The sequence below is a fragment of the Macaca mulatta genome, chromosome 2 (assembly GCF_049350105.2).
Source record: "Macaca mulatta isolate MMU2019108-1 chromosome 2, T2T-MMU8v2.0, whole genome shotgun sequence".
In the NCBI taxonomy this organism is placed as follows: domain Eukaryota; kingdom Metazoa; phylum Chordata; class Mammalia; order Primates; family Cercopithecidae; genus Macaca; species Macaca mulatta.
This window is the reverse complement of record NC_133407.1, coordinates 88397124-88469212: the sequence shown is the minus strand read 5'-3', so window position 1 is coordinate 88469212 and position 72089 is coordinate 88397124.

The following is a 72089-nucleotide window of genomic DNA, read 5'->3' as shown; positions in this document are numbered from 1 at the left end:
TTGCTTTTACTCTCTTCAAGAGAAGGGAAGGAGTCTCTTTTGGAACTGTGAGCTGTGTAGCTTAGGGAAAAGAAGATGCCAGCATTCTCTTGGCTGTCCCAAGTAGTGTCTCAGTATGTAGTGTCCCCGCCTCTGCCCTCCTCCACTGTCTCTGGGCCTAGTTCAGCCCTAGGACTTGCTGTCTTTATGGCCTAGATTGCCTTTTAAGTTTACTTAGAGACTAAGAGCATTTTGGCTCTCAGTGGAAAGGTTTGTGGGCACTCAAGTTCAGGCCACGGGGATCATTGATGCCACTCTAGCTAGGGCTGGTTTTAAATACTCCGTCTGTGGGTGGCATTAGCTGAGTTTGCTTCAGGTTTCCTTTCCGCTCTAACAGAACAGAAGAGCACAGAGTTTGATGTCTCACAATTGCTCTGTTCTTTCTCCTCCAGTGCCCAGAGATGCTCTCTGCACCACACTGCTGCCGGAGGTTGGTGGGAGGTGGTGCAGTGGGGGGGGCCGAGGGGGAGTGGTGGCGTTGGTGATTCAAGACTGTTTTATCTATCTCTTCAGTGCCTCTTTCAGCAATGTTAAGTTAAAGCCAAGTATTATGAGTGCTCACCTGATTTTTAGTTCTTATGAAGGTGGGTTTTTTTTTTTCTGTAGAGATAGTTGTTAACTTGTTCTCCTTGCACAGGGGTTGGGGGATAAGTGAGGGAATTTTCTATTTTGCTATCTTGCTCCACTTGCTGGTCCTTAGCATTTCTTAGCAATGAAGTGTCTATAAATTAAGGTATGTATATTGTTTTTAAAAGACATAATGTGGTTGCACCCCTAATAGACTATAGCATTGTATAAACATAAATTTTATATGCACTGAGAAACCAAAAATATTTTTGTGACACACTTTATTGCCATATTCATTTTATTGTGGTGGTCTAGCACGGAATCCATGGTATCTCTGAGATATGCCTATATTCTGAAAGGATCCTTATGCTTGGATCAAGCTATGAAAACTGCAAGGTTATGCTGAGACTGTGGATGAAGTTTGACTCTGCTTAAAGGTCATTCTCAGAGACAATAATCAGAAATATCTGGAAAATTATAGCATACCTGAGTCCTACTGAGTCAAACTTTCTGGAAGTAGGCTCTGCAGATTATCATTTTTACTAATCCCACAGTGATTCTTGTGGGCACTAAAGTTTAAGGACTATTGTGCTGGTTGGTGGGAAAAGGGGGCTAAACTCACTCTCTCAGCTTAGACCATAAGGCATCTGATGATTGGTGAAAGATAGCATCTTTTTATATTTTCACCATTTTATATGGTTTGAGTGTTTTTCACCTCCAAGTCTCAGGTTGAAATGTGATTTCCAGTGTTGGAGGCGGGGCCTGGTGAGAGGTGATTTGATCATGGGAGCAGATCCCTTATCAATGGTTTAGCACTGCCCCCTTTAGTGATAAGTTAGTTCTCGCTCAGCTCACACAAGATCTGTTTGCTTAAAAGTGCATGGCACCTCCCTTTTTCCCTCTTGCTCCCTCTCTTACCATGAAGTGCCCGCTCCTGCTTCACTTTCTACCATGAGTCGAAAAAAGCTCCTTGAGACCCTCATCAGAAGCAGAACAGATGCTGCTGCCATGCTTCCTATACAGCCTGCTGAACCATAAGCCAATTAAAGCTCTTTTCTTTATAGTGATGCAAAAATGGCCTAATATATCATTCTTCTAGGAAGACAGGAATTTAGATAAGACCCTCCACTTTTTATTGAGGTCACACAAGCACACGTGTGACCTGTGAACAGAGATAGTAAGTGATGCCTTACAAGTCGTATTACATATAGTTTTTCCTTTTGTTTTTCCTACATTGTTTTTCCTTTTGTTACTCTCTAACCCTTAATAATTCTTATTTAAGTATTCCAGACAGCCTCAGCAGGGCAGGCAGAGCAGGATGTGTGGGGTACTGTTAAAGGGAAGTATCCTCCTCCCTGAGCATGACTGTAGTGGCAATTAATGAGATCCCAAGGGAAAAGGGAATCTTGGGGACAGAGCAGAGTCATGCAGTCCAGGTGCTTCCTACACTAATTTTTCTTCCTTGTGCTGACCATGAAGGATATTTATTTGTTTACTTTCATTAAGGAGAATAGAATTATTTTAAGAGACAAGCCTAGAACAAAATATTCCCCAAAATATTCCCTGGTATTCAAGACATGGAATCTCTCAGCCACCCGCTAGGAAGCCCTTATCTTTTTATTATGAGAAGAGTTGCTTTTCCTCTGTCTATTCACGTAAACATTTTGAGATGTTACAGCACTACAAGGAATGGGAGGTAGTTTCTTTGTGAGCTATTACTAATGTTTATTTCTTAAGGATCAACAAGAAATTTAGCTGAAATGAAATATAATAGGAAGCAGTAGTCCCAAAATGGAATCAAATATGCCATATTGATTTGCATTAAATTGACTAAAATTGCTATTAAAGAAACAAGTCCTAATTGTAATTCTTCATCAAATTACTCATTTTTATAAACTAAAGCTTTTAGACCGTGCATTAATGAGATCCAAATCAATCTAACAGGGAGTACAGGAAGCAATTAAGTTTAGTATGGAGAGAATGCAGGAAAATTACCAATAGTATAAAAGTTTTCTCTGACTTAAAGAGAAATGCTTTTAAATAATAGTAAGGCCTTTCAAGATAATAATTACCATCTTACACAAATATAACTGCTATAAAATTAACTTTCAAACCATTTAGATCTATCATTGTCCTTTTACTCACATCTTCAAAGCACTAGTCTGACAAAACACCAGAAATAAATCATGTGTTTTTTTGATGTTTATATGCTGTAAGCTAAGATTATGACTGAAAAACAGTAGTGCATACAGCATTGTCCTTGATCCACTGGCTGTTTTTATTTTATGTAGTCAGTGAGGACCAGAGCATGAAAAATTATCAACAATGAGGTCAAGTTCCACATGGCACAGAGTGGGTACAAATAAAATGATAACACAAATGAAAACATCCAATAGTTTATTAGTCCTCTTAGTGCTGTTTCTGCTTTAACCTTTCTGCCCGATTATAAATCATAAACATTCTGCAAAGCTTTGTTCAAGTGTAGCTTCTTAATAAAATATTTTTCTATTATTTTAATCATATATCACATCTGCCTCCAGCAATATTTTATACTTGTCTCATTACATTTACAGTTAACATAGTATTATATGCATTTTTATACATTCTTATCCCTAACTATTCTCCAGGTTCCTTATGGTAAATGCTATGCCCTCTCCACCTCTGTACTTCACGTGCTTCCTAGCACATACTGCTCAATAAATGGTGAACTAATGAATAAGGGCATTGAAAATGCATCTGACTTGAGTCCCAGTTTAAATAGGAACTTGAGTCTAAGTAGGATTGAGACATATCTGGTGATCTGAAGGGACAGACTTGCCAAAGGCCCATTTACATAAGGAATGAGGAAAAGAGACCTTATCACAAAAGAGAAAAGTATCTGGCATCATGAACTTGATCCAAGAAAGAGGCCTTAGTGGTTGGTGGAGTGGGCTAATTGTGAAGAAAGCATGGGCTTAGACATTGTCCAAGCCCCACTTCTCAGTGGACTCAAGTGTGAGTCTTCTCCCTTGAATAAACATAAACGGGTTCTTTCTCTGAAAACTCTTCAATCACTGAGGCATTTGCATTACTGCTCAGATACTTTTTAAAGTGTTGAGGATCAGAGAAGGGAGAGCTGTTGTTCTTCCTTACCACACAATAGAACAGAACTACACAATGTGGACCATAGATCAGTGCCCATCTCTATGAGTTGGTCCACGATGAGATAAGGAATTTGAATTAGAACATAAGTTGACCATGTCAATGAGGACATTGTTTAGTTCAGCTAATATTTTTCTTTTAATACTAACAAGATATGCTTGATGAAGGAGGAAGAGTGTTCATTTACATTCTGGAAGAGTCTCTTTACTCTTCTTAACCAAGAGCTGGTGCGCTGGCTATTTTGAGAAACACTGTAATAGAGAACCATGGTGCTTTGACATCTCCTGGGTTCCAGAGCATTCCTTATGGTAGCAGAAGATAAGAGTACTAGTAGATGTACTACTCAGGGCATTTACGTTAGTGGAAGGAGCATGGCCATTCATAGTGAGAACTGTGGTATACAGTACAGCAGCAGAGATGTCAAAGGAGTTTGAACTGGTTTGTGATCATGAAATATCTCCTGGGAACACTCTAATGTATTTAAGAAACAATTTTAGTGATTTAAAGTTACATCTGAGGTGATACAAGCAAGAATCAGTAGGCTGTGTGTCAGTATTGCAACTTCTTGAAAATAGATGACAGAGCTTCTAAGACTGACCTCTTCTCCAAATTTGGGCATCTCATCTTATTATGGCCTTATAACATGAAGAGATGCCCAGGGGATGTAGTTGCAAAAATGGAGGGTATTCCTTATAAAAGGGTGAGGATGGCAAGTCTGGATGAAAAGAGATGCCGTAAAAGTAGCTAATAGATCAAATCAATAGAGGGGAATCAAGTTGAGAAAAATATTAAAAGATTTAGAAAACAAGGAGATGGATATCGTATATAGAGATCTTGTAAAGTCTATGTATTTTTTGAAGGAGGCAAGCCCACATTTTCTGTGTGTATATATGTTTGCTATTTTCATATGCATGTAATCATTAAAAAATAACAGAGCCTGAAGGTTTCTTGATAATCAATAATTGACGAATGGTAAGATTTTTATAAACTCACATAATACATCAAAATCAATTCATTACTGGAAAATTATCATTTGAAATTTGCAAACATATTTTCTGTCTCCAGGTTCAAGATAGCTACCAAAAGATTAACTGAATTTTACTCGAAAGACAAATCTTTAGTTGTCACCAAACAGAATGCATATTCCAGTGCCTACAAGACAAAAACTTTCTTAGAATTAAATTCTTCTTTATCACCTCCACCACCAACAAAGGATATTCATCAAGTGACAATAAAAATAATTGTTTATATGCACTGTTTGTCTTCTACAAGTACCTACAACCTAACACTAAAGTAGAAATGTAAGTGAAATCTTACATATTTACATGAAAAAAAATGGAATTAAATCTGTAATTACCAATCATTGGTCCATGTATACCTTTGCATCTATGGAGTATTTGGTGCATAGTAAATATTCAACAATACTTAACGTAATTAAATGAGAAAAACATAAATTTGAATAGTTGAGCTGAGTGGGCAGAGGGATTAAGAGTTCTGAAGCTAAGCAGGTCAGCCTCAGAAAGTCCTCACTTCCTACTCCTGGATCGTCTGGTTTGACCCTAATTTTACATTTGTTTACTAAGATTTGTGGCATCCTTGCAGATGAGCATTCAGTTAGAACTTGACATTTTTGGTATATCTAAATAAGAGCAGATTGTTCATGCCTTTTTAGCAATCCCAGAGATAGTCAAATACCAGACACCAGGATGGGACCTCAAAGACCTATTTAGTTTAATCACCTCATTTTACAGAGAAAGAAACTAAGGTCCAGAGTAGCAGACAGACTCATCCTAAATCATACTATTGATTTTTTCCCCCTTAGGTTACTTGTCTTTTCTGAACAGTTGCTGGTAAAAGATAATCCAGTAACCCCTTGTCAAATACGACTTATAGGAAGCCCTTGGTCTGGATGGAGCTCCTGCCCTAGGCCCAACAAATCCAACCAAAATGGAGTCACTCATGCTGAAGTTCCATACCAGCATGCCAAAACTGAGTTGTTATCAGACTTCCCAAGAAGTCAGGAGAGAGAATAGCCACATCCCCGCAGACACGTTTTAGCTGACATGATAAAGAAGTCCCCTCTACTGAAACCTTTGCAAGGAAAGTAAGTTTGAAATTACCAATCTGCTTTTTGTTCTGTTTCTGCCTTCCTCAGCCTTTTTCTGTCTACAAAACCAACCTGGAACACTCATTCTACTTTATAGAATGAGATGTTGCCTGATTCCAGAATTGCAAATAAAAGCCAAGTAAGAAGATCTTTATGCTAAATTTGCTGTGATTCTATCTTTTGACACCTCCCAAACACACTGCTGAATCACCATGCACAAAATGATCATCTACACAACATTCAAATTGTCTGGCTTCAGTAAAATCATCTGCTTGGTTCCAAATGCACTCTTCCTTTACTTAGTGTATTTCAAACAACTGACAACAGACTACCTCTGTCCTGGCTCAGCACTGTTTCATAGTTTGGAAATTTTACAGTTGACTCCTTCCAGCCTCTTTTCACAGTCTGAATTTGCAATGACTTTCTCACCATTAGGCCTTTTGCAAACTCTTACCATCTGGGAAACAACAACTGTCCTACAGGTATCCATCACTATTTCATACCCATGCTGGTATTGGTTTTTGGTCCTAGGTACATTCAGTTCTTGGACCAGGATTCTTTTCACTAGGATGCCTGTAACCTATCTTACTTTGCATCTCTCTGCAATGGAACTTAAAGTACCTGACTTGGTATGGGTTTATGAGCAAGGCACTGAGAGTAATTAACATTTGAATAAAAGCTACCTGTGGATTCCTCTATTTAACAGCTGTTAAATGAATTATTTGTCTGCTACAAACTCCAGGTTGGCAGATTGATTATACCCAGGTGGAAATTACAGTGCACACATACAAGTGGAGATTAAATGAATTGTATAGCATAAATCAAATCAGGCTGCAATTTTGAAATCTAGACAGTAATCCCAATTACTTCTGAGGGATAGCCCATAGAAATAGATCAATATATAACATATGAATATTCGAAGATACTTCAGGATTTAATGATCCCAGCTCTACCTGCCAAACTAGGAATTGACAGATCTTTTGACTCATGTAAACCCAAAAGAACAGCACTATCTGTTCTTGTTAGCCAATATTAATTCCCACATTTCAAATATGCCTTTCAATTAAATGCCTTCATAGATGAATTACATAATGTTAATAATTTTGACCAAAACAGGGGTTTTATCATATGTGCAAGATTTTGTGTTTTGGTGTATTATTTATGCCTCCCATGGAGAACAGACCATGTTGTAAAAAGCCAAATTGGAGAATAAATTGTTATGTTAAAGAGATTATGCTGACTAAAACAAAAATAAAAGATTTGGCAATTAATCATTGAATGCAAGCAATTTAGAAACCAAGTCACTCATGTATAAAAGTGAAAATCTGTACTTATAAAATCCTGCCTATGTTAATCCAAAACAGACAGACATTGTTGAAACATACATATAACCAGTGTGCCTATAAGACACTGGAATTTGAATTATTTGAAGATAATGATGCTCAAATAAGTCAAATATTCAAACTAAAATATTTAGTATTGTATTTTGGTCCTTTAGTAATTGCTGTAATATATGCTATCTTTTAGTCCTTGCAATCACCCACTAAGTACTGCTATTTACTTGTAGAGAGTGAAGCACAGAGATGTCCCATAACTGGTACAAGGTCGCAGAGCTAGGTTGGAAGAGCAAGCATTGAAATCATCCCAAAAAAATTTTATAAAATCATTTAAGGAAAAATATAAAATAGCATCCTATTAGACTTATAGCAGCAATTGCTAAGCCAGCTTGCCCTTTAGCTCACTTCCTTGTAGCTGGTTGCTACTTACTAGCTAGCCCAGGAAAACGTATCCCTTGTCACAAGACTCTTTGTTCTTTTTCAGTTCTAGACATAAAATCTAAGACATAGTGAAATGACAGTCATTCTGTTTGAGCTTCTTCTTTAGGTTCTGCATACCAACAGATGCCAGCTGGTCTGGAAGGCCTAGTAAGAAGCTGACTCATGGAGGAAAGCAGTTACCATATCCTGATAGTTTCATCCCCCTTACCCCGACGAATTGATGACCCCAGATTTTCCAGCCTCTCACCCTCCACAAATCCCTTTAAAAACCTTTGCTCAGGACCCCGCGATGAAATGGATTTGAGCACTTGAGAGAATTCTTCCCATTTCCTTGTTTGGCACCTTGCAATTATTAAAGTCTTTGTCTGCTGCATCCCCACTGTCAGTGAATATGCAGCAGATATACAAAACTGGCAGCCCTGTAATAGAATTTATGCAGGAAGCCTGACTCTCAAGCCTTAGGCCTCAACCCCTCTACCCCGTATTGCAGTTAAATCTCCTCTTAGACACATTTTTGTGAAGTGAGCAATTGGAAGAGAAATGGAAATATGTAGATAGATTCCAGTAATCGCTTAGTGGTAATATTTTGAGGTGTAATGTCAGCAGCCTATTGTAATACAGGCAAGAGTTGTGAAAAGCCTGTCTTCATTTGAGGTCTCTACCGGCTCATTGGGCTTTGTCTCCTCCTTTCAGGCCTTTTGTTCTGCCTTGGTTTATCTTTCTGATAATCTCTTCAATTGCTGTGCTTTGGTTAATGGAGGTTGCTATTTTTAAGACTTCAATAACTGAAAATTCATACTCTTTAAGAATTTTTTTTTTTTTTTTTTTTTTTTGCGTGAAAGTATCAAATAATTCTTACCCTTCATCTGCACTGTTCTTGTGAATGGCACATGTTCTATTTAGTACAATGTACATTATTTCATGTTCTATTTGCCATTAATATTTTTTTCACTGTTTTGTTTTAGAGTGTTTTTAAAAACTCAAGGAGGATTCATCATAACCTGGGCCTTGAAAAATACTAACACCTTCTTATTATGGTTACCAATATGTAAATTATGTGAAGGAAATAAAAATATTTCATACCAAATTATAGCTCCCTGGTATAATGAATATTTTAAATTAAAAATTATTAGAGATCTACAAGTGTTTTAAGAGACTTTCCCCCTATCTACATAAAGATAGGACTGACTCACCAAGAACAACTTGTCTTATTCCCCTCCCTGCTATCTCATTATCTATTGCAGAAAAGAGGCCCCAGGGTATAACCACACCTGTACAGACTCTTCTTCAAGAAAATTACTGTTTCCAAGGATCGTTTAAATACTACAAATAACTATTTACAAGTTAGTTTCTGTTCCCTGATGCAAATTTTCTCCCTAGTAATCATTTACTGCCCCTCAATATAATTCATCTTCTCCCATTCCCATAACCTGTTTGCCAGGATCTGAGCCCCCATTCTTTCCTAACTCAACATAGTATCTAAGCTTCCGCATCTCATTGGGAAGTTGAGTCTTTATTCTGAAGGCTGCCGTTACAGGTTAAATAAATTTGTAGCCTCTTCTCCTATTAATCAATCTGCTTTGTGTCAGTGATTTTTCAGTGAGCCTTTACAAGTCCAAGGGCCTTCACTCTCATGGATGAAAGAAATGTATTTTTAAAATATATTTTATTAGTACTGAAACTTATTTTTGTTTTATTCTGGTCTGAAAAATCCATAAACACAGCATGAATAGCAACTTCTTTCATTTAATTAAAGCTATAATTTTGTATGTAAAAACAATCCATAATCCACATATCTAGATTATAACAAACATCCAAATTGTGGAGTTTCTAGAAGGTTTAATGCACTGATATTAACGGAATATTTCCCTGACACTATGATTATTTAGAAAATTTCATTTCTATCACATCTAACCTTTGCTTTAACTAGCAGTTAATGAATAATTAATAATGGATGTGAAAGACATTTATTTAAAATGAGAAAATCCTATTAATAATAAATAAAAACATAAAATTAGGTGTGAAGCAATAACACATTAAATTATTAGCAATATACTGTTATATATTAATTTCTACAGCAACTAACCAGAAGCTGAATAATTTAGCTTAGGAATGATATCACCTACTTTCTTTGGGAAAACCTAAAAATTTGTTCTTATAGGATGTCTTCCAATGGCACTGGCTGTCAGAAATAGGCAAGATTGAGGAGACAGAATTCTGGAGTTCAATATGTTTGACAAGAGAAAAAAAAGAAAACTACCTCCCTGTAATATTGGGGTCAAGTCATCAAATTTTTGTAAATAGTCTCAGAATATATAGATTGGCATAATTTTTAATTAAATATTAACATGTTCTACTGTAGAACAATTTAGAGATTTTAAAGTGTTTGCAGGTGAATTAACTGATCCATTCTCAAAATAATCATCTGAGGAAGGAAGACACGTGTTAATTGTTCCATTTTATGGAACAGGAAATAAAGACTTAGAGATGTTCACTAGATTTCTCACAATGGAATGGTTCAGAAGTAAGTGAGGTGGATTTTTATTATTTTATAATCAGAGATTTTAATTATTATCATGAGATGAAAATCCTAGTAAAACACTTTTGAAAAAGTGAAAAAAGAAAGTTATGTTTGGAAAAAGAAGGGAAAGAAATTATCAGGACCTTTGGAGAGAGAGCTACAGTTATTTAAAAATCAAAGACACTGTTTAATGGGAAGATTCATGGTGGAGCAGTGTCAATATTGTGTCTGCTGTTCATTAGGCTGTGTTATAAGCAGAGGAGTGGGAGATTCTGAATGCTCCTCAACACGCCCAAAGGAAAGGATGGGGTGAAGCTGCTCTGGAAGTGAGCTAACGCTTTCAGGAGTGCTGAAAACTCAGGTTCCTACCCTTCATCCCATGAGGAGCAGAATTGATTGCTTTCCCTATTTTGTATGAAAATGTAGATAGGAAATGTCGCTCTCCTCTCAGTCGATTATACTGCTAAGGTAGATTAAATCATTGCATCTAATCATCAATGGACTTTTTGTATTATAATTATGCATCCATGGCTTTTGATATGCAACTTTGCAGTGCTACCCACTGAAGAAAGTAGAATGTATTTTCCCGCCTGCTAAATGTTGAGCTTGACCATGTGATTTGCTGCAGCCACTGGAATGTTGGTAAAGTGAAAAGCGGCCTGTTAGGGGCCAGGTTGAGTGGTATCATGTGTTTCTTCTCATTGTCTGTGGTCTTACCAATTGCTAGGAGAAAAGCTAGTAGGTAGATACTGGTCTAAGGTAAATGCGTATTTACTTGAAACTAACCCACTGCCTGGAGCTCAGCCTACCCAATCAGAGCCAACTCATTAAACTACAGAAAAACTAATATTCAATGTAAGCCATTGAGTTTTGAGTGGTTTGTTATGTAGTGTCAGGGCAGTAATAACTAGCTAATATAATCACCACCCATTTAGTATTCCAAGCCAGAAACCCGGGCATCATAGCTGTTGAGTTTTGTTTATAAGAAAAATCATGCTATGATTTTAGAAAACACATTATTATTATAGAGAATGTATGTAATAAGGAGAATTTTAAAAAGAAAAACAAGCATAAGATGCCAATTTCCTACTCCCCAAGAAACAACTATCTTCAACATTAGGAGAGCATCATTGTAGACATACATTTTCTTTTCTATAAGCTTTTTAATTTTATAATAGTATTAAATATGCAGAAAAATTACAAAAATAACACTGAGAATTCCTTTATACCCCTCGTCCAGTCTCCTCAATGTTAATATCTTAGATTGTCATGGTACATTTATCAAAATTAAGAAACCGACATTGACATGTTACCAGTAACGACACTGAACAACTTAATCAAATTATCACTATTTTCCTCTAAGTTTCCAAAATCCCATGTTGGATACCATATTGCATTTAGTCATCACGTATCCTTAGCCTACTCTGGTCTGTGACAATTTCTCAGACTCTCCTAATTTTTTTAAAGAAATTAACAGTTTTGGGGGATTCCTGATCAAGTATTTTATAGACTGTTCTTCATTTGGGATTGGCCAACATTTTCCTCCAGGGTAGACTAAGGTAAGGGGTTTTACAGAGGAAGAATACATGAGCAAAGTGTTGTTATCAACACAGTAGATCAAGGTGCAAGCTATCAACATGACTGACCATTGATGTTAGCCTTCATCATCAAACCAAGTTTGTGTTTGCCACAGTTCTCCACTGTGAAGTTATTCCTTCAATTTCCATACTCTAGTTTTTGAAACAGACATCTATGTTTACATACTTTTTGTCAAAATAATTCATGCATATCAATTTGAAAGAAATAGAATGTCAAAGCTTTAGAAAACATTCAGTGGTTAAGCTCTATCTTTCTCATCACTAGAAGTAACTACTTTTGATGATTCTCCATTCCCAACCCAAGAGCTAGTTAATCACAAACCTATTTTCTGTCTCTACAGATTTTTCTTTTCCGAAAATTTCATATAAATGGGATCTAATAATATTTGATGTTTTGATCTGGCTTCTTTTGCTCAGTATAATGCTTTTATAATTTTGTCTATGTCATGACATATGTTCGTAGTTTTTTTATTGTTGACTAATATTTCACTTAATGGGCATATCAATTTTTGTTTATTTGTTTATAAATTAATGAACATTTGAATGGTTTCTATATTTAGGCTCCTATGAATGCTTCTGTGAACTTTCAGATGCAAGTCTTTCTGTGGAAATATCTTTCACTTCTCTTGAGTAGGTATTTAGGAGAGAAACTATTAGGTCACACAGTAAGTTCATGTTTAAGTTCTAAAAAAGCTGCCAAACTATTTTCTAAGAGCCTGTACCATTTTACATTTCCATCAGCAATATAGGAAGTTTCTCCATTTCCTTACCAACTTTTGTTATTTTTGTCTGTCTTCTGTTTATGTTTATAGCTATTTAAATGCAAATGAACTGGTATCTTACTATAGTTTCAATGTGTGCTTACCCAATAATTAATGATGTTGAATGTCTTTACATGTGCTGATGAGCCTTTTTATACTTTTTTGTAAATTGTCCATTTAATTTTTTTGTCTAAGTTTTTATTGAGTTTGTTGTTTTCTATTTAGTTATTTATATATTCTGGATGTAAGTGCCTTATCAGAAACATATTGCAAATATTTTCTCCCAGTCTGTGTATTTTCTTTTCATTCTGTCAGCTATTTCTTCAGAAGTATCCAAGATTCTAATTTTGATGACCAATTTGACTATAGTTTATATATTTTAATGGATTGTGGTCTCAATGTTATATTTAAGAAATTATTGACTAGCCAAGGCCAAAAAGATTTTCTCTTGCATTTTCTTCTAAAAGTTTTACAGTTTTAGCTCTTATACTTAGGTCTTTGATCCATAGTGAGTCAATTTGTGTGCATAGTTTGAGATAAATGCCTACATTTATCCTTTCTGCATGTTGGATATTCAATAGTCCTAAAATTAGTTGTGGAAAAGAGTGTCCTTTCTCATTGAATTGGCCTGGCAAATTTTTTGAAGAAAAAGTTGACCACAGTTAGAAGGTTTTACTTCTGGACTCTGAGTTCCATTACCTTATTTATAGGTCTATCTTTATGTTAGTACCACACTATGTTGATTTCTGTAGCTCCATAGTAATTTTATTTGTTTGTTTGTTTATTGAGACAGGGTCTGGCTCTGTCCCTGGGCTGGAGTGCAGTGACATGACCTAGGCTCACTACAACCTCTGTCTCCCAGGCTCGAGCCATCCTCCCACCTCAATCTCCTGAGTGGCTGAGACCACAGACATGTGCCAACATATTTGACTAATTTTTTTCTTTTTTTGTAGAGATGGGGTTTTGTCATATTGCCCAGGTTGGTCTTGAACTCCTGAGCTCAAGTAATTCATCTGCCTTGGCCTCCCAAATTGCTGGGATTACAGGTGTGAGCTACTACGCCTGGCTCACAGTTATTTTAAAATCAGAGAGCTCTTTTTGTTTAATTAATGAAATTTCTCAAGACATTAATGATAAGCTTTAAACATTTTCTTTTTTATGTTATCTCTCTCCTTCATTTTTTTTGTTTTTTTTTGTTTTTCCCAGTATTTTTCTTTCACAAAAGCAGCTTTCTTCAACTGTTAATTCTTGCTTATCTGCTCACTCTTAAAGATGGAGATTTAAAAACTGTTTGAAATTCTGAACACATAGGTAAGACTGGTAGACTTTGAGCTTCATTGCAGGGTGATGTTTCAACTCTAGTCACTGTTTGGACATAGGTCAGGGAATAATTTATAAAATAATGGGCAACATTAAAATAATATGTCTTCTTTACTTTGAGAAATCTTCCACTGATTTTCTAAGTGAAGAAGCAGGAAGCCCATGGGAAAAAGTGATGTCACTGCCATCTTGACATGTTTTAAATCACAAATTATAGAAAAGTTGTATTCCTAATTGAAGAATCACTAGTATTACAGGAGTTATTAAGAAATTATTTTAGGCAGCTAGAGAGGGTAAAAGAGTCCTTGGTAAGTCTTCTTCTTTTAATAAAAAAGCAGGCCCCAAAACATTTCTTTTCTAACAGAAAGCGGCCTGAAAAACCAGACCTGCAAGCATTGATATCCAAATGTTGGTGACTAGAAGCCAGGTCCAACCAATATGGTGGTTCCTGTGACTTTTTCTTTGTTGCCACATGTGCAGGACATGATGGTGACCAGCCAGCTAGCCACATTTTCATATTAAAAGGCTAGGGTGGGAGAGCTGGCTTTTTTGCAGGCTATGTGAATGACACATCTGGTCAACCAATCCTCTGGGTCCTATGCAAACCAGACACCACCTTCTCCAGCCTCCCAATAGAACCGACTGCTTTCTGCCACATGTGGGGTTTTCCATTTGGAGCCCTCCTCCCTCTGTATGAGGGAGCTGTTTTCTTCTTTCTTGCCTATTAAACATTCCACTCCTTAAACCATTCCATGTGTATCCATGTCGCTAATTTTCTCCGTGCAAGACCGAGGACCTTAAGTGTTTCTCCAGACAACAGAGCCATATCATTTTTGGTGCATCGGCTGGGAAACCAAGGTACAACATCCATCTGGGAGGTGAGTAGAAGAGCAAACTCAAATCTGTTCTTTCATTCCAAGGCTCTTGACCTCCATTTTAAAATAAAATCAAATCAATAACGGCATCTGTCAGCCATCTAGATATGCTTAGTGTGGCTGCCATTCTTAAAGACTCGCATGTCAGCCTTGCTGGGGAGAACACGAAGAGCCCCCTCCCTCCAATACTCTGGGTCATTGGGAATGTTGGCCGTGCTTCAAACCAGCTTCTATTCATGGGGAAATCTAGCCATTGCATAAGGCAGGGAAAAGTTCTGAAGCAACTGAGAATTTCTGGCCAGGGCATTCCCTGGTGTTATTCAAAAGCTTCTGGACTGGACTCAGTCTCCAACAGTCTGCCCAGGTATTGGTAAAAGATCCCCAGCTATCCTGTCGCAAAACTTTTCTTCTGTTTCTATCCGGGGTTGCCATGTCTCTTATTCTCTGTGTGTCAAATGTGCGGGAATTTTTATAGCCTAGGGAAGTAATCTTGTTACGCAAGATCAGGAAATGCTCTAATAACCACGGCTATAGCTCAGGAAAATGCTATCACAATCTTCTAGGAACAGAGGTCTCCCCTTTCCCCCACTGTGAGATGACTCCCTACTCTGCCGCTGGTGGCACATGGTATTTCTAAGTCAACAGCACCACCTAGTGGAAATAGACATCCTCTTCATAAGACATTTCTTGTCCTCTGCAGTCCAGTGCAGCTTCCTAATTTTTCCTTTTTGCCCCTTTCTACTGGAAACCAGGCTTTATGCTGCTTCTGTGAACAGAAAAATTCTGCCTTCAACAATTAGGAGTAAAATATCATCTGCAGCCAAATTTGAGTCCTGATACTGTCCCATCAACAGGAAAATCATGATTAGGTCCCCATGTTCCTTTAAGGAAACTGCTCTGTCTACAAAAAGACAGCACTTAATTAGTAAGGGGATTTTAAGTCTGAAAGTTAACCAGAACCATTTTTCTAGGGTTAAGGCCTTAACACAGGCCATAATAGCAGGCAGTCTAGCACGTTCCCTCCATTAAAGTAGATTTGCCTTTTATATAATCTTTCCCAAGATCAATTTTTTTAAAGGGAGGCACACAGGTCACACACGTCTAGGAAGTCAAAAGGAAATCACAGGGCAGAGGACTAGAGCTACTTGAATGAGCATGACTAGCCCCAATCATTTCATTTCTCTGGTGCCATGGCTTAGAGGGTCACACCTACAACCATGGGCAGCACATTGAACAGTGTGCCAGGACCTAGGAACCAAGGAGGGAAAACAGTTGGGGGGACACTCCCACTGTGTTCTTCTCCACCCTGGGTCACACACAGAGAGGAAGGAAACGAAAGGGACACCTTTTTCTCACTTCTCTTTCCAGGTGCATAACAGATCATGTTCAGCATGTACTCCCCTGGAGTACATTCTAAAGCACTGGGACTCCTTCAACCCTGAGACTTTGAAGAAAAACACCTCATATTCTATGGCATAAGAGCATAACCTTCTTACCATCTTTGAGACAGACAAACCTGGCCTGCTGGGGGGGAACCTTGATTTTGATATTATCAAACAGTTAGATCTTTTCTGTAGATGGAAGGACAAATGGTCTGAGGTACCCAATGTACAGAGTTTCTTTGCCCTGCAAGACAACCCAGACCTTTACAAGCTTTGTACAATTGACTCAGTTCTTTTAGAAGCATGATAGGCAAGCCCACAGGGAATAGTTCCCCAGAGCTAAAGCAGATTCCAGAGGAGCAATCTGAGACAGCTATTGAATGTCTCAACTCTACCAATTCCCCTCATTCAGAACCCCCTCCAATCATACCATCAGGTCCTCCAGCTCCACCATCTCCAGTATTACCCACTTTCCCCACTTCAGTCTTATCTCTACAGAAATGCCTGATGAAAATGGTGCCATGAGGATTCACGTTCCCTTCTCATTACAGGACCTTAAGCAATTGAAGGGAGACTTAAGCAGATTTTCTGATGACTCCAATAAATGTATAGAAACTTTTAAAAATTTAACTCAGGTGTTTGACCACACATGGAGGGATGTTATGTTGCTTCTAGGTCAGGCTTCACTGAAGCTGAAAAGCAGTCAGCTCTGCAGGCAGCAGAAAAATATGAAGATGAACAACATGTCTCCTATAGCAGACCAAAGAGAAAAAAAGGAGACAGGGAAGGTGAAGAAGTAATGGAAACTCTATTACCACTAGAAAGAGAAGCAGTTCCAGTAGACAACCCTGATTAGAACACCAATAACTCAGCAGATGAATAGAAAAGAAAGCACTTTTAAATGTGCGTAGTAGATGACCTACGATAAATGAGGGCTGAACCTCTTAATTACTCTAAACTGTCCATGATAGACCAAAAAACATGAGAAGCCCACATCCTTTATGGAAAGATGGAGAGAGGCACTAATAAAACATGCCTCTTTATCCTCTGATTCAGTGAAGGGACAGCACATTCTGAAGGACAAGTTTATTACACACGCAGCTCCCCACATTAGAAGGAAACTACAGAAGCAAGCTATAGGACCAGATAGCACCCTAGGGAACCTCCTGAGAATAGCTACTTCAGCCTTTTACAATAGGGATCAGGAGGAGGCCCAAGAAAAGGAGAGAAAACAAAAGAGAAGGACAGAGAGACTCTATTAGCAGCCTTGCAAGCTTGCAAAGTCTAGAATCTCCAAGGTGCATCTACTAGGGGTTATCAATGTGGAAAGTCACGACATTTTAAGAAGTAATGCCCAGGCACAAAGAATAAACCACCTTAACCCTATCCAGCCCATGGCAGAGACCACTGGAGATCAAACTGCCCCTGGAAATGGAGCTCACTGGGTTCAGGACCTGTCTCACAGATGGTACAGCAGGACTGACGGGTCCTGGGGCTGAATCCCCCAGCTTCAGCTGGGGCTCAGACTGCCATTACAGCACAGCAGCCCTAGCTGATTCTGGAAATTGAAGGAAGGAAGGTAGATCTCCTTAGGGATACTGGAATCAGCCTCTCTCTTCTCCTCTGTAATCCAGGCTTCCCCTCTTCCCATAGCAAGGCTGTAAGGGGTGTCTCAGGAAAAAGTCTAACCTGCCGTTTTTCTGAATCCCTTAGTTGAAGATGAGGGGATCCATTATTTACAAATGCATCTTTAATCATGCCTGAAAGTCTCACTCTTTCATTGGGTAGAGATATTCTTGTTTGCATGGGGGCAAGCATCCTTATAGCCCCAGGACAAACTTTTTGTTCCCTGCTGATGGAAGCTAATATTAATCCAGAAATATGGGCAACTCAAGGAAGAATATAGGTCAAGCTATAACTGCTAGGCCAGTCCAGATCCATCTTAAGAATCCTACTTTTTTTTCTAACCAGAGATACTATCCCCTAAGGCCAGAGGCTAGGAAAGGGCTAGAAGTCATTATTAATAACCTAAAGATGCAGGGCCTCCTCAAACCCTATAGTAGCCCCTGCAACACCCCAATATTAGGAGTGCAGAAACCCAATGGGGAATGGAGACTAGTTCAGGACCTCTGCCTCATTAAAGAAGCTGTAGTTCCAATCCACCCAGTGGTATTTAATCCCTATACCCCATTAACTCACATATCAGAGGGAAATAAATGGTTTACAGCCCTAGATTTAAAGGATGCCTTTTTCTGCATACCATTATATCCTGACTCTCAATACCTCTTTGCCTTTGAAGATCCCTCTGGTCAAACTGCCCAATTAACATGGATGGTGCTTCCTTGGGGATCTGTTTGAACACGCACTGTCAAAAGACCTCTCTGAGTTTTCTTATCCCCAAGTTAGGGTCTTGCAGGATGTTGTTGTTACTCTGCTCTGTGTCCCAACTAAGGAAGCTTCTCAGGAAGGCACCAAAGCTCTCCTTAACTTCTTAGTGATAGAGGATATAAGGTTTCAAAACCCAGGGCCCAGCTTTGTCAAGCCTCAGTGAAGCACCTAGGTTTAGTGCTGTCTGAGGGGACTGGAACATTAGGGGAAGAAAGGATTAAGCCTATTTCCTCCTTCCCCCTCCCCTAAACCCTCAAGCAACTAAGAGGATTTTTGACCATTACAGGATTTTGTGGACTATGGATACCTGGGTATGATGAAATAGCCTGTTTACTATATAATCTCATAAAACTAACTAAGGGAACTAAAGCTCATCTTTTAACCTGGGAACCTGAAGCTCAAAAGGCCTTTGACCAGCTAAAGCAAGCCTTGCTTAAGGTACCAGCTCTCAGCCTTCCTGTAGGGAAGGCCTTCAATCTGTATGTATCAGAAAGGAAGGGAATGGCCCTGGGAGTTTGAACACAAACCCAAGGACCAGCTCAACAGCTAGTGGGTTACCTAAATAAGGAACTTGATTTGGTGGCTAAAAGATGGCCAGTATGTCTCTGAGCCATCGCCTCAGTGGCCCTACTGGTCCCAGAAGCCTCCAAATTAACCCTGAGAAATGATTTAACTGTTTATACCCCACATAACATGGCAGGACTACTGTACTTCAGGGGGAGCCTTTGGCTAACAGACAGCCGACTCCTCAAATAGCAGGCCCTGCTATTAGAGGGTTCCAACATCAGATGAAAAACTTGTTCTTGCCTAAATCCAGCCACTTTCCTCTGCAAGAAAACTGGAGAACCTGAATACGATTGTGAACAAGTCGTAACAAAGACCTATGCAGCCAGGGAAGATCTTAGGGAAACTCCCCTAGAGAACCCAGACTGGACCCTCTTCACAGATGGGAGCTCTTTTGTAGAACAAGGAATCTATAAGGCAGGATATGCAGCAGTCACTCTAAATGATGTCATTGAAAGTACATCTCTCCCTCCAAGCACAAGCACTCAATTAGCTGAGCTAATAGCTCTTACAAGAGCACTTAAATTAAACACTGGAAAGGTAGCTAACATTTACACTGACTCCAAGTATGCTTTCCTGGTTTTCCATGCTCATGCTCATGAAGGGAAGACATTTTCTTACCTCTAATGGATCTCCTGTAAAATATCACCAGGAAATTAACAGGTTATTATCTCCAGTTTTCTTCCATGAGAAATAGAAGTTATGCATTGTAGGGGACATCAAAATGGAACAGATGAGGTAGCCTAAGGAAATAGACTAGCTGATCAGGCAGCTAAGTCAGCAGCAAGGAAGCCTCAAGACATCAACACACTTCAAAACCCTCTAATCTGGGAAGCCTCCATAAAAGAAATTAAAACTCAGTACTCCCCTACAGAAACAGAACGGGCCACTTGTCGAGGTTATACTTTTCAGCTCACAGGATGGCTACAGTCAGAGGATGGCAAACTCCACTTGCCAGTCTCAGCCAATGGAAAGTTCTTAAAATCCCTCACCAAGCTTTTCACCTGGGAAAGGATAAAACTTACCAATATGCTCAGAGATAGTTTTCAGGAGATAACTTACTAAAAACAGTCAAGCAAGTGTTTAATGCTGAAGTCTGTCTTAAAAAAAATGTTCCCCTGAACAGGTGACTCCTTCCTCCTCAAACCCAAAGAATAGGAAGTTATCCAGGGGAGGACCGGCAGACTGACTTCACCCACATGCCAATGATAAAGGGCATTCAATACCTCCTGGTATGAGTAGATACCCTCACTAGCTGGGCAGAAGCATTTCTATGCCACACAGAAAAAGCCTCTGGTAATAAAAAGGGTTAGTTAATGAAATAGCTCCCTGCTTTGGTCTACCTAAGTACTTTCAAAGTGACAATGGCCCCTCATTTAAGGCAGTGCCACACAAGGGGTCTCAAAAACACTAGGCATAGAATATCATCTCCATTGTGCTTGGAGACCCCAGTCCTCAGGAAAGGTAGAGAAAACTAATGATATTATCAAGAGACAACCCAAAAAATTGTCCCAAGAAACTGACCTTCCTTGGGTCACTTTTCTTCCCATGGTCTTACTGTGAATAAGAAATACCTCTTCAAAATTAGGTCTTAGCCCTTTTGAGATGCTGTGTGGATGACCTTTCCTTACCAGTGATTTTCCATTAGATCGGGAAGCCTCTGAGTTAGTTAAACATGGAACCTCTCGGGCTCACTTCCAACAGGAATTAGCACAATTAGCAAAAGCCCAACCCCAGAAAACAGGACCACCTCTGTTTAACCAAGGGGATTTGGTACTGGTAAAGGCTCTCTCCTCTCTGTCTCCTTCTCTAGGCCCATGCTGGGAAGGGCCTTATACTATTCTTCCTCTCAACTCCCTTGGCAATAAAAGTTACAGGAATCGACTCCTGGATACATCACATTCAAACTGAAGCCTGGAAAACTGAGGGAGCAACCCCTGATAGCCCAGAGGAAAGCCCTGAATATCAATGTGAAAAAATAAGAGATCTTAAGTTGAAAATCATAAAACATAAGGAACTTAGTGAGAACTTCTTATCTTAATCCCACCCCTACCTCACCAAATACTTTTTGTTTCTACCTCTCCTTTTGAGATCGTCACCAAATATTAGACCTTCTTTTTGATGCGTATTTGCAAGGGAATTTTTAATTATCTATAGAGTTACATTATAACTTCATAGAGCTCCAAAGAGAAATTGTGTATCATGGCAAATAACAATTTTAGATGGAAATTACTTACTATGCCACCCTTGCAGGAACTGTTATACTCACTCTACTATTTGCAGTAGGTCTATATACTGTAGCACCCTCTGGGTGAAATATCAGACAGAGAATCTCAATTCCTGTAGCATCTTACCTAATTACCATACTCATAACAGGAATAACAGTTACTGACAGAAAGTAAACCTGAATGTTTTACCATTGCTATGTCTGCTAGAACTTTTTATCAAACTTAGTAACACATCACATCCATTAGCTCCTACAGTATCAGCCATGGCCCATTCCTATGACAAGACTAATTGTTGGGTCTGTCCTAAGCCATTTGCTCAGTTCAGTAACACTAAGAAACCTCTTAATGACCCATAACTTACCTTCTTAGGATTCCCTTTGTTACTTTTACCTTTAATCCTTAAAGACTTATCAGGCACAAATGGGACATGGTATGGGAGCAATTTCACCTGGGTAACTAACTCTTCTTTTTTTTTTTTTTTTTTTTTTTTTTTTTTTGAGACGGAGTCTTGCTCTGCCGCCCAGGCTGGAGTGCGGTGGCCGGATCTCAGCTCACTGCGAGCTCCGCCTCCCGGGTTCCCGCCATTCTCCTGCCTCAGCCTCCCGAGTAGCTGGGACTACATGCGCCGCCACCACGCCCGGCTAGTTTTTTGTATTTTTTAGTAGAGACGGGGTTTCACCGTGTTAGCCAGGATGGTCTCGATCTCCTGACCTCGTGATCCGCCCGTCTCGGCCTCCCAAAGTGCTGGGATTACAGGCTTGAGCCACCGCGCCCGGCAAACTAACTCTTCTTAGGAAAACACTCGGAAGAACACGGTCCCCACAGATAAGCTTCACACAGGCTGGGAAAAGCTGCCTCTCGCAGCTTTAAAAGCAGCAGGGAAGGACCGTACGTGGGCCGTCTTAAACATTGTAACATCACACTTGTAATTGCTGATAGTTCAAAGATGTGGGGAGGAAAGTGCCATAAGGATCTAAAGGATCAGAAGGCTTAATGGGGGGAAGTGGTGGGCTTTTGGAGTCCAGCCTCTCCTTCTGGTTGGAAGTCTCGATGGGAATGGCATTCTCTAAGTAACCACATTGACTATAATGTAAGGAATAACACACGGGGCTTTCCAAACATGCCCCCTCGTGGAATTCCAGACCGTTGTATGATTTTTGCTAATAGTACCAGCCTACAAATCTGTGAGCGAACTGGAGACATCTGGACTAGTAGCCCTTGCCACAGGGATCCTCTGAGATACTGGCCAGGAAATATTATGTCTCTAATTTTTCAAAACTCCATTTTTCAAGTGGACCTTTCTCAATTGGCATGTCAAATTCCAAATGGCATCATAAATGACTATCCTGAATATGGATATCCTTATCCCAAGGATGCCCCTGTTATATGTAAAGAGGGGAAACTTCTAAGACATGAGAAAAATCTGCTGGTGTCTCTCATAAGCCACAATTTAGAACCATCCCTTCAAGGAACAGAGCTATATTTTCTTTGTGACTCCTGGCTACACTTAATCTTTCCAAGACATTGGAAGGGGACCTGTACTGTAGTAGAGTGTAAGTTCCTGACTTATTATTTTTAAATTGTACTGAGATGGCAGCATCATCTGAAGACATCCCTAACTTAGGCTCTTTTCTAGAAACTACACTGTCTCAAATACACTGGACAAAGAGATCTATCATTTCTATGCCCTCATATGGAGATTTAATTGAAAGGGGAGACTGGGAAGGGCATGCACGTGACAATCCCAGCTTGGAAAAACCATGGATGGGAAATTCTATAACCAGAGATCTATTCTGGTTTGCTGGCATCCCTCTCCTTGAAAGATCGGTACTTAATATTCCTATTATAATGCAATGAAGATGGAAGGCAACTGTAGGGGCCATAGAGGCACAACAGCAATCTATAGACTCTTTAGCCTCAGTAGTGGCACAAAATAGATGGGCCTTAGATGTCCTTACGGCTGAAGCAGGAGGTACCTGTGCACTTTTAAATGAAACATGTTCCTTCTGGATTAACACCTATAGTCAAGTAGAGGAAAACCTGCAGGCACTTAAAGATGAAATCAAAGTTGTTGGCGGGCTAAGAGAAAATGCAGGCTTCAGCTCCGAGTGGCAAAAATCGCTCCTTAATGAATTCCAGTCTTCTTTACGAAATTGGTTAGCTCCTTTATTAAGCCCCCTCTTGCCTATATGTCTTGTATTAATATTTGGACTTGTATACTCAATACTATAACCCAAATTGTTTCCTCTCACCTAGAAGCAATCAAACTCCAAATGGTGCTACAAACAGAACCACTCATGGGCACGCCATTCTTCTGAGGATCCTTAGATTGACCCCAGGAGAAACCCTAGTTGCTGTTCCCCACTTTCCCTTTTCATCAGGAAGTAGCCAGAAACAGTCACTGTCCAAAACCCCAAACAGCAGTTAGGGTGACATCTCCTGAGTGGGGGAAATATTACAGGAGTCATTAAGAAATTATTTTAGTCACCTAGAGAGGTTAAAAAAGTCCTCAGTAAGGCTTTTTCTTTTAATATAAAAGCAGCTCCCCCTACAAAGATTTCTTTTCTAACGGAAAGTGGCCCGAAAAACCAGACCTGCAAGCACTGATATGCAAATACTGGTAGTTAGAAGCCAGGTCCACCCAATATGGCCGTTTCTGCCACATTTCTTTGTTGCCACGTGTGCAGGAAATCATGGTGACCAGCCAGGTAGCCACATTTGCATATTAAAAGGCTAGGGTGGAAGGGACAGTCCATCCCACCCCCCGCCATCCCCCACAGGCTACATGAATGACAAACCGGGTCAAACCAATCCCCTGGGCCCAAGCAAATCAATCCCCTGCCCAAGCAAACCAATCCCCTGGGCCCAAGGAGACACTGCCTCCTCCAGCCTCCCAATAGAAGCCATTGCTTTCTGCCACATGTGGGGTTTTCCATTCAGAGCCCTCCTCCCTCTGTACAACGGAGCTGTTTCCTTCTTTCTTGAAAGTTTAATACAAACTTTCCGTTCCTTAAACCACTCCATGTATGTCCATGTTGCTTATTTTCTCGACGCAAGACCAAGGACCCTGGGAGTTTCTCCAGACAATGGAGCTTTATCACTAGTATAATTTAAATGACAATCGTAATTGAAATTTTTTTTTTTTTTTTTTGGCTCAAGTATTAAACTAATGAGTCAATGTTTTCAAACTTCCTAGAATTTTTGTTCTGTTGCTCTCTAAAGTTAGACTACCTAAGTTTAAATTCTGGCCCTGCCACTTGCTTTATGACCTGGGGCAAGTTAATTATCCCTCTCTGCCTCAGTTTCAGCATCTGAACATGAGGATAATAAAAGTATGTGTTCCATACTGAGCATATTTCAGGTACCTAGAACAAAGGCTGAGAGAGTTAGTTCTGCATAATTTATTTTTGTCTCTTTCCTCTTATCCTCCTACTCCTTTTCTTATCCTCCTCTCTCCCTCCTCTTTTCTTCCTTCCTGTGCAACTTTCTTATGTCATATTTTAATATGTCTCTTCTGTAGCATTTGTGTTTTCTATTCAGTGCTACCAAAAATATCCATGTTGGATAATCTGTATTCTTCCTGTTTTATTACTTAGCTTTAGTGTCTCTTTAAATTCTGTCTTTCAATCTGCAATTGCAGTGTTTACATCCAGCCATTTTTCTAAGTTGGTTAATTGACTTTCCATTCTTTGATATTTCTATTTTTTTTTTTTCCTATAAGTAGTTTTATTCCCTAAGAGCTATAATCCCCCTATGCATGCCATTCTATTGCTATAATGTTTTTACCTTGAGTGGATTAAGTTATTAAATTATCCTGTTATTTAATTAAATTGACATTAATGTTTAAATGCTAATTTAATCAATACTTTAGTTGTCAAATAATTAAATAAAATTTAAAATACTTAATATAATTAAATTCTTTTTTGTTTAGTTAGGTTTGGTATTTACTTTTTTGATTTTTCATAGATACATAATATTTGTACATATTTACAGGTTACATGTAATATTTTGTTACATGCATAGAATGCAGAGTACTCAGGGCATCTATCACCTTGGGTATTTATCATTTTTCTGTGTTGATAACATTTCAAATCCTCTCTTCTAGGTATTTTGAAATATACAATACATTGTTGTTAGCTACAGCCACCTTTCTCTGCTATTGAAAACTGGAACTTATTTCTTCTATCCACCTATATTCTATAGCTCCAAATCCTTTCAGGGAATATCTTTTGTCTTGAAGATTACGTTTTCTAAGATTAAAAACATCTTTTGAGGGTGGGTGGTGGCTCATACCTGTAATCCTAGCACTTTGGGAGGCCGAGGTGGGCAGATTGCCTGAGTTCAGGAGTTCAAAATCAGCCTGGGCAACACGGTGAAACCCCGTCTCTACTAAAAATACAAAAAAAAAAAAAAAAGTAATTGGGCATGGTAGCAGGCGCCTGTGGTCCCAGCTACGCAGGACGCTGAGGCAGGAGAATTGCTTGAACCCAGGAGGCAAAGGTTGCGGTGAGCCGAGACTGTGCCACTGCACTCCAGCTTGGAGACAGAGCAAGAGCGACAGAGTGAGACTCTGCTTCCAAAAAAAAAAAAAATCTTTTGAATGATATGTTTTAGTTTAATAATTTACCTCAGTCTATATGTAAGTGTGTTGTACAATTTTTTTTTGTACACAGTGGTGGTTCTTTTCAGGTCTTTCCTTTGCTGTGCTGTAATGTAGGGAGCTTCCTGATTAACTTCACACTATATGTAATATACATACCCAGTGCCACCTCCCAAAAAGCTGCAGTTTGAGTGCTGGGTACATTGTATTCTATCTATGCTTTAGGGCATGATAATAGGGGTAGGCCCTGGGGAATGTTGCAGAATTGTGCTTAGATAAAATAACCAGGATCTATGATCATGTCTTATTAATTGTACCCTTTCAGAGCGCCCTGGTACTTTATTGAGGGATGCGTTCCAAATCTGTTTGGTTGACCAAACTTTTAGTCAGGCTTCTGAACCCTCTCTTTGGCCCATATGTGTACATTGTAAATCTAGTTTGGGTGATTCCTGCTAAGAACCTCCAAGAGTCTTGATATCTGATCACCCTCGATATCGGATCAGATTCTTAATCCTCTACCATCTCCCAGGTGATGTCTGATCATTGTAGCCTGTGTTGAGCAGAAATTCTGTTAAGTTGTTCAGCCAGAAATCTTGCTTGCCCCTGATGTTTCCTCGTAGTAACTTTCTATCCTATAACCCCTACCTTGCTCCTTGACTATAAGTAATTCCCACTTGCCAATGCCATATTCAGAACTGAGCCCAATCTCTCTTCTCCACCGCAAGACCTCCTTACAGTGGTTCCTATACCTATTATAATGGTCTTGAAAAAGTCTTTAATAAGTATCTAAATGATGGTTTAACAAGTATCACTGAATAATTTTTTCTTTAATACTCTCAAGCTAAGAGATTGAAATTCTTCAGAAGGACAGAAAAGTACCTCTTAGTGGTACAATAAAAACTTCCTAAAAGTTATTTGTGATTTATGTTTCTTTATTATCATTTCATACTCTTTTCTGCTTTGGTTGAGCTAAATTGAACTCTCTGAAATTTAAAATAACTCAAAGCTTTATCTTTCTACATTGCTATTTTTGTATCACCATGGTTTCATTGGATTTTTTTTTTTTTTTTTGGCCAACCTTATAACTCTTATCAAAATGCTTTTTCGAATTTTAATTTTTTGACTTTAACCACTAAATTGGCTGTAATGAGTAGTTTTGAGAAAGGGCTTTGATGCAAGGGGTAAGTTGAAGGGACCATTAAAGATGTACTAGTTCCAGATGTGTGCTACAAATGAACATAAATGTATACACATAAATGGCTACTTCTTTTTTTTTTTTTGAGACGGAGTCTCGCTCTGTCGCCCAGGCTGGAGTGCAGTGGCCAGATCTCAGCTCACTGCAAGCTCCACCTCCCGGGTTTACGCCATTCTCCCTCCTCAGCCTCCCGAATAGCTGGGACTACAGGCGCCCGCCACCTCGCCCGGCTAGTTTTTTGTATTTTTTTAGTAGAGACGGGGTTTCACTGTGTTAGCCAGAATGGTCTTGATCTCCTGACCTCGTGATCCGCCCGTCTCGGCCTCCCAAAGTGCTGGGATTACAGGCGTGAGCCACCGCGCCCGGCCGGCTACTTCTTTAATTATAATTCCTGGTAGCAAAGTGTGTGTAAGGGAAATTCAGGAATATGTTTTGGAGGTAGTCATAGTGGCAAGAAGCCCAGGATTCGTGATAGTAAACTCAAAATAACTGAGGTTGTCTTACCTAGCAATCATGTGCAGGATGACCATTTCAGACAGTTGGGTCAAGAGTCATTTTCCTCTATCACTGTCTAGGGGCAAGATAAGGAATGCCTCATAAAATCATAGAAATTATTATCATTATTTTCTTTTCACATGAAAAAATGTTAGCATTTACTATATTTGGGGTTAACATGTACATTTTTATATTTTATAGATCAGGCCTTCTTAGCCAGAGAAATTTATCTTTTCTCAGGGATTTTAGTTAAGATCACAGAAATTTTAATTTCAAATGAGAAATACATTAAAACACTTGAATAATATGTAGTTTCTTAACTGACAAGGAATGTTAAGAGTCAAAAATATAGCACTAATAGACTTGTTATGGATTGAATGTTTGCGTTCCTCCCAATTTATATGTTGAAATCCTAACTGCCACTGGGCGCTGTGGCTCACGCCTGTAATCCCAGCATTTTGGGAGGCCAAGGTGGGTGGATCACCTGAGGTTGGGAGTTCAAGACCAGCCTGACCAACATGGAGAAAATACAAAATGAGCCAGCCGTGGTGGCACATGCCTGTAATCCCAGCTACTCGGGAGGCTGAGGCAGGAGAATCGCTTGAACCCGGGCGGTGGAGGTTGTGGTAAGCCAAGAAAGAGACATTGCACTCCAGCCTGTGCAACAGGAGCAAAACTCCATCTCAAAAAAAAAAAAAAAAGAAAAGAAAAAAGAAATCCTAACCCCCAGTGTGATTATATTAGGAGGTGGGGCCTTTGGGAAGTTATTAGATGGTGAGGATAAAGTCTTCATGAATGTGATTGGTGCCCGTTTAAAAAGACATGAGAGAACTTACTTCTCTCTCTCTGCTCTCTGCATCTGAGGCTACATTAAGGTAGATATCTGCAAATCAGGAAGACAGCCCTCAATAGACACTGGATTTGCTGCTGCTCTGCTCTGGGGTTTTCCAGCCTCTTAGAACAGTGAGAAAAAAATTCTGTTGTTCCAGCCACCCAGTTAATGATGTTATATTACAGCAACCCAAGTAGACTAATGCAAGACTTTGGCAATAAAAAACTAAATAAAATTAAACTTTTAAGTTTAAATTCTAAGGGATAATTTATCCCATTCTTGACTGAAGACAGAGAGTTAAATATATACTAGGATCCCCAATTTTTATTTGTGGGACAAAATGATTTGAAGTTAATCAAAAGACAACCTAAGTTTATCTTCAAATATCCAACTCTGAGAGATGCATTTTTAAAAAGCCTGATAATTTTTTGTTTTACCTCTGAAAGGAATTTAACATGGGGAAAGAAGTATTTTCTCAATGGCAAATAGTAATGGGGAAATAGAATAGATATGTATTAAATAATTACATAAATATTTAGTAAAGGTGCAGTCCAACTTATCAAGATAAGTTCATGAGTCTTTAATGTGTGCAAGTTACCGTGCTGAGTTGCATAGATGATATGAAGGTGAATAAGACATATCCTGCCCAGTAAGAATTTTTGACCAAATAAAGAAAACATTTAAACATAATAATACACTAAGTAATTGTAAATGGGATAAAATAGGTTGTTTTTACTTGAATTTCCTATAGAAGCAATAAGCTACAATTGTTAAGTTAAAGTCACTGAACATCAATGAACTTTACTTCAGGAGAGCACAAAAATCTCCCCGGCCTTAGTTTTCATGATTTCAAAATTAAAATAAACATGCATTTGCAAATAACCTACAGAATATTAGAAAGAGCCAAAGAAAACAATATAGGTGAAACAGTTTATAAACCTCTGAGGACCATAGATGGAAGTGATCTTTGTACTCTGAAGAGCTAAACCCCTAACCAAGAAAAACTTGGAATTTTTTTCTGCCCCTGTCTTTAAATGTGTCTCTTATTGGTAAACTGAAAATGCTCTATATTCCAAAATTACTCAAGTCTAACTTATGTATTGCATTTCTTGATATATTCCTTAATAATATAGAATGTGCAATTTAGTAAAAAGAGTTCCGTTGGTTTGGGTTCAGAATTTACCTTCTGAATAACCTGCTTCAATCAGCTAAATAAAGGCCAAAAGAAAAATGTCATGTTTCAAGATTTGCAAATACTGTGTGAGACTTAGCCTCGTTCTAAGTCAAGTAAAGACAATCAAATTACTGATTTGCATATTTGCTAACTTAACTCATTCTCCCAAGTGAATCCCTCTGATTACGTAAACTGACCTGTGTATAAACAGTTACCTATAAAAAGACTCATCACCGTTGTCTCTGCATGAAAGATGGGGTGAGGTCAGATCATGATTGTCCTGACTTCTGCTTCTGAAGGGCAGAGGCTATAACCAAGGAGAACCAGGCAGCCTCCCAGGCCTGGAGGAGTAGAGGTCAATTTATCTTTTAGTCCTTCTTGTAACTGGGATACCCTCTTGCCCTGCAAAAATTCTGAAGACCCTGATAGCCTCATTGTTATTTAGGGAAAGGCGTGGGCATTGTGTCTGCAGAGATTACATGCTTTAGCTTGTTACTGCTAAATCTTTCCTTTCAGGCAGCTTAGGCTTCCTCCATTTGTGATCCTGGTGCTTAAGATGTCATTTCCTTGGTTAGTCACAGAGGACAAGACTTATTTATTGTAAAAGACAATGATCATGTTTCATTTTGAGTCCAAAGAAAACCTGCCAAAACTGAAATGCTGTGAATTTAAAGAAAAAATCTTAACCCAAGAGGAAAGTTATTCTTGGTTTTGAATTTCTCTATTCTCTCTGTTCACTGGAGAACCAATTGTGCCATCATATTTTATACCACACTACTGAACTATTAGAACTTTTACTGCATTTTCTCATTTTTCTCTTTACTGAGATCTATATCTATATCTAGATACATTCTCACACCTCTTTGAGGTATGATGCTTGAAAATTAGCATATGCATAAAGCTCATTAAGCTGAATAAAATGTGGATTCAGACAAAGAATCCTTTGAATTCCTGGAAGCCTTTCCCTTAGAAGCAGGTGCACACCCCAGGATTAATATAAAATGTAATTGTGAAGAGCAGGATTTTAGCAGCAGCACACTAGCTTTTTGACTTGTCTGAAGTTTGCACCTGTGTCTTTGTAACTCAACTAGGAACAATTTCTTTTTGTAGGAACCGGATATATTTTCAGGAGGAACTGATTATGAAGGAAAAGGTTAATGTGAGGCTGTGATAATAATATACGTGAAATGAAATGCTCTTCAAGAGTTATTTTAGGATATAGTTTACATGAAGTTTACAACAATAACAACCCAGTAAATGACATAATTGTAATAGAAAGCATTGGCTTGAGTGTTGGAAGATAGTTATCTGTATCATCTTGAAAACTGCCTAATTTCTCTGGACCTACTTCAATTTTTTGAGGTTCATCAGCTAGTGTTAAGATTCCTTCTGTTTTAAAATGCTGTGAGCTTGAGCTTACCACAAAGTTTGTAAGAATAGGCCCTGTTCAGTAGTTAGTGGACTTATTAACAACTTGAAAACAACTAGAGGAATCACAATGGGTGGGATACCAGCAATTTTGCAGAAACAAAATTTTATGTTTTGGTAAAAAACAAAAAAGTGAAATAAATGTAGAAACGAGAGCCTAAAAAAATCAGAGATCTACTTGCAATTCTGATTTACATTTTAAGGCAAATTTTTTCAAAAGGCAACAACTTGAAATAAAGTCTGAGAGAGCAGCAAATAAGATTCTTTAATCCAAAGCATTTTCTCCATTATCTATCATTAAACTTTTATCCCTTTGGATCTTAGAATGCTATTATTTTTCTTTAATTTCTCTTAAAATATTTAAACAAAAGAAAACAGCGTAAGTTTTCTTTTCTTTCAACTAATATACTGATTATTATCTAACACTTTGTGAGATTAATTCACAGCAGCTGTGAATAAAACTGGGTTATAGTAGATATTTGGAATAGAAGGTACCTTTGAGAAGAAGAGGCTTCCAGAAAAAAGAAAAGGGTGTGATGTGGTTTGACTCTGTGTCCCTACCCAAATCTCATCTCAAATTATAGTTCCCATAATCCCCACATGTCCAGGGAGAGATCTGGTGGGAGACTGGATCATGATTGGATCATGGGGGTGGTTCTTCCTATGCTGTTCTTGCGATAGTGAGTTGTCCTGAAATCTGATGGTTTTATAAGTGCCTGACAATTCCTCCTTCACATGCTCTCTCTCCTGTTGCCTTGTGAAGAAGGTGCCTGCTTCCCCTTGCGCCATGACTGTAAGTTTCCTGAGGCTTCCCCAGATATGTCTAACTGTGAGTAAATTAAACCTCTCTCCTTTATAAATTGCCCAGTCTCAGGGAAGTTCTTTATAGCACTGTGAAAACAGACCAATGCAGGGTGCCAATGGAAAGAGGCCTAAGGAGAAACTGAGTTTGTATTTGAGAAAGAAGAAAGTACTAATTATTCAAATCAAAACATAGAAACTTGAAGGTTTACAGATGGAAGGAGGTACAATGAAAAGTACAAAAATACTAAAAGTAGTACAAATGAAAAGATATACGGAATATTACAAAAAATAGGAGGAAATCTGCAACAACTGAAAACTACAGTCAGGAACAAATATTGAGTAATTTATGCTGTGTATGCTTTAGATGTAATCAGATTGATAAATGTCACTGAGCATTGACTTGTACCTCTCCTAAGAAGTGTTGAGATACCAGGCAATGAGAATAGAAGCTCTGGAAATAATCCCTCTGATGAGTCCTAGATGGGATATGGTATGGCAGGCTGTGGGGCTAGGTGTGTCCCAGGACTTAGATTCTTTTTCTATGGTAGAAGAGTGGCATTTAAAAGAGACAGAGAGAAAGAGGAGAAAGACGGAGAGAAAGAAGGGAGAGAGAGAAAGAGAAAGAGAAAGAGAGAGAGAGGGGAGAGAGATTAATTTCACTAGTAAAATTCAAAATCACAATATTTTTCAGATATCCTTTTGAAATATCTTTTTCTGTTGACACGTACAGCAAGACAAATCTTAGCCACAGCTTGTGACAGAACACTAACTTTCTAGAAGTCAATATGGCAAAATCTATCAGGATTCTAAAAGTATTCATTGATATTTGTCATAGTTATTATCTAGAATAAAATTAAGGTGGTGATCAAAGATGTGCACAATGTTATATGAACAAAGATAGTATCTAAAATATTCTATTTAAGATTAGAAAAATTAAAATACATTAATTTAGAATTGATTAATAATGGCACTTCCTCATGATAGCTTAACATTTTAACACACTATTAAATGATATGGAAAATATATAAAGAAGAGGATATACATAGAGAAGCATATAGAATAAGGTGCTTAGTTTGTAAAACAAACCATATATAGAAGAGAAGGAAATATAACATGACAATAGTGTCTTGTGATTAAGAATAATTGTCATTTTCTTTTTAATTTTTTATAATGAACATTGAATAATTCTCTAATCAGAAACATAAAATAAACAAACATTTTGGGTGCACACTATACTTCATAAAATTCCAGAGGAGGCTACAGCCTTCTGAAGCATTTCACATTCCGAGCTTTTAGGTTTCAGCCAGATGCCAGACACTCTAACATTTGGTGAAACAGTTTCTTGGTTAAAAGTTCCCTTGGCCCAACTCTTAGAAGTTCGTGGCACAGATGACTTTGATTTGAAGGACGTATCTGGTAAGAGACAAAGTCAAGGCTGGTACTTTGTGCTAAAGGATATAGGGCATTGACCAGGAGACATTTTGAGTTCTGGCATTTTTTTCCAATCTTTCACGCAAAGGTTTTTGTTGCTGAACTCTGGCTCACAAAAAGGGTAAAATCAATGTCACAGAAGATTCTGCAGGTGATTTAAACAACTCTGTGGTGGTTCTCCTTATGGAGTATGGACCAATAAACAAAAACAGAAGTGGCCTGGAAAGGCAACTGGCATGCATGTTTATACAGAGTAGCAGTAGTGCTCCTTTTGAGATATCCTTGTCAACTCTCTCCTTTCTAACTTCCTTAACCCTTTGAGTGTGTTTGTGGGCAATGGATCTAAGGAAATGCATTCGGGTAGTTTCTGTCACACATCTGCAACCCGTGATAAACTTATCAAGCTCTCCAATGATTCCTCCCATTGACTATCACATAGAAGAAATAGGCAGGGCAATGTGGGTGCCTAAAACACTGAACTTCTTTACATTAACTGACAGGGGCAATAGGAACTCCAGCTGACCAGTAGTCAAATATTTCAATAAATGTACTGGCACATAAATCTTTTTTTTTTTTTTTTTTTTTTTTTTAAAGACGAAGTCTCGCTCTGTATGTAGCCCAGGCTGGAGTGTAGTGGTGCAATCTCGGCTCACTGCAAGCTCCGCCTCCTGGGTTCGCGCCATTCTCCTGCCTCATCTTCCTGAGTAGCTGGGACTACAGGCATCTGCCACCATGCCTGGCTAATTTTTTTTGTATTTTTAGTAGAAACGGGGTTTCACTGTGTTAGCCAGGATGGTCTCGATCTCCTGACCTCATCCACCCGCCTCAGCCTCCCAAAGGGCTGGAATTATACGCGTGAGCCACCACACCCGGCCAGAAATCTTTTTTACTTACAATTTCCATGATGTTATCCTTATCCTTTGCACAAATTTCTACTTAAGGTGGAACTAGCAAGGCAAGTGTTGCTGTACTCTATTTACTATTTATTTTACATGTGTATTAGTCCATTCTAACATTGTTATAAAGAAATACTGCAGACTGGGAAATTTACAATGAAAAGATGTTTAATTGGCTTATGGTTCTTCTGGCTGAACAGGAAGCATGATGCTGGCTATGTGCTTGACTTTTGAGGAGGTCTCAGAAAGCTTACAATCACAGCAGAAGGTGAAGGGGAAGCAGGCATGTCTTACATGGCCGAACTAGGAGGAAGACGTAGGGGTAGGTGCCACATGCTTTTAAACAAGAACTCCATCAGGAGAACAGTGCTAGGGGGATGGTGCTAAACCATTAGAAACCACCCCCATGATCCATTCACCTCACACAAAGCCCCAGGTCCTGCATTGGGTATTACACTTCAACATGAGATTTGGGTGGGGGTACAAATCCAAACCATATCAATAAGTATTATTATTAGAATATATTTAACATGGGGACAGGGTCTTTAATCATGGTGACTCTGAGAGAAGCCTGTGTATTCCAGTTTCCTGTCAGGCAAATCCTTGATCTCACTTAGCCTAGCTCCACCAATTTTCTCAGTTTACTTTCTCTTGTAATCATTTTGTAGCCTCTTCTTCCTTGCCATACTGATGAGAATAATTTTAGCACAAGCTTAAACACCTCCAAGTATTTATGTTCAAATTATTCACTTCTTCTAAATAAGGCTTTTTATCAAATGTAAAACATTTTCCACAAGATTTTTCTCCTTCAATTTATCATTGCCTCTCTGTCCAATATCACCCATCTTTCTACTAATCGCAAAGTGATTAGGAAAATTGAGACTGGAAAAAGCTGACACATTGGAAATGGGTTTGTGCATACATGGTTGTTTTCTGCATTAATCTAATTCTTGATTCTATAGAATATTTAACATTAAACAAAAATTTTCAAAGAGTTTGATATGCAACAAGAAAAAGTAAAACAACATTAGATCAATAATTTGAAATAGGTGGTTTAACGTCTGACTTCTACAGTCTAATTGTGTTACTTCAAAGAAGTTCCTTCATTTATCTGGCTGTCTCTCAAATGCTTCACCTACTGTCTCATGCCTGCTGTGAGATCAAATGGAGCATTGTGAATGGAAAGGAACTGTAAATCTCCACGCGAACATAACATATCATCAATGGGAAGCATTGGCCTTGGTATCGGCATGATTCTGGAAAATTGACAAATGGTTTTATGAGCTGGGCTACTTCTAAAAGACAATACAAAACAAAACAAGAAAAATTCCCTCAGAAGAATTGTCTTCCTATGCTTAGGACTCTTTCATTTCTGACCAATAGATTTTTGAGATTCTTGAGGGTAAGAACCATGTGTCATTCATTATTCATATTCTCATTACTGAATGGATTATTTCAATCTCAATAGGTGTTCAGTTAAGAAAAAACACAAGAATATATGTGTGGAAATGCACTGTTTTTCCATTATCATAGATTGCCAAAAAATAAGCAAATACTTGAAGGATGAAAGAGTATATTAAATCACTTCCTTCAAGACCCCTTTGAATTTTCATCAGATCTGTTGCTTGACTGCACCATTAGACCAATTCTTACTCCTTCAGAGTATCAGAAAGTTCTGGTTTCCATGGATTGACTACTCACATGAATAATTTTCAACTGATTCACCCCATCTTCATTGTCTGGACAGTGATCCTCATTTCATCAATAGTTCCCATAGTTTGCTTTGCACATCTTTCAAACATGAGAGAAGTCTCAAGAAGTCTCGTGTCTAGCAATGTGTGTCTGTGTGCACATGTGACTTGCACATACACACATTTAACACTTAGAAAAAGAGAGTTTAAAAGAGTTATAGCATGTGCCTTCATAAGTATCCAATTTATTAAAAAAAAAAACAAAGTCTGTCACATATCAAACTAAGAAAAGAAGGTAACTCCTGGGATGATGGCAAGTGAACCAATGACTGAAGAACAAATAACAATAGGAAAAGAACAAGAAGGGAAAATGCTTAGGAGATGCAAAGACCAAGGTGCTTCTCAAGCCACATTTTGCTCAAAGTGCTAAAAGCTCACATTTCTAACAGGGGCTCAGGAGGTAATTTTTATTCTATTTTATATTTATTTTTTTGGAAAAATCCATCTGAGGTGAAACAATAGGAAAGGGATTAGTATTTGTTTCAATCTAGAAAAACATTTTGCTGCCCATAGTATCTCAAGGAAGACATTTCAAGGGAAACCTGTGCCAAAAGTTGCATCATTTACATGGAAATATCTGATTTGTAACTAACATAACTATAGTGTTTTAGGACTAGTTTCAATTGTTCTAGGCAAGGCTGCTCAAATACTCAAAATATTCCACCAAAACATATCTAATAACACAGAAGTCATTATATATCTTAGGGAGTTGGAGTTCAATATTTTGAAATTTTCTGTTTTAAGGAGTAAAATTTATGAAAATATTGTATTTTATTTCATAAAGCATTAGTACCTGTCAAAATAACATTTCAACTAAATTTGAATAAATTGGACTTGTCAAAAAGGAAAATCTGACACTTTGATCCAATATGTGAATTCATAACATTCCCCTTTAGCCCCCCAGCCATTGCCTATATCTTTGTATACACAATAAATACTCTAGTTTGAGCATCAGATTTAGAATAATTTACATAGTATTCCTGGAGTCACAGAACCTAAAATGTGTGAAAAGTATTATCTACTATAGTTCTTTTATCTTGCAGATAAAAAATCAGTACCAGAAAGGTTAAATGCCTTTTTAAAATGTTTCAGAGCTAGCAAATAACAAACCTAGAGTTCAGTATTCTGTATTTCCAGTGCCAAGTTGTTTTCATTGTATCACAATGCCTTCTTATTTTTTTTAAAGAATAATTTTAATTTGAAACAACAGCACTATTCAACAAGGAGACCAGATTGAATTATGATGTCTTTATAATGTGGAATAACATGTAGCCATAAAAATAATGTTTCAGAGCATATTTACTAACATGGAAAACAGTCATGATACTTTAAGTGCAAATACTAGTTATAAAAGATACACGCATTATGAACCTAAATTTGTAAAAGTTAAACACATAATCCCATCCAATATCATCCATTATTATCCATGTATTGTAGGATTACAGATCATGTTTATGAATTTTGCAGTGTCCTCTGCTTTCCAAGTTTTCTAACAGAGTTATATTACTTTTATAATTAGATAAATGAATAGATGTAAACCAAGAAAATAAACTGCTCATGTAGTTAAATTATACTTTATTTTCATTAACTTATGTATGCTAGAGCATATTATAATTAAAATATGTATTGGAATCACATGAATATGAGTTCATATTTTAAGTCCATTGGTAGCTAGTTGTGTGACAAGACACAAATTTGCACTCTCAGAGGCTCCGTTTTCTTATCAGGGAAGTGGAATTAATAACTACGCTATAGATTTTTGGTGGATATTTAATGAGATTATGCATATAATGCGTGTAAGTGCCGACCCAAGTGAAGACACACAGTGACAATTCAGTACATGGTACTTCACTTCCTTTTTATGAGTTCATAAATTTTTGTTAATGAAAACTGCTACAAAAGTCTTTTTTTATTAAATAGCCACAAAACCCTGATTCTTGAAATCAATTATACTGTTGCTGACCTGTTACTGCAGAGGAAGTTAGGAAAACCAGACAGGGAAGGGTGTAGCAGGGCCGTGATACTCATGTGGCAATGTAGGTCAAGAAGGGTTAAAAAGTTACCTATGTATGAAGTTAAACTGTTTTTAACTATCTACTTAACAAACTTAACAACATCAGACCTTCTTCAATATATTGAATGCAAATCCATTTTCTGATTTTACTCAACAACACTAGGAGCTTTAATACCCTGAAAACCCTCTCCAGATCTTTGAGGCAATTTACCTAAATGCGTGAGCCCATATATAAAAGTGTCAAGCAACCCTAACTCATTAGGCTAATGATTTTTCTATGTTTGAGAAACAGCGTGATCCAGATGTTAGATAATACCTTTGTGAGCCAGTAACTCACTTTACTTTAGCAATCTAGCGACTGGGTACCATTATTGTCTTGGCACTCAGTAAAAATGTCTTGTTGCATTTAATCCGTAAGACTGAACTATTAACCAGTATTTTTACACATCTGTCATGTAACATTAGGAGACTTTTGGATTATCAAAGAAATGTTTTGTTGTACGTGGTCTAGATTTAGTGGTACGCCTATTTAAATGTATTACAATCACATATGTGAAAATTCTCTAATTAGAACATCTGATTTTCTACACTAGTTCTTTCTCTCACAGTATTAGAACACAGAGAAATGTCTATATAGAAAAACTTTCCGCTTTTTTGCTCCTTTTAAAAGTGTCAAGTGTCAAAACACCTACCAAAGCAGCTGAGGAAATGAGAAAGTCAAGACGACGTTAAAAGGAAAGAGCAGAAGTGAGTGCTTTCCCTGGATAGAATTCGTAATGTAAAATGAGTGAAAGCACCTTTCAACTCCCTTGTTTCACACCCGCATGATATTTTCTGTCACAAAACAGTTTAAAATACCATGCCATCCAAAGAATGGGTAGTGCATTTGATGAAACAGCAAATCTTCTAACCTGGACGGCTACTTCCAATCATGTGACTGACTGTTTAGAAGTCTGGATAAATCAGAACACATTTCTTTTTTCTCGTAAAAGTTGCAGCTGCCTCTTGTCATTTGTGGTGAAATATTTTTGTGTTTTATTAATCTGGTGTCTATTACCCAGGGTAAATATGTGGTAGAATTTACTGCTTACACAGGTGCTTCTGTCAAGTTATTGTAAAATTTTAACCTAAAATTAAATGGAAAATGAAAATTGACATTTTCTTTTCTATAATCTCTAATGTATTGTGGAGCACATTTAGATTGTCACAAATGTAGGCTTTTCTTTCCAAAATTGGCCAAATGACATTTTAATATATGGCATAATTTCTCTTATCGATAGGCTTGATACCATGAATAAGTAACTTAGAAGTGCACGTTTCTCTGTTCTGGTGAGATAGGCAAGTAAGCTCAGGGACTTGTCAAGAGAATGCATTGATATGGGGAGGTTCTGAGAAAGCAGAGGTTTGCAGACTAGACTTAGTTCCACTCAGCAGAGTTCTGCCTGCAATAGTTTATGTAGCCAGAAAATAATACTTGGAATACTGGATTGTTTCTGCCCAAGGGTAAATGCTTTTCTTTTTATCCTTTTCTGTTTTTTTTTCTTCATGCACAGACAGGCACCTATTTGAAGTTTAATGATAGCAGAAACAGAGAACAACTACTGTGAGTGACATTCGTTTCCCTCACAGATGACCCCCTGATTTATACTTTAACTATAGCTTTTCCTTGATGTAGGAAGAGACCTCAGACTGAATATGATGCAGTGGAGGCTGCTAGGCTCAGAGGAATCGCCAGTCACTTTACTTTGAAGTAAAGGGTGGTCTCTAAATTTTTGCTGCTTAAAGTGTGATGCATGGATCAACAGCATGGTGTTGGCATCACCTGGGGTCTTGTCAGAGTTCCAGATTCACCCCCCTACCCACCTTCTGAATCAGAATCTGCATGTTAACAATATGTCCAGGAATATGTATACACAATAACTTTTGAGAAGTGCTGGTGTAAATAGTGCATAGGTTTTATTTCATTAATATATTAAATAATCCAACCACTAGAAACATTAGTTGATTAGGAGACAATTAACTATACTAGTCAATGTTCTCCAGAGAAACAGAACCAACAGAATGTGTAGATAGATAGAAAGATAGACGATAGATAGATGATTGATAGATAGATAGATAGATAGATAGATAGATAGATAGATAGATAGACAAGCTAGCTAGATAGACAAGAGATTTATTTTAAGAAAGTGACTTACATAATAACCCAGGCCGAGAGGACACAACATCTGCAGGTGGCAACCTACAGATCCAGGAGAGTTGGATCTGTAAGTCCAGTTTAGTGTGAAGGCTGGAGAACCAGGAGGGCTGTTGGTATAAGTTGTAGTTGGAAGGCAGCAAGCCCAAGACTTCAGAAGAGTTGAGGTTTCAGTTTCAAAATCTGAAGGCAAGAAAAGACTGGTGTCTCAGCTCCTTTAGTCAGGCAGGAGAAGTTCACCTCATCTGAACATGGGTCAGGCTTTTTGTTCTAGTGAGGCCTCCCACTGATTGGATTTAGCCTTGCAAGTCTAAATTTGTATAAAGGCCCAACACGGTTTCTAAAATTTAATAGATGTTCCATACATGATTACTGTTATTGTAGTTATTTTATTTTATTTTTTTTTGTAAAGTAGTTGTCCAACTCACAACACACATTTATTAATTGCAGAATCTGGTCAGGTGTGGTGGTTCACACCTGTAATCCCAACACTTTGAGAGGCTAAGGAGTGCGAATTGCTTGAGCCAGGAGCCCAGGAGTTAAAGACCAGCCTGGGCAAAATGGTGAGACCTTACCTCTGCAAAAAAATACAAAAATTAAGTTAAGCATGGTGGTGAACACCTGTAGTCCCAGCTACTTGAGAGGCTGAGGTGGGAGGATTGCTTGAGTGGGCAGAGGTGGCAATGAACTGAGATTTCCCCCATGGCACTCCAGCATGGGTGACAGAGCAAGGCCTTGTCTCAAACAAAACAAAAAATATACAAACAAACAAAAAAGATAGTTACTAATAATATTAACAATGCCCCTACTTTTATGACAGGCAGAAATCAGTCAATGATTTTGATTATACCAATCACTTTCTCTGCAAGAATAAGCCAAGTTGCCAAAATAGGGGTTCAACAGATGCCAAGTTATGGTCTATGAAGGTCAGTATTTTAACTTCCTTTAGACAGCAACATCAAACTTGAGAGTGAACACCTGGGCAATGAAAGTATCTTGCAGTGTATCTTGGAGAGGAAATGAAATACGGACAATTTCTATCAATTTCTTCCTATTCCTTATTTATCCACAAAACCCAGTAAATGGGCCCTACATCCTTTTTTGAATTTTTGGAAGCAAGAGAGGGTTATGGGGTATGTAGATGTACTCGGTCTTTACATTTTTACATTAATTTGGAAGCAGTTCTAGAAATATTCTAACATTACTTTGTAGGAATTCCTGGCTGGAATATTTACTAGTTTCATGCACATGGATATCTTTTTTCATCTCCATAAACTCACTTTCTTTTTATGCATTCTCTTTCATTTAAATATCTCATACAATTTGTGTAATTAGTATATGGGCAACCTGTAAAGGGCCTAATAAAGTTTTTGCTTATCTTGTCTTCCTATTTCTTTTTCTTCTCTTCCTTTTCCCTCTCCCTTTCTCTTCCTCTTTTCTCCTCCTTTCTTCTCTCTTCTTCCCTCCAATCTCTCCTGTCCCTTCTGCCCATTCTTGCCTTCCTAGCTCTCCTCTCCTTTTCCTTTCTCACACTTGTTCAAAACATAGGGCCAGTGCTCCAGGTAAATCTATTCATTTCCTTATTGGACATATTTTGGACCTTCCCTAATTTTTCTTTTATGGATTCCTTTTACTTCTGTCTATTAATCTTTGCTAATTTGTTTCTTCAGAAACTTTTGGTATTTATCTCCAAAAATTATCTTCTGATAGGCATTATCATATTTGGGTTACTGTTTAAAAATATCATATTCCTTCTTTTCAAATTCATTTGGGTACTGAGATGTAAGTGTTAAGACTTTTTAAAGGCACTTGATTTAAAATTTCTTAGTTGTAGGACTGTTGGATTGTATTTCATCCACAACATTTACAAAAAAAACCTATGATTTTTGTAAACATTATGTAAGATCGTTATGAGCATGAGGAAAGAGATAAATAAAAATCCTCATATTCCAGACAAAATCTTTATATTAATTTGTTTTATATTGTTCCAACTATCTTTTAATGCATATATACCATGAGAATGACTAATATAAAGGCATATTTTTATTATATATGACTGTGTAATTTTTAATTAAAGCACTTGATTTAATTGCACCAGAATGTTTCAGAAGAAAAACCCCAGTGTAGTTGAAATCATTTCAGAAATACATATATTTTTCTTCACGAGACATATTACTGCCTAGAATTCTCTTCTAACATGAAAAAATATAGGTGTAGAAAGTATTCGGAGGTTGTAATCAATTTTTTAAAACTATGTTTTAAATCTGTATCAATTGACTCCCTGTTATGAAAGATAGAGCCTTATAAATCTCCGATATTATTTGTCAATATTTTCACATGATTCAGGTATCCAAAGTAATATTATGACCTACAACCATAATCCCCACAGTAGTTTCTTATTATTTCTATATTTAATTGTATTTGGTGCTCATGAGTATTTCCTGTTCTTTATTTTTGCTAGATTTCATTTTCACATAGTTATTCAAGGAAAGACCCGTGGGTACTCTGTTCTCTAGGATTTTTACTATTTCCTTTATATTTGTACAGTAGCTTTGCTCAGAATGACATCATTGGATAATACCTTTTTTTTTTTTTTTTTGGCTCACATTATTGCAGACATACCCTGTTATTATATGTTACATAGATAAATCTGAGGCCAAACTGTCATTTTCCCCCCTTGCATTTAACTTGCTTTTTCTCCCTGAATACATGCAAGATTCTTATTTATCCTAAAAATTCTTAAGAAAGATACATCTTGGCCGGGCGCGGTGGCTCAAGCCTGTAATCCCAGCACTTTGGGAGGCCGAGCCGGGCGGATCACGAGGTCAGGAGATCAAGACCATCCTGGCTAACACGGTGAAACCCCGTCTCTACCAAAAACGACAAAAAACTAGCCGGGCGAGGTGGCGGGCGCCTGTAGTCCCAGCTACCCGGGAGGCTGAGGCAGGAGAATGGCGGGAACCCGGGAGGCGGAGCTTGCAGTGAGCTGAGATCCGGCCACTGCACTCCAGCCTTGGCGACAGAGCGAGACTCCGTCTCAAAAAAAAAAAAAAAAAAAAAAAAGAAAGATACATCTTGATTTTGAGCATTCTATACTCAATTTCCCCAAAACCTCATTTATTCTTTTAGTTTCCAGATTTATGTTTTGTTATTATTGTTCATTGCAAGGAAACATTCTTAAAAGTGTTACATATTTCAGTTTTACCCCTCCCATTCCATTTGTTGAATTCTTGACTTCATGGATACCAGTCATCATTAGGTTGGATTGCCGTTGTCTATCCTTTGTCCCTATTTGCTTTTTTTTATTAATTAAATCTTATCTGTTTTCACTAAAATTTTCTCAAGCCATTCCTCTGTGATATTAATTGATCCCCAGCTCTATTTTATCCAATAATTTTTTCTAATATAATTATTAATTATTCAATAACTATGATTCTTAATATGTATTTTTTTTTGAGACAAAGTCTCACTCTGTCACCCAGGCAATGGCATGACTATGGCTTACTACAGCCTCAACCTCCTGGGCTCAACCTATTCTCTCACCTCAGCCCCCCAAGTAGCTGGGACTACAGGTGTATGCCACTATGTTCAGTTAAGTTTTTATTTTTTACAGAGACAGGTCTCCCTATGTTGCCCAGGCTGGTCTTCAACTCCTGGGCTCAAGTGATGCTCCCATCTCTGCCTCTTGAAGTGTTGGGATTCCAGGTGTGAGCCACTGCACCTGGCCAATATGTATCTATATATCAGCAATCCTTCATCCCCTTAAAAAAATCTCATTTTGTTGTTTTATCATCTCACCTTTCCATGCCTGTTGGTTAAATTCACAGTGACAAAAAGTTGTTCTATAGCATGGCATCTTTTCTTCATTTTTGTGGGAGGTGGAGATTTTTGTTTTCTTCCACAGTAGGTTTTTATTTCCATGAAAAATATTTTCCTTTTCTTTTTACTGTAATGCCATTGCTTAGTTGGCATGTGAATTATATCTTGTTTATGCGTGGGTGGCTATGTCCAAGTGTTTTACTCAATCTGATATAGTATCTCACTGTATTTGAGAATTGTTTCTTTTCTTCTTCAGCAACCATTTGAAGACTGAGTTTTTCATATGGTCCCTATATTTTTGTAGCCCAGGGAATTGTTAGCGAGGAGGGAGAAAACTCAGCTGAGGAGGCACACAGTCTTTACTTGGGCTGTGCTCTTCTGAATTGTGTTCTAGGATGTTTTACTCTTTTTGGTTGGGAAGGTAGTATTTCCATTTCCATGGGGGAACACTACAAGATTTCAGCTGGAAGTCATCATCCTCAGCAAACCAACACAGGAACAGAAAACCAAACACTGCATGTTCTCACTCATAAGTGTGAGTTGAACATTGAGAACACATGAACACAGAGAGGGGAAATACACACTCCAGGGCCTGTTGGAGGTGGGGGGTGAGGGGAGGGAACTTAGAGGACAGGTCAATAGGTTCAGCAAACCACCGTGGCACACATATATCTCTGTGACAAACATGCACGTTTTGTACATGTATCTCGTTTTTTTTTTTTTTTTTTAAGAAGAAATGAAGAAAAAAATTTCGGCTCATCATTCCAATTCAGTGTGTAGTGCTGGATGTTTTATTTCCCTCAGTCAGTCCTTTTTGTCACTTTTTTCACTTATCTATTTTTCCCCACCAGTATTTCTGTTAGTCCTCAGAATAGGAGCAACTGCTCATTCAGTTTGCCTTTCTTGAAATCTAAGATGACAGTGAGAGGATTCAGGGGATCATGGCAGACAGGAGGTGCACTAGATTGCAGCTCTGGAAAGAGCAGCATGTAGAAGTTTGGCATTGTAAATTTGAGCACCAGATTGACTGTAAGAACAAACCAGCAATCCCAAGAGGACCCACAGACCCTCTGAAGGACGTGGACTGCTCCTATAGGGTGGGAAACACCCTAAATACTGTGAGTGCCACAACTGCAGAATTAGGAAAGGGAGACCCTCCTCTTTTGAACACATACTCCCACTGGAGAAGCTGAAGTTCTGTTTGTGGGAAAAGTTTCTGAATTTACCTGGAGCTGAGTCAAGTTAGAGAGCAGAGCAAAATACAGGGATAGAGGAAAGAGCAGAAAGGTCCTGGGAGCTCGCTGGGCCCCCAAGCAGCCCATTCCTGCCTGGCACCACAGGGATCCATCAGGAAGGTGGCCAGATGAGCAGGGGTTAAAACTCCACAGGGAGAAGGAATTCTCTAGCTGAACTTTGTAACAATTTGAAGAGGACAGAAGCCTCCTGGCCAGAACTCAGGGGAGGGCCAAAGCTAATTGGGTGTGCAGACTTCACAGGTGGAGGAAGAACTAAAAAGCCTAGGGCAAGTTTTCAAGCCTGTCTTGCCCTCTGCCTGGAAACAGACTGAGGGCTGTTGTGAGGAAGCGTGGTGGGAGTGAGATTGGCTCTTCAGTTTGTGTGGAAGCTGGGTGAAGCCTGTGATGGCTGACTTTCCCTCACTTTCCTATCAACCTGCATGGCTCAGCAGATGCATCCATAATCCTCCTAGGTATGCAATTGCAGCGATCTGGGAATCTCACCCCCATCCCCCACAGCAGCCACAGCAAGACCCATTGAAGGAGTCTGAGCTCAGACATGCCTAGCCTTGCCACCACCTGATGGTACATTCCTATCCAACCTGGAAGTGAAAGACAAAGGGCATATAATCTTGGGAGTTCTAGGGCCCTGCCCACCACTTGTCCCTCTCCACACTACTGTAGCTGATGCTTTCTGGAAAGTGCCACCTCCTGGCAGGAGGCCAGCCAGCACAAAAATAGAGCATTAAACCACCAAAGCTAAGAACCCTCCTGGAGTCCATTGCACCCTCCGCCACCTCTGCTGGAACAGGCACTGGTATCCATGTCTGAGAGATGCATAGATGGGTCACATCGCAGGACTCTGTGCAGACAACCCTCAGTATCAGCTGAGAGCTGGGTAGCCTCGCTAGGTGTCTAGACCCAGAAAAAAGTCAACAATCACTCCAGTTCAGTTCACAGGAAGCCACATCCATAGGAAAAGGGGGAGAGTACTACATCAAGGGAACATCCGTGGGACATAAGAATCTGAACAACAGCCTTCAGCCCTAGACCTTCCCTCTCATAGAGCCTACCTAAATGAGAAGGAACTAGAAAACCAACCCTGATAGTATGACAAAACAAGGCTCTTCAACCCTCCTGCAAAATCACACTAGTTCACCAGCAATGGATCCAAACCAAAAAGAAATCCCTGATTTACCTGAAAAGGAATTCAGGAGGTTAGTTATTAAGCTAATCAGGGAGGGACCAGAGAAAAAGTGAAGCCCAGTGCAAGGAATTCCAAAAAAATGATAAAAGAAGTGAAGAGAGAATATTCATGGAGATAGACAGCTTAAAGAAAAAACAATAAAAAATTCAGGAAACTTTGGACACACTTTTAGAAATACAAAATGCTCTGGAAAGTCTCAGCAATAGAATTGAACAAGTAGAAGGAAGAAATTCAGAGCTCAAAAACAAGACCTTCAAATTAACCCAATCCAACAAAGATGAAGAAAACAGAATAAGAAAATATGAACAAAGCCTCCAAGAAGTCTGAGATTATGTTAAATAACCAAACCTAAGAATGATTGATGTACCTAAGGAAGAAAAGAATTGTAAAAGCCTGGAAAACATATTTGGGGGAATAATTGAGGAAAACTTCCCTAGCCTTGTGAGAGACTTAGACATGCAAATAGAAGAAGCATAAAGAACACCTGGGAAATACGTTGCAAAAAGACCTTCACCTAGGCACATTGTCATCAGGTTATCCAAAGTTAAGATGAAGGAAAGAATCTTAAGAGCTGTGAGACAGAAGCACCAGGTAACCTATAAAGGAAAACCTGTCAGATTAACAGCAGATTTCTCAGCAGAAACCCTACAAGCAGAAGGGATTGGGGCCATATCTTCAGCCTCCTCAAACAAAACAATTATCATCCAAGAATTTTGTATTCTGTGAAACTAAGCATTATATATGAAGGAAAGATACAGTCATATTCAGACAAACAAATGCTGAGAGAATTCACCACTACCGAATTTACCACTACCACACCACCACTACAAGAACTGCTAAAAGGAGCTCTAAAACTTGAAACAAATCCTGGAAACACATCAAAAGGTAACTTCTTTAAAGCATAAATCACACAGGACCTATAAAACAAAAATATAAGCTAAAAAGCAAAAACAAAAACAACAAAAGTACACAGGCAAAAAAGAGCATGATGAGAGCAATGTACCTCACATTTCAATACTAACATTGAATGTAAATGGCCTAACTGCTCCACTTAAAAGATATGGAACTGCAGAATAGATAAGAACTCACCAACCAACTATCTGCTGCCCTCAGGGGACTCACCTAACACATAAGGACTCACATAAAGGAGTAGAAAAAGGCATTTCATGCAAATGGACACCAAAATCAAGCAGGAGTAGCTATTCTTATATCAGACAAAACAAACTTTAAAGCAAAAGCAGTTAAAAGAGACTGTATATAAGGGACAGTATATAATGGTAAAACACCTTTTCCAACAGGAAACTATCGCAATCCTAAACATATATGCACCTAACACTGGAGCTCCCAAATTTATAAAACAATTTCTAATAGACCTAAGAAATGAGATAGACAGCAACACCATAATAGTGGGGACTTCAATACTCCACTAACAGCACTAGACAGGTCATCAAGACAGAGTCAACAAAGAAACAATGGATTTAAACTATACCTTGGAACAAATGGACTTAACATATATGTACAGAACATTTCATCCTACAACTGCAGAACACACATTCTCTTCAACAGTGCATGCAACTTTCTCCAAGATAGAACATATGATAGGCCATAAAATGAGCCTCAAAAAATTTAAGGAAATTGAAATTATATCAAGCACTCACTCAGACCATAGTGGAATAAAACTGGAAATCAACTCCAAAAGGAACCTTCAAAAACCGTGCAAAGACATGGAAATTAAATAACCTGAAGGAACATTGGATCAAAAATGAAATCAAGATGGAAATTTAAAAATTCTTCAAACTAATCAACAATAATGACATAACCTATCAAAATATCTGGGATCCAGCAAAGGCAGTGCTAAGAGGAAAGTTCATAGCCTTAAACACCTACCTCAGAAAGGCTGAAAGAGCACAAACAGATAATTTAAGGTCACACCTGAAGGAAATTGAGAAACAAGAACAGACCAAACCCGAACCCAATAGAAGAAAGAAAATAGCCAAGATCAGAGCAAAACCAAATGAAATTGAAACAAACAAACAAGAAAACCCACTACAAATGATAAATGAAACAAAAGGCTGGTTCTTTGAAAAGATAAATAAAATGGATAGACCATTAGCAAGATTAACCAAGAAAAGTAGAAAGCAAATCCAAATAACTCCCCTAAGAAATAAAAGAGGAAGATATTACAACTGACACCATTGAAATACAAAAGATCATTCAAGGCTACTATGAACACCTTTATGCACATAAACTAGAAAACCTAGAAGAGATGGATAAATTTCTGGAAATATACAACCCTCCTAGCTTAAATCAGGAAGAATTAGATACCCCGAACAGACCAGTAACAAGTAGTGTGATTGAAATGGTAATTTAAAAATTACCAAAAAAAAAAAAAGACCAGACAGATTCACAGCAGAATTCTACCAGACATTCAAAGAAGAATTGGTACCAATCCTTTTAACACTATTCCACAAGATAGAGAAAGAAGAAGCCTTCCGTAATTCATTCTATGAAGCCAGCATCACTCTAATACCAAAACCAGGAAAGGACATAGCCAAAAAAGAAAACTACAGACCTTGATGAACATAGATGCTAAAATCCTTAACAAAATACTAGCTAATTGAACCCAACAACACATCAAAAATATAATCCACAACGATCAAGTGGGTTTCATAATAGAGATGCAGGGATGGTTTAACATTCATGAGTCAATAAATATGATACCCCACATAAACAGAATTAAAAACAAAAAATACATGATCATCTCAATAGATGCAAAAAAAAAGCATTCAACATTATCCAGCATTGCTGTATGATTAAAACTCTCAGCAATATTAGTATACAAAGGGCATAAGTTAATGTAATAAAAAACCATCTATAACAAATCCACGGCCAACATAATACTGAATGGGGAATAGCTGAAAGGATTCCCTCTGAGAAATGGAACAAGACAGGAATGCTCACTCTCATCACTCCTCTTCAACATAGTACTGGAAGTCCTAGCCAGAGCAATCAGACAAGAGAGAGAAATAAAGGGCATCCAAATCAGTAAAGAGGAAGTCAGGCTGTCACTGTTTGCTGATGATATGATTGTTTACCTTTAAAATCCTAAGGACCCCTCCAGAAAGTTCCTAGAACTGATAAAAGAGTTCAGCAAAGTTTCTGGCTATAAGATTAACAAGTCAGTAGCTCTTCTATACAGCAACAGTGACCAAGCAGAGAATCAAATCAAGAACTAAACCTCTTTACAATGGCTGCAAATAAATAAATAAATAAATAAATAAATAAAATATGAATATAACTAACAAAGGAGTCAAAAGATCTCTACAAGGAAAAGTACAAATCACTACTGAAAGAAATCATAGATGGCACAAACAAATGGAAACACATCCCATGCTCATGGATGGGTAGAATCAATATTGTGAAAATGACCATACTGCCAAAAGCAATGTACAAATTCAATGCAATCCCCGTCAGAACACCAGCATCATTCTTCACAGAATTTTTTTAAAAAAATTCTAAAACTCATATGGAACCAAAAAGATCCTGTATAGCCAAAGTAAGACTAAGCAAAAAGAACAAATTTAGAGGCATCACACTACTTGATTGCAAACTATACTATAATGCCATAGTCACCAAAACAGCATGGTACTGGTATAAAAATGGCACATAGACCAATAGAACAGAACAGAGAACCCAGAAATAAACCCAAATACTTAACAGCCAACTGATCTTCGACAAAGCATACAAAAGCATAAAGTGGGGAAAGGACACCATTTTCAACAAATGGTGCTGGGATAATTGGCTAGCCACATGTAGGAGAATGAAACTGGATTCTCATTTCTCACCTTATATAAAAATCAACTCAAAATGGATTAAGGACTTAAACATAAGACCTGGAACTTTAAAAATTCTAGAAGATAACATTGGAAAAAGCCTTCTAGACATTGGCTTAGGCAAGGAGTTCATGACCAAGAACCCAAAAGCAAATGGCATAAAAACAAAGATAAATAGCTGGGACCTAATTAAACTAAAGAGGTTTTGCATGGAAAAACAAACAGTCAGCAGAATTAACAGACAACCCACAGAGTGGGAGAAAATATTCACAATCTATATATCTTACAAAGAGCTAATATCCAGAATGTACAATGAACTCAAACATATCAGTAAGAAAAAAACAATCCCATCAAAAAGTAGGCTAAGAACATGAATAGACAGTTCTCAAAAGAAGATATACAAATGGCCAACAAACTTGAAAAAATGCTCAGCATCACAAATGGTCAGGGAAATGCAAATCAAAACCACAATGTGATGCCACCTTACTCCTCCAAGAATGGCCATAATCAAAAAATCAAAAAACAGTGGATGTTGGCATGGGTACTGTGAACAGGGAACACTTCTATACTGCTGGTGGGAATGTAAACTAGCATAGCCACTATGGAAAACAGTGTGGAGACTCCTTAAAGAACTAAAAGTAGAACTACCATTTGATCCAGCTGTCCCATTACTACCCAGAGGAAAAGAAGTCATTATTCAAAAAACATACTTGCATATGCGTGTTTATAGCAGCACAATTCACAATTGTGAAATCACGGAACCAACCCAAATGCCCATCAATCAGTGAGTGGATAAAGAAACTGTGAAATATATCTATATATCTATATATCCATATCTATATATTATCTATCATCTATCAATCTATCAATCATCTGTCATCTATCTATATATCTATACCTATCTGATGGAATGCTATGCAGCCATAAAGAGGAATGAATTAACAGCATTTGCAGTGACCTGGATGAGATTGGAGGCTATTATGCTAAGTGCTGTAACTCAGGAATGGAAAAACAAACATCGTATTTTCTCACTGATATGGGGGAGCTAAGCTATGAGGACCCAAAGGCATAAGAATGATACAATGGACTTTAGGGACTAGAGGGGAAGAGTGGGAGGGGGGCGTGGGATAAAAGGCTACAAATATGGTGCAATGTATACTGCTTGGGTGAATGGTGCACCAAAATCTCACAAATCACCACTAAAGAACTTACTCATGTAACTCAATACCACCTGTACCCCAATACCTTATGAAAAAATAAAATAAAATAAAAGATTACAGTGAGAGTTCTTAGGAATTTTGCCATATTGCATTGTACTGACCTTTTTCCCTCTGTTCAAAATCTTATCTTTCCTACATTGACTATGAGTTTTGAAGCTTTTTGGTATAGACACTGTCCCTTCTTTTTGTTAGTTACGGGAAAGGGAGATTATTTATTTAGTTTTATTATGCTCTTTTAACATAGATTTTTCCCCATGTTTATATTTTATACTTCCATATGTTGAGATATGGTGCTCAAGTTATGTGAAATCTCAAAAACTACTCTAGCAATTACAGTGGCAAAATTGCACAAATTAGAAGAGTCCTGCCTCGGTTACTTTTTAGCTGTGGGAAATTAAGTAAGTCACTTTTCCTCTTTGGGTCTGATTCCCCATTAACAAAACACAAGTGATTGTAATGACAACAATAACTTCTTCATTGCATGGTTATATGGGAGCATGAGAACATACATGAAAATGGCAGGTATACAAGAAACATACAATATTTATAGATGAATACTTTTCAACATATCCCTAGAACTGTACTAAAATATTGATATGTATGTTTGGAAGTGGTAAAAATTAAGTTTTAAACAATTTTATTAAAAGGTGATTTTAAAAATGTTTATTATAAAAAAAGATGAACCTATTGAATAAAATAAGATATAAAAATCAATCAAAATCTCAGGCTTCACTTTCACAGAATATTGAAAGCTGTGTCATATTTCTTTCCTAATGGCTTTGTTTTCTGTAGCGTGTGGGCTCTCTGAATGTAGAAGCTACTTTTTGTTCTTTATGGCAAATTTTGTCTTCTAGATTTACCTTCTTTTTGTTTGCCTTACCTTCTTAAATAAATAATGCAAGACAGCAGAATTAGTTTCAGTGTGGAGGTCTCTGCTGACCTGGAAAGAAAGCCTGTTAGGTATATTGTCTGTAAGAAATAAGAAGTTTGGAGTCGAGGGAAGTGAAAATCAACAAGGTTTTGTCCAGTGTCAGAGTCCTAGGCTGAAATATTGAAGAAAAGACTTTTTATGCTTCTGTATATGCAGGCCTGAATAGGAGTACCAAGAGCTGGTGGGCAGGACTTATAATGGCCCAGGGCAGGCCTTCCAGTTCTGACCTGATCAAAAGCTGGCTTGCTCAGGGTTTCTGGTTTACAGCCCACAAACCATGAAAATGTATCATACTGTGTTGCATTAGCCTTAATATATAAAAACATTGTAGTTTTACAAATAACAATAAAAAATTACAGTAATAGCTGCCATTTACTGAGTAGCTAACATGGAACTCTGCTGGGAAATTCACATATATTTCCTCATTCAATCCTAGCAACACACTGCAAGGCGGTATATTAGCCCTCATAGTAGTGATGAGGAAAATGATCACAGAATGACCAAATACCTTGTCACTACCAAGTGACAGCTCCTGTCACTTGGCTGTAACTGGCCAGCATGATCGTGAATATAAAGTTCTTGTTTTAAATTCGTCTATATTGCTTCCCCCAAATCTTAATAAAAAGTTACTGTCTTCATTTGAAGTTTTAATGGCTTTATTGAGCTATAACTTTCATATCAAAAGTTTACCCATTTAAAGGGCACATTCAAAGGTTTTTAAAACATTTACAGAGTTGGACAACCATCACCATCATCTAATTTCAGAATGTTTTCATCACACTAGAAAGAAGCACTGGGATTCATGTATTTGATCACAAAGTGGCTACATAGTCTTAACCTCAAAGCAATGAATTCTGTCAGACTAGCTGGCCAGAATTAAAGTTCCTCCTGTGCAAATCTGAATTGCCTATTAAGTTGTGGAACAAAGCAGAAAATTTAGAACAAGTGTTCCAAGCTGGACTCATTTGTAAAGAAGCAACTAGGGGACTTGCTACTACCCTTGGCTCTTCTCCTCACTAACCCACATGTATCCTTCACCTTGGATTTAAGTCTATCTTGTCCAGGCTTCTCCAGGTTTCTGCCCAAGAGCTGCATAAGCCTTCTGATGCTCTAAGACTCTTAGAAGGAAACAACAGTCATGTTTACTTGCCAATCCTGTAGCAGGGCTCTGAGCTAGCTGGGTGCCTGCTGCCAACTCCATCCTACAGGCTTGGGCACCGTGTCCTGCCCTCTGAATGTGCTAAGTAACACAAATCTGAGGATCTATAAGGTCCTTTTATTAACACAGCAAAGAAATGTGACCTGGATATACCTGTGAAGACAAGTACAGTTGTCAAGTCCAGGGGCATAGATGACATTGTATGCTCAACATTTGGCAGGATTTATCTCATTCAATCCTCACAACAGCCCAATTGTTTAAATATCTTTACTATATTTAATAGATGAGAAAACTGAGACATGGTGACAGAACTGGTATGAAATCCCAGGTCTATCTGATACTGCCAGCAGTACTCTCAATCAGTTCAATGTGGTGCAAAAATGGAGTCTTCCCTGTATGTATTTTTTATTCCGTTTTTTGTTCTATTGTCTAATATAGAGAAAGTGGCCACATTTTGAGTATTACTTACAATATTGACACTAAGTATGAATACATTAATTTTAGAATACCTTATATTAATTTAATAAAAATAAATGGTTATCACATTTTGTAATACAATGATTCCATGAGGTAGACATACAATTGACAACAAAGGACCAGATAAAGCTGTGACTTTCCTCAGATATTTAAACCTAATTTATTATCTATATTACTCAAATTAAGCATCTACATATTTCAATAAAATGTATTAATATTCTTTGTGGAGATCATAAAACCTTTAGTAACTACTTTTAAACATTTAATTTTTGTTTAATTGAAATCACTATGCAACTAAATGTCTTTTCTATGATGTTAAATACCTTTTCCTAGTTTCACAATATGATGTTCTTTCATAAAAATTTATACAGAGTTTGTAAATCTCCCTGCTGCATGCAGAGACCAATGTGCATTTATATATGTGTATATATATGAAGTTTGATGTTTAAAAAGTTTATAAATGCTTGTAGCTGATCATGTTTTATCATTTTATGTTATTTTTCTCCCAAGTGTTTACATAGAGAATTTTAGGTCTTCCACTAATTTACTCTTTCATCAAAATTAATAATAAGTAGTACTTCAGTCATTTTGATTGCACAAGTGTCCAAACTGCTGTTCTTAGGTAGTTTTATTTTGTGAAAGGAGATGATCATTTGGAATACCTTGCTCATGTCCCTACCTTCAATCTTAAAATTTGAGATTGTGTATAATAAAAGAAAGTATTATCACTTAAAAATGTAACTTTCACAGAATAAATTAAAAAATCACAAACCAAATGTCTTCTGTCTTTAGGAGACACACCTAACATGTAAGAATTCTTATAGACTCAGAGTAAAAGGGTGGAGAAAGATATTTCATGAAAATTGAACCAAAAGTAAGCAGGAGTAGCTATTCCTATGTCAGATAAAATAGACTTTAAAGCAACAACAGTAAAAAAAAGACATAGAAGGTTATTATATAATGATAAAGGGATAAATTCAACAAAAAGATATAGCAATCTTAAATACATATATGCATCTCGCTCTGGAGCTTCCAGATTCATAAAGCAATAACACTAGACCTAAAAAAAAAAGAGAAAGACAACAATACAATAATAATGGGGACTTCAACACTGCACTGACAGCAGTAGACAGATGACAAAGGCAGGAAGTCAACTAATACTGGACGTAAACTGCACTCTGGAACAAGTATCTTCTCAGGCTACAGCAGAATAAAACTAGATATCAATCCCAAAAGGAACCCTCAAAACTATACAAATACATGGAAATTAATCTGCCCCTGAACAATTTTTGGGTTAAAAATGAAATCAAGATGGAAATCAAATCATTTTTCAAAATCAATGATAATAATAACAAAAGTTATTAAAACCTCTGGGATACACAAAAACCGTGCTATGAGGAAAGTTTATAACACTAAATGCTGACATCAAAAAGTCTGAAAGATCACAAATTGACAACCTAATGTCACACCTCAAGGAACTAGGGAAACCAGAACAAGTGAAACCCAAAGTGAACAGAAAAAAATAACAAAAATCAGAAGAGAACTAAATGAAATTGAAAGCAAAAAAATTTACAAAAGATCAATTTAACAAAAAGCTGGGTCTTTGAAAAGATAAACAAAATTGATAGAACGTTAGCTAGATTAACCTAGAAAGTTTGAAATAAGCTCAATTAGAAATGAAAATGGAGACATTACAACTGACACTACAGATATACAAAAGACCATTAAAGACTACTATAAATACCTCTGTGCACACAAACTAGAAAATCTATAGGAAATGGGTAAATTCCTGGAAACGTAACCCCACCAATGGCCCAGCTTGAATCAGGAAGAAATTGAGGTCCTGAACAGACCAATAACAAGCAATGAGATTAAATCAGTAATAAAAACCTTCCAAAAACAACAGCAAAAAAAAAAAAAAAAAAAAAGCCCAGGACCAGACAGATTCACAGCCAAAACCTACTAAACATTAAAAGAAGAATTGGTATCAATTCCACTGAAAAAATCCCAAAAGATTGAGAAGGACAGAATCCTCCATAGCTCATTCTACAAAGCCAATATCACCCTGATACCAAATTCAGGAAAGTATGTAACAGCAACAACAATAAACTACAAGCCAATATCTCTCATGAATATAGATGCAAAAATCCTCAACAAAATACTAGCAAACCGTATCTAACAGCACATAAAAAAAGTCACCATGATCAAGTAGGTTTCAGTCCAGAGATGTAAGGATGGCTCAACATACACAACAAATGTGATTTATCACTTAAACAAAATGAAAAACAAAAGCCATATGATTATCTTAATAGATGTAGGAAAACCATTTGATAAAATCTAGCATTCCTTTATTTAAAAAAAAACCCTCAACGAACTAAGCATAGAAGGATGATAAGAGCCATCTAAGACAAACCAATAGCCAACATCGTACTGAACAGGGAAGTTGAAATCATTCCCCCTAAGAAGTGGAACAAGACAAGGGTGCCCACTTCCATCATTTCTATTCAATATATTACTAGAAGTCTCAGCCAGAGCTATCAGGCATGAGAGAGAAATAAATGGCATTCAAATTGGAAAAGAGTCAAATTATCTCTGCTGATATGATCTTATACCTAGAAAACCCTAAAGATTCCTTCTAAAGATTCCTAGAGCTGGTAAATGAATTCAGTTAAGTCTCAGGTTACAAAATCAAATGTACACAAGTCAGTAGCACTGCTATACACCAACAATGACCAAGCTGAGAATCAAATCAAGAACATAATCCCTTTTACAATAGCTGTAAAAATAAAGCCATCTAGGAATATACTTAATAAGGGGGTGAAAGATCTCTATAAGGAGGACTAAAAAACACTGCTGAAAGAAATCATAGATGACACAAAAAATAGAAATACATCCCATACTCAAGAATTGGAAGAATCAATATTGTTAAAATGACCATACTGCCCAAAGCAATCTATAGATTCAATTCAATTCTTATCAAGATATCAATATCATGTTTTACAGAATTAGGGAAAGAAAATCCTAAAATTCATATGGAACCCCAAAAAAAAAAAAAAAAAAAAAAAAAAAGCTGGATAGCTGAAGCCATCCTAAGCAAAAAAAAAAAAAAAAAAAAAAAAAAATCTGATTTCAAATTATACTTCAAAACTATGGTAACAAAAAGAGCATGGTACTGGTATAAACTTAGATATCAATGGAATAGAATAGAGAATCCAGAAATAAAGACCTGCAATCAACTGATCTTTTACAAAGTTTCCTATTCAATAAATTATTCCGGGAAAACTGGTTAACCACATGTAGAAGAATGATACTGGATCCCTATTGCTCACTGTACAAAAAAATTAACTCATCTGGACATGGTGGCTCATGCCTGTAATCCCAGCACTTTGGAAGGCCAAAGTGCAGGAATCACCTGAAGTTAGGAGTTCGAGACCAGCCTGACCAACCTGGAGAAATCCCATATCTACTAAAAATGCAGAATTAGCCAGGCATGGTGGTGCACACCTGTAGTCCCAGCTACTCAGGAAGCTAAGGCAGGAGAATTGCTTGAACCTGGGAGGTGACGGTTACAGTGAGCTGAGATCACGCCATTGCACTCCAGCCTGGGCAACAAGAGTGAAACTTTGTCTAAAAAAAAAAAAAAATTAACTCAAAATGGATTAAAGATCTAAATCTAAGACCTGAAATCATAAAAATTCTAGATGAAAACCTAGGAAAATCTCCTTTGAGACGTTGGCTTAGGCAAAAAATTTATGATTAAGACTCCAAAAGCAAATATAACTAAAATAAAAAAAAATAAATGGGACTTAATTTAAAAAGTTTCTGAAAAGAAAAAAAAAATTCTATTTACAAAATGGGAGAAAATATTTGTAAATTATGCATCAGGGAAAAACCAAAATCCAGTATCTACAAAGAACTAAAACAAATCGGAAAAAAAAAAATCCCAATAAAAAGTGGGCAAGTGACATTAATAAACATATCTCAAAAGGAGATATACAAATTGCAAACAAACATATGAAAAAATGCTCAACATCAATAATCATCAGGAAAATGCAAATTAAAAACACAATGAGATACCAGCTTACCCCAGCCAGAATGAGCATTCGTAAGTTTTTCTTTCACTGAATGAGACTGGGAATGAAATGAAAGTATGTATTTATAAGTGTATATTCTTGATAGGTAGCTACTGGCAAATAATTCTATCACGATTGTAATACCACATTGAGAAAAAATATGAATGATTTTCCCCTTGTCTTTACTATTAAAATCAAATACCTTTGTTTTCCTTCCTCTAATGAAGTTTGTTTTCACTGCCATATAGACCACCATTACCATTAACAAAGACGTTCCTATGTTTATCTTGTATTTTAGAAACTTTCCTGAAACTATCACACTTCCTTTATAACTTCTGGAAAACTGATGGCTTGCAGAGGTCGTATTAGGAAAATCCTCATAACTAGATATGGCTTGAGCTAGAGTGCTAGCAATATTAGTGAGAAAAAGTCAATATTTTCATGATATATTTTGGAAAAAGTCTTGGTAGAACTTGACTAACTAATGTGCAAGTGTGGAAAAGGAAAAATTAAAAACAGCATAAATTTTCTTGTGTGAGCAACTGTTAGATGGTGACACTTTTTCCTGAAACAGGAAACATGAGAGGGTTTTTGGAGTATAAAATTAGCTATTGTATATAAAGTCTAATTCTACTTTGATCCAATATGGAATGATAGAAACTAGATTTACCCTCCCTGTGAAATAAGTGAAAAAAAAAAGTCAAACTTTATGAAACAATGGCTTTTAAAACATTGGCCATCAGGCAATGAAAGACAATGACACTGAAGAGAGGAAATAAATGAGGTGAGTCCTGTGCTTGCCACAGCTTACTCTCTGGAGAGTTTCCAGGTTTCTGCACAAGGAGGGAGAACTCAGGAAGAACTTGACAGTCTCCTAAATTGGAGAGTCAGAGCTAGGAATCTGGAAAAGCTAAAGATGCCAGAGATCACGGCAGAGAACACGAGGAGGGAACTGCAGGAGAAACTCTGAAGATCTGTAGAGAAACCCATGGGTGCAAACACTCTTAGCAAAATTTTAGCAAATAGAATTCAGCGATATTTAAAAAGGATAATATATGATGATAAATGGATTTTTATCCTAGGAACATAATATTGCTTTTACATGGACAAATCCATAAATGTAATTCATCATATTATCAGGCTAAAAATGAGGAAAAAAACATATGATCATCTCAATAAATGCAGGAAGAATATTGGACTTTCAACATACATTGCTGATAAAATCTCTCAGCAACTAGTTACAGGAGGACGCTTTCTCAATATTAGGAAGAGCATTTGAGTATCTAATACCATAGTAAATGGTGAAAGACTGAATGCATTCTCCCTAAGATTAAGAACAAGGCAACTAGCAATGAATATTAGGAAACTGAAATATTAAAAATCAACATCTAGACTAGCATAAGAATATGAGCTACTTAGGGACATATCTAAGAAAAGACATGCAAAACCAGCATACTAAAAATTCATGAAATGTTTCTGAGACTAATTAAGGAAGACCTAAATAAATGGTAGAATATTGTGTATTCATGACTTAGAATATTCAATATGATTAAAATGTAGGTTAGCCTAAAACAAACAAAACTACAACAAAATACTTAGTAAAAAACCCCAATAATATGAAAGACCTACATTGCCTGACTTTGAGGCTTATAAAGCTAAGCATTCAAGATCACATCATATTGGTGTCAAGATAAACAACAGATAGTCCAGAAGTAAATCCACACATATATGTTCACTTGGTTTGGACAAAAATGCAAAATCAATTCAAAAGGGGAAAGATGATCTTTTCAGTAAATGATGCTGGAAGATTTGGGTATTCATATGCAAAACAAAACCTTTTTTTGTTTTTTGTTTTGTTTTTCAAGAATAGCTAACAACTCTGAAAAGGCATCTCTATGATTTTGTATTGTCTTGGGGTGTGGGGTGTGTGTGTGTGTGTGTGTGTGTGTAAGCACCAAGATTGGGGGGAAAATATACCATAAGGAAAGTGAAGAGAAATTTTAAAATAAATAAATACAGGCCAAATTTATAGCTTTGCATAGAAACAGGTTCTTCTGCATAGAAATCACAGTAATTGTATCCAGGCATCCAGGCTCATTAACAAGACTGGGACACACCTGTTGGAAATGAACATTCAGGGAAAGGCATGAGGATAAGATGTTTTAAACTATTTCCATTAAGGTTATGGTTACTCTTTTTAAATTATAATTAAGTTCTGGTATACATGTGCAGATGATGGGTTGATGAGTGCAGCAAACAACCATGGCACATGTATACCTATATAACAAAGCTGCATGTTCTGCACATGTATCCCAAACAAACCTTGTTATATTATTTGCATCATATAGATTTCAATTTTAAAATATACAACCATTAAATATGTAGAGGAAAACACCGGATAGATATTTGTGAGTTTTATTAGGCAAAGATATCTTAGGTATAACACCAAAGGCTTGATCAATAAAAGTAAAGTTTAAAAGTTGGACTTAATTAGAATTAAGAACTTTTTTACTTTAAAAGAAACAATTAAGTGAATAAAAAGAGAAGCTATAGCCTAGGGGAAAATAATAGCAAATCACATATTTGAAGAAGGGTTTGTATCCACAATACATAAAGAATTCTCAAAACACAGAAATAATGGGAACAGAAACCCCAATCAGAATGGGTACACTTTTTATACTACTAACAAACACTTCACCAAAGAACATACAGATGGCAGATAAGCATATGAATATATAGTATATACAGTCATCACTAGTCATTAGTGAATTGCAAATCAAAAACACAATGAAATGCTACTACACACCTATTAGAATGTTTTAAAAGTAGTATTATGCCAAGTGTTTTCAAGGACATGAAACAACTAGAACACTCATGTACCACTAGTGGGAGTATAAAATGGTACAACCAGTGTGGAAAACATTTTGGCAATTTTTAAAAACTTTTAGACATAGACCTCAGTGCTTTCATCCTAGTACTTGACCAAAATGAACACAGACACATGTTCATTGAAAGCCATAGTCATAGCATCCCCAAATTCGAAACAACCTAGTATACATCAACATGTGAGCACTTAAACACACTGTGATATATTCATAAAATGGAATACTACTCAGCAATAAAAAGAAGTAAATTATTGTTATATTAAACACCATGCACAAGTTTTAAGATAATTATGCTGGAACCAGACAGAAAAAGCAAACACATTTTACAATTCCATTTGCATAACATCCTACACAATACAAACTCATATATAGACAGAAAGCAGATCAGAGGTTCTTGGGAATGGGGGGTATTGGGGAGAAAGTATAAAGGGGCAAGAGGAAACTTTTGGAAGTGAGGTATATGCTCCCTATTTCTGTCATGATGATGGTTTTTTGGGTATATACTCATGTCAAAATAAATCAAACTGTATATTTTCAGTATGTGCATGTTAATTGTATTTCAATTATACTCAAATAAAGATGTCTTTGAAAAGTTTAGCACCTAGTTCATGGTCTATGAATAGTAGTAACCCGTCAATATAAATCATTTATAATTTCATTTAATTTTATGTATGTAACATTTTCAGATGCATTTTTGTGCAGTACAAAAATAAACTTCAAAACACATACTTACATACAGAACTTAAAAGTTACTAAAGTAACTTAATAGGTGAAGTACACTGTATACTAAAAATGAACACTGTTTAGTTATCACTAACATTTACTTTGAAAATTTTTAATAACCAATCGGTTAAAGTAAGCTTCATAATTATATATAACACATATTTCTGTTAATTTTATTTGATAAAATATAGTATAAAATGTATGAATCTTAATACACCTGTGAAATCAGTACCCACATAAAGATATTACCATGCTTCTCTCCTGTTGTTACCTCCTAGATAATCGCTATTATGACTTCTTTTGGGTAGATTTATTTTGTATTTTCCAAATCTTATATAAATGTGACCATATAGTAAGGCTCATAGATTCTGTGTCTATCTTCTTTCTACTCTACATAATGTTAGTAAAATTCAGCCATGTATCAGAAGTTATTTTCTGTTTATGCATAATATTATACTGAAAATTTATTTACCTATTGTTATGGGTGACATTGAGAACCTCAAACAGATATGTTGAAATCCTAACCTTCATTACCTCGGAATGTGACCTTATTTGGAAATAGGATTATTGCAAATTTAATTAGTTTAGATTAGGTCATTAGACTAGATCCTAATCTAATATAACTGGTGTATTTAGAAGAGGAGGAAGAAAAGATGCAGAGAGAAATAGAAACAAGGAGAAGATTGCCCTGTAATGACAGAGGTAAAGCTTGTTGATGTATTTCACAAGTCAAGGAACGATAGGGATTGCTGGAAAAATACCAGAATGGAGAAGAGGCAAGAAAGGTTTCCTTCCTGGCCGGATGCAGTGGCTTACACCTGTAATCCCAGCGTGTCTGGAATTGGTGGGTTCTTGGTCTCGCTGACTTCAAGAACAAAGCTGCGGACCCTTGCAGTGAGTGTTACAGTTTTTAAGATGGTGTGTGTCCAGAGTTTGTTTCTTCAGACGTTCAGATGTATCTGGAGCTTCTTCCTTCTGGTGGGTTTGTGGTCTTCCTGACAGGAGTGAAGCTGCAGACCTTCATGGTGAGTGTTACAGCTCATAAAGGCAGTGTGGACCCAAAGAGTGAGCAGCAGCAAGATTTATTGCAAACACTGAAAGAACAAAGCTTCCACAGCGTGGAAGCGGGCCCCAGCAGGTTGCCCCTGGCTGGCTCTAGCCTCCTGAATTTATTCCCTTATCTGGCCCCACTCACATCCTGCTGATTGGTCCATTTTTTACAGAGCGTTGATTGGTCCATTTTGACAGAGTGCTGATTGGTGCATTTACAATCCTCTAGCTAGACATTAAATTTCTCCAAGTCCCCACAAGGTTAGCTAGATACAGAGTACTGATTGGTGTATTTACCATCCCTGAGCTAGACACAGAGAGCTGATTAGTGTATTTACAAACCCTGAGCTAGACAGAGTGCTGATTGGTGCGTTTACAATCCTTTAGCTAGACTTAAAAGTTCTCCAAGTCCCCACTAGACTCAGGATACCAGCTGGTCTCACCCAGTGAATCCTGCACTGGGGCTGCAGGTGGAGCTGCCCACCAGTCCTGAGCCGCACCTGCACTCCTCAGCCCTTGGGCGGTCTATGGGACCAGGTGCCATGGAGCAGGGGGCGGAGCCCATTGGGGAGGCTGGCACTGCACAACAGCCCACTGTGGGGGAGGGGGGTTCAGGCATGGTGGGCCGCAGGTCCCGAGCCTTGCCCCATGGGGAGGCAGCTGAGGTCCATGAGAACTGGAGCACAGTGCCAGCAGGACAGCACTGCTGGGGGACCGTGCACCTAACACGGCTGCTGGCCTGGATGCTAAGCCTCTCACTACCCTGGGCCAGCGGTGCTGGCCAGTCGCTCTGAGTGCTGGACCCGCCTAGCTCGCACCCGCACCCGCACCTGCCAGAGCTCACACTGGCCTGTGAGAGCTGCACGCAAACCCCGTTCCCACCCGCGCCTCTCCCTCCAAAACTCCCTGCAAGCAGAGGGAGCTGGCTCTGGACTCTGCCAGCCCGGAGAGTGGCTCCCACAGTGCAGTGGTGGGCTGAAGAGCTCCTCAAGCGCCGCCAGAGTGGACACCGAGGCCAAGGAGGTACCGAGAGCGAAGGCTGCTAGCATATTGTCACCTCTCACCAGCACTTTGGGAAGCTGAGGCCAGTGGATCAGGAGATCAAGAGATCAAGACCATCCTGACCAACATGGTGAAACCCCGTCTCTACTAAAAATGCAAAAATTAGCTGGGCGTGGTGGCACACGCCTGTAGTCCCAGCTACTCCAGAGGCTGAGGCAAGAGAATCGCTTGAACCCAGGAGGCAGATGTGAGACTCTATCTCAAAAAAAAAAAAAAAAAAAAAAAAAAAAAAAAAAAAAAAAAAAAAAAGAAAGAAAAAGAAAAAGAAAGGATTCCTTCCTAAGGAATTCAGAGGAAATTTGGCCTTATTGACACCTTGGTTTCAAATTTAGGCCTCCAGAACTGTGAGAAAATACAGTTGTTATAAATCACTTAATTTGAGATACTTTGTTATGAAAGCACTTGGGAACTAATACATCCATTTAATAAAAGTGATAGGCAAACATACAGGTTCCAGTTTTAGGTTCACAAACAATTCTTCTGCAAAATTTTATGTTGCCATACATATATATGAGATAATGCAGATTTGGTTTCAGACCATCACAATGAAGTAAATATCTCAGTAAAGTGAGTCACACATGTTTTTGGTTTTCCAGTATAGAAAAGTTATGTTTACTCCTTACTGTAGTCTATTAAGTATGCAATAGGATCATATAGGAGTTCAGTCAGGGTGATGGGGTTGTAAAATTATAGGAAAAGCGCAGACTTTCTTGGAAGGCCAGAAGGGTTTGCAAAAGCCTCAGGAGAGGGTTATGGCTGAAAGCAGCCCAACCCTCTTACCTTGAGTTCATAGCTTACAGTAGGTACAAAGGAATGTAAGAGAGTTTATCTAAAGAGCTTGTTTACTCATGTGGTCCTAATACGGACATTTGATCATTCATAGGATTGCTCTTTCCCAGGAAGGGTGACCAGATTAATTACTCACAGATGTGTTGACTCAAAGCCTTTCTCACTAACTCTGTGCTGAGTAAATGCTGGTAGGACTAGCTAGTCAGGGTGAGGCTGCCAGAACTCTTTCTGCGTGTGGCCTGGCTCCCTGTCCCACTCTTTCTCTGAATATTGGTGTTGGAGTATGTTATTCATCTGTCATGCAACCTGGGTCTACAGGTCAGACCCTGGCAGGATTAAAAAAATGTACGTACCTTAATTAAAAATACATCATTGCTAAAATGGCCCATGATTATCCAAGTCTTCAGCAAGTCATAATCTCCTCAGCATCCAGGATTTTTCTTTAATGTTGATAGCTGCTGACTGATTGTTGTGGTTGTTGATAAAGGTTGGGGTGTCTGGGGCAATTTCTTAAAAAAGACAACAGTAGAGTTTGCCACATTAATTGACTCTTCCTTTTATGAAATATTTTCTGTAGCATGCAATGCTGTTTTATAGCATTTTACTCACAGTAGAACTTCTCTCAAAATTGAAATCAGTCCTTTCAAAATTGAAATCAGTCCTCTCAAAGCTTCCTGGTGCTTTATTAACTACATTTACTTAATATTCTAAATTCTTTGTCGCCATTTCAACAAACGTCACAGCATCTTCACCAGGAGTATATTCCATCTCAAGAAATCACTTTCTTTGCTCATCCATAAGAAACAGCTCCTCATCTATTGAAGTGTGATCATGAGATTGCAACAATATAACCACACTGTCAGACTCCACTTGTAATTCTAGTTCTCTTTCTAATTCTACCACATCTGCAGTTACTCCATTGAAATCTTGAACCCCTCAAAGTCATCCATAAGGGCTGGAATCAACTTCTTTCAAACTCCTGTTCATGTTGATATTTTGGCCTTCTCCCATTAGTCATGAATGTTCTAAATAGCATCTAGAATGGTGAACCCTTTCCAAAAGGTTTTCAACTTACTTTGGCAAGCTCTATCAGAGGAATCATTACTTTTTATCAGCTATAGCCTTATGCAATGTATTTATTAAATAATGACTTGAAAATTGAAATTACTTATTGATCTATAGGCTGAAGAATAGATGTTCTGTTAGCATCTTTGAAAACATTGATCCCCTTGTACATCATCATCAGAACTTTTAGGTGAACAGGTGGATTATCAATGAGCAGATATATTTTGAAAGAAATCCTTTTTTTTTTTTCTGAGCAACAGGTTTCAACAGTGGGCTTAAAATATTCACTAAACCATGTTGTAAGCAGTTGTGCTGTTACCCAGGCTTTGTTTTTTCACTTATAGAGCAAAGGCAGAGTTGATTTAGCATAATTCTGAAGGGCCCTAAGATTTCTGGAATGGTAAATGAACATTGGCTTCAACTTAAAGTCATTAGCTCCTATATATGAATATATAGCCTATATGTATCATATGAGTATGTGTTTATATATATATATGTCCTATGGAGTTTATTAGGGAGAAATGTCTCACACAATTACGAGGTAAAGCCCCACAATAGGCTGTCTGTAAGAAGCTGGGGCAAGAGTGAAGTTGGTACCATGGTGCAGTACAAGTCCCAAAAACCTCAAAATCAGGAAAGCTAACAGTACAGCTCTCAATCAGAGGCTGAAAACCTGAGACCCCCCAGGAGGCCACTGGTGCAAGTCTCAGAATCTAAAGGCCAAAGAACCTGGAGTCTGATGTTCAAGGGCAGGAGGAGAGGAGAAAACTGTCTGGCACAAGAAAGGAGAGAGAGAGAGAGAGAGAGAGAGAGAGAGAGAGAGAGAGAGAGAGAGAGAGAGAGAGGACTCAGCATACTGCTTATCCACCTTCTCCCACCTGCTTTGTTCTAGCCACATTGGCAGCCCATTGGATGGCGCCCATGCACATGGAAGGCAGGTCTTCCTCTCCCAGTCCACTGACTCAAATGTCAATCTCCTCTGGCAACACCCTCACAGACAAAGCCAGAAACAATACTTCACCAGCTACTTAGGCATCCCTCAATCCAGTCAAGTTGACATACCATCACAGCCCTTAACAACAGAGTTAGCCTCTTTGAAACTTTGAAGCCTGGCATTGATGTCTCTTCTCTAGCTATAAAAGTCCTAGCTGGGATCTCCTTCCAGTAAATGGATATTTTGTCTACATTGAAAGTCTGTTTTTGTAGTCACCTTGATGAATTTTCTTAGCTAGATCTTCTGGATTACTTGCTGAAGCTTCTCCATCAGCACTTTCTTTTTCTTCTTGCATTTTTATGTTATGGAGATGGCTTCTTTCATTAAGCCTCATGAACAAATCTCTGCTAGTTTCCAACTTTTCTTCTCCAGCTTCCTAACCTCCCAGCCTTCATCAAATTGCAGAGTTATGGCCTTGCTCTGGATGAGGCTTTGGTTTAAGGAATGCTGTGGCTGACTTTGTCTTCTACTCAGACTACTAATCCCTTCTCTATCTCAGCAATGAGGCTGTTTTGCTTTATCATTCCTGTGTTCACTGGAGGATGATTTTAATTTCCTTCTAGAATTTTTCCTTTGTATTCATAACTTGGCTAACTGTTTAGCATAAGAGGCCTAGCTTCTTTTGGCCTTTCTCACTAGGCCAAAACATGGCCTTTTGACATTCCTTTCTCACTAAGCTTGATCATTTCCAGGTTTTGATTTAAAGTGAGGATGTGATTTAAAGTCATCTGTGTGACTTTTGTTTTCACTTCAGCACTTAGAAGCAATTGTAGGGCTGTTATTTGGCCTAATTTCAATATTGTTGTGTCTCAGGAAATAGGCTTGAGGAGAGAAAGAGAGAGGGAGAAATAGCCAATGGTAAAGCAGTCAGAATACATACAACATTTGTTGATTAAGTTTGCTGTCTTGTATAGGTGTGGTCCATGGCACCCCAAATCAGTTACAATATTGACATCAAAGATCAGTGATCACAGATCACTATAACAGTTATAATAATTAAAAGTGTTTCAAATATTGTGCGAATCACCAATATGTGACACAAAGAAGTGAGAATATCCTGTTGGGAAAATGGCACCAAAAGATACTTGATGCAAGGTTGCCATAAAATTTCATTTTGTAAAAACATGGTATCTGAAAGTGCAATAAGTAAAGCATGATAAACACGGTAAGCCTGTATTTTTTATATATATATTTATATGGATACAAATTTGTGTTGTGCATATACCTACAATATGAGTTAGGTTATAGATATGTTCAGTTTTAGAAGAAAATGTATGCAAATTTTCCAGAATGCATTATAATTTTCATTCTAACTTATAGTTTATAAAACTTTCAGTCACCCCATATTTTTGTTATCTCTTGCAACTTTCACATATTTTTAAAAATGCATTTTGTTGGGTGTATGGTTATATCTCATGATGATTTTAAATCTGTATTTTCTTGATGACTGATAATATTAAAATAAAATTATTAAAATAGTATCAACATGGTTGTTGGTCCTTTCAATATATTTTTGTGAAGTGGTTGTTAAAGTCATTGCTCATTGTTCTTTTTGATTTGTAGTTGTTCTCTCTATATTCTAAATATGTGGTCTTTGTCAGATATATGTATTGCAAACATTTGTGATCCCTATATGTGTTGCCTTTTCACTGTCTTGATGGTATCTTTTGATTAATAAATGTTCTTAATTTTAATGAGACCAAATTTATATAAATATTTTCTAGATGCCTTTGTTTCATTTAAATCTCTTTGCTTACTTAACATCATTAATGTCATCTCTTATATTATTAAGAATATCATTAAGATATTCTCTTCTAGAATATTTTATATTTAGGACTATAATCACTCTGGAATTGATTCTGTATATAGTGTGAGATGAGGATAAAGATAATATTTTCCCATTCTTTCTTCCACTAAATTGTTGTAATTCACATGACTGTATATATGGACCTGTATCTCTCAGTCTACTTGTCTATCCTTACACTAATATTAATTACTAAATAATGTCTTGCTAGCTGTTCAAAAAAGTCTTCTATTTCTGTTTGATCTCAAAATTCTTCTTGCTCATTAAGGTCCTTTGTGTTTCTTTATAAATTTTATAATCAATTTGTAAATTTTCTCAATAATTTGCACTGAAACTTATTTTAATGAGATTAGTTTGAGCATCAAGATTGCTTGACATCTTTATAGCATTAAGTTTCCTAATTCATGACATGCTAAAGCTGTCCATCTATTTATATCCTCTTTAATTGCTCTCTGAGGTATTTTTGTACCAACAAATAATTCAATTTAATTCAATTTCAATGTCCCATATATTTTAATCAACTTTTCTTTTATATTCTTGACATCTTTATGTATTAATTAATGTAGTCTCTTTGAATACTTGGAAATGCTTTCTGTTTTTAATTTACAGAGTATTTTATATAACATTGGTCTTTTTTAAAAACACTAGTAAAATGAATCAGTAATGTTATATAGACCTGTAGTTACATTTGTGTAAAATTTCTAAAATACAGATTAAATTTCATTGTATGATATACTGCTAATTAGATTTTCTATTTCTTCTCATGTCAGATTTGTGTGTGTAAACTTTTCTGCTTGTTCTGTCAATTAACATGAAGGACTGTTGAAACACTCAACATTCAACCAGGATTTTACATTTTTTATTTTACCTTTTAATCTTCGTTTTTGTGAGGTGTATATTTTCAATTTGTCCTTATTTCTACGGAAGAGCATTTTGGAGGTCTTAACAGACAACTCAAGTTGTAGTCAATTCCCCTTGTCACTGAATTTTGAATTATAATCTGTCTTCTAAGAATGGTGAAATTATAGAAATTGCTGCTTATTTTTATAGTCTTTTAGTAGCTGCATTCTTGCTTGGTCTTGGCATTTCATACTGCATATACACAGTTGAGGAACTCGCAAATATATTGAGGGATAATTGCATGAAGAATGTCAGGCCCATTTCTCTGAGGCTGTCATTTTTAAGGAACTTGGGATTTCAGTTTTCCAAATCCTCAATGCCTTGATTCCTGTATACTTTGTTCAAACTGCAGTTTTTTTAGTTAACCTGGATTTTGGAATTGTTTTCAATTGGAGGGTAAATCTGATACCTTATTGTGCCATAGTCAGTTTTCCTTATTTAGTTCAATATGACTGTAAACCTTTTTGAGGGTGGATGGAATCCTGTCTGAAAAAAATCTTCATAAACATATGAAGCTGTGAAAAATATTAGGTATTTCATTAATGAATATAAGGGAATATAATTATTTTGCTTTTCTTCTCAATCACTAAAACCCTAGTGCAGCAAACAGGATAACACAATGGATTAAATTCTATTTTATAGGGGGAAATAGTTGGACACTTAATCTAAGTTTTATGTTACAAAGCAACTAAGTCAAGTTATATGATATAAATTTACAAAAAGGATGATAACATTTTGCAATGTTTGCATGAACATTAATTGATATAGCACATACTGTGTGCTCTAAAATATTCAGTTGATTTCTTTGCATCTTCACCCAGCTTAGTAACAAATATTTTAATTACAATTCCTAGGTCAGCATTTATTCTTTCCAAATGAGAACACAAAGAATAACATTCTTAGGTACTTGTACAAAATTTCAGTTTTACAGATTAAGTGATAGCAGTGACTCAAATTACAGAGAAGCTGCTACTTACACAGAATTTTCAATGCTTCTTCAATTTTACTGGTGTGCTCCAGGAATCGGACATCAACCTGAAAGCACAACCCGGCAGAAAAGGAGAAGTCTTTTTGCCTCAGAGTTAGCAAAGAATTTAGCCTTGTGAGAAATAGAACTAAAGTTCAAAGACTAACTTAAACCTGTGCACAGTATCATTTTCTCTCCTTGAATCAAACCACTTTATGTCAAAAAGGAGAAATGCTCAGGAGAGCTGCCCCCACATAGCTGAGTTCAGCTTCTTTTGATCCAGCAAGAAGATACTACAACCTCCAAAGGACTAAGTCTGGATGGAGAGTCCCAAAGACCTAAGTATAGGTCATGGCTCTCATCTCAATAGACACAGTGCCTGCCATCATCCTATGTACCATATAGGTGTTGCATCTGGAAGGTGAAGGCTTGCTACGCACCTTATCTTTGGAATCACAATTTTGTTCCCTTCTTATAATTTATCATTATCTTCTCTATATTTATACTTTTGAAAATATTGAGAAAATAATTTTAGGAATTATGTAAATATAGCACTTGAAAAGAGTTGAAATCATGTATGTGAGAAACGAAGTATTATGGAGGCATTGATATCTCTCCTTTGTGGATTATAGTTAAAATTGAGTCAGTAATAGAAAAAATGTAAATAAGCCAATTTTATACCAAGTAAGGAGATAAAATGTTCAATAGCACAGTCAAGATCCTCTCAATTTAGTTTAGTGCAGGGAGTATTAGAGTTTAATAGAAATGTTGATATTAAAATTTTCCCAAATAAAAAAGAAATAGCATTAGAGAAAATGATGAGAAAAACATCTATTGCCTGGGAAATATCATTTGCACTTCGTGATCCTCGACAGCAGATTAATGTCTCTCTAAGTTGAGTTTAATTTTCTTCCAGTCATAGATCTAAATGATCCAAACAACCTGAGATATTCACAGCAGACTTTGAAATAATGTGGTCAGTTTTGTTGCTGCCTCATCTGTGCTTCTCAAAGAAGCTCTAGGGATGGGGTTGCAGTCTAGTTTTATTCTTGTCACCTTTTGTAGCTTCTAAAGTGGAAATTCTATTTTCTAGTGTTCACAGCACTATTTACCTTGTGAAAAGGGGAGCCATGAATAGAAGGCTTCCATTTAAGAAGCCTTGAATAGAAGGCTTCATCAAAGAAAGGATTCCAGTGTGGGCCTGGAGTAGAATCCATATGAGCTATGGGGTACTTAATGCAATAGCTTTCGGCTACAAAGTATTTTGTCTCTATAGAAAGGTAAAGAGATAATTTAGTGGAAATACCAGAGCTCATTATAAACTTTTGCTAAATCACATTGCCTTGACAATTTACCTTTGTATTTCTTTTACATTTTAAAGCAGATAACATTACAGGTACAGTTTAAAAGCTTTATGTACTCATAACTGAAATCTTTTCCTACTTCTCTCCCTCTACTGAAATAATTGTGTTCTAAATGTGTTTTTTTTTCTATGCCCTAATGCTTCAGAATGTAATCTTGTTTGGAAATAGAGTTGTTGCAGATGTAATTAGTCAAGTTACAATGAGGCGACACTAGAGAAGGGTGGCCTCTAATACAATATGATAGTCATATGGTATCCTTAATGAAAAGTAAATTAACAGATTAATTTACTAAATTCAAAACTCAACTAAATTAAAAGCTAGTATTTGTCTACTACTAAGAAAATGTGATATTTTTGCCACCAACATCCTACCATACACAGCTCTTTTAATTCTGACTTTCTTCTAGTGGATGTATATCAGATGCTCTTAGCTATGTGTCTGGATCCAGA